This window comes from Condylostylus longicornis, unplaced genomic scaffold (assembly GCF_029603195.1).
Source record: "Condylostylus longicornis isolate FDR11 unplaced genomic scaffold, ASM2960319v2 ptg000194l, whole genome shotgun sequence".
Taxonomy (NCBI): Eukaryota; Metazoa; Arthropoda; class Insecta; order Diptera; family Dolichopodidae; genus Condylostylus; species Condylostylus longicornis.
This window is the reverse complement of record NW_026578162.1, coordinates 114300-186388: the sequence shown is the minus strand read 5'-3', so window position 1 is coordinate 186388 and position 72089 is coordinate 114300. Positions and strand designations below refer to the sequence as shown.

General features: G+C 26.3%; 1 protein-coding gene, 1 long non-coding RNA gene and 1 other non-coding gene across 3 annotated transcripts; 1 reads left to right on the top strand and 2 right to left on the bottom strand.

Annotated features, from left to right (window-relative positions):
* Nucleotides 1-8560: 8560 nt before the first annotated feature.
* On the bottom strand, nucleotides 8561-9157 carry LOC129616401 (uncharacterized). The gene is made up of 3 exons (XR_008697539.1): nucleotides 8911-9157; nucleotides 8731-8853; nucleotides 8561-8655 (listed from the first exon to the last, which is right to left on the bottom strand). It is a non-coding gene; the product is annotated as an uncharacterized LOC129616401 (long non-coding RNA).
* Nucleotides 9158-25487: 16330 nt separating this feature from the next.
* Nucleotides 25488-65591, top strand: LOC129616391 (homeotic protein deformed). Its single transcript, XM_055532013.1, has 5 exons — nucleotides 25488-25835; nucleotides 55397-55497; nucleotides 57817-57997; nucleotides 62378-62703; nucleotides 65301-65591. The coding sequence occupies exons 1-5, from the start codon at nucleotides 25550-25552 to the stop codon at nucleotides 65589-65591; spliced, it is 1185 nt and encodes a 394-aa protein (XP_055387988.1). The 5' UTR covers nucleotides 25488-25549.
* Nucleotides 45475-45547, bottom strand: Trnas-aga (transfer RNA serine (anticodon AGA)). The gene has a single exon. It is a non-coding gene; the product is annotated as a tRNA-Ser (tRNA).
* Nucleotides 65592-72089: the final 6498 nt, after the last annotated feature.

The window sequence follows — 72089 nt, the reverse complement described above, 5'->3', positions numbered from 1 at the left end:
CTACGGGAGATTTTGGTTCAAAAGAAGAAAAAAAAGAAAAATGAAAAATAAAACAAAATATAAAAAAATTAACAGGAAATCTTTGGGTTTTTATTTGCGTGTATGAGTTGCTTTTCTGCTTGTTTGTTCCTTCTTTTTTCAAATTTATATATGAATGAATTCAAAATGTCAATGTATACAAAATGAAAATAAAAAAAAAAAATTTGCAAAAAAAATTGAAAAATTTTCTTTACAATTTGAGTAACGGGGTATTCACTTTTCTCATTTTGTTTTTACTTTATTTTGCTCTTTTTTCTTTTGAGAACATGCGCAATTTTGTTTTAATTTCTTGTTTTTTTTTTTTTAATACGGAGAAAATTGTTACTAAAATTTATTTAGGATTTACGCTTGTGTGAGTTTTTCCCTTTCTCTAGTTTAAAATATATAGAGTATTTTAATTTATTTGTGTATAGTAGGCATATAGTTATTGCACCGTTATTGTATAGTATATGGAAAATAGCAAGGAAAAAATGTCCTTTATTTAAATTTTATGCTGTATTTATTTGTTTTATTATTTTCCTTTTTTTATTTTTATATTTCGTTAACTAAAAGAGAGTAAAAAATTAAGTTCCGAATTGCTTTCATTTAAAAATATTTAAGGAAGAACGAATAAAATTGGATATAGACACCTTATAAGATATAAATGAATTTAGGCTTTAGGATTTTAGGTCGTTACTACATACATGTGTATACATGTATATGAACATTTCAATCATGTAATTTTGTGTCTATATATAGTTATAGTTGCTTTAAAAATTATATATAAGTATGTACTTTGAAAAGTGAGTTGTAAAAGTAAGAACACTGACCTGCTATGATTTGTGTAAACAAACAAACTTATATCTATCATGATTTTTGATTGCGCTTCACTTATTATTTAAAGCGTTCCTAATATATTTCTAAATTTTTTTGTTTATAAAAAATATTTTATAATAAAATTATTCTGATAATAAAATTTCCTTTTTACATATACATAAAGAATATCTAACCTAAACATTATACATATTTTAAAGTTTATAACGTAATTATTTATCCCGAGGCACGTAATATTTTATTATAAACTTATATAAAGATAATTAAGATATGTTTGTAATCTGAGATTGAGGTATTTTGATTTTTATATACTTTAAATATTAAAAATATACTAAGTAATCATATATACATATATTAATATGATATTACCAAATATGTACTTATATACATATAGTTTGAGCATTTTAAAGAACATACGAGTATACCTCCATTATTTCTTGTTTAACTTATTTTTCGAATTATTTTTGCAGACCTAGTATAATATTAATAAGAGTCGATTTAATTTTTAAAATATAGTGAATAAATTTTAGCTTCAACATAATTCCAGTTCTTCTTTGAAAAAAAAAAATTGTTTATTATTTGTATTAGAAAATTTCTTATTATTTCAAAGCTTTCTCTTCTACATTGTACTAAAATATTCATACTTTCGAAAGATGGTTAATAGATCTATTAATATTTATTTTTTAAACCTAGTTTAAGACCTAAAACATAATTTAGAACAATAGTTCAAAAAACATTGGGTTGTCATATTTATATAGGCTATAAAACAATCTAATACTTTTGGTATATAATGATTAGTAAAAGGAATGTGCGGTTTGTTATGGGTTCAGCTAAAATCCAATTTGTATACTACTCTACTTTTTAAATAGCATTAAAGTTATTTAGAAAATATGTTTTTCAATACTTATCGTATATGCATATTTTTTCTATTTTGGCATAATTTCATTACGTGTAATGTCACTTAGTCAGACTTTATAACAATGTTACGGAATGTTCATTCCGATCATTCCGAAAGCGGACGTTTTCGGAATAAGCTTCAGTTATTCGTAAAATTTATAAGGTAATTCGTGTTGCTAATAATTATGTAAATATTTTATGGAAATTAAATAATGATTTTTTTTATTTTGTGAAATATTCATAATTCAAAATGATTGTTAAAAATGGAATATTCAAAAATGTAATAAAATTTCAAAAGTCTTAAAAGCAGTATAAATGTTAAGAATTGTTCAAATTACAATGCAGTGCTTATCGTATAATTTTATATCGTACAATCGTATAATTTTACGTAACTTGAAAAATCTTTTACTTTTTTTTTAAGAAATCGTATGATTATTTAAGCATTGTTGAAACACTTGAAAATTGTAAAAGAAAGAAACAAAGCAATTGAACAAAATTGATGTCATAAATCTGTCATTGACAAAAGAATATTTTTTTGTTAATTTGTAATTTTATCAACAACACTATATACATATACACATGAATATAATATAAATATGTATACATAAATATGATTTTGCACACAAGAACAAACCGTTATGATTTATAAAAAGAACTTGCTTCCAGGTTACCGACTAATTGAAAATATAGAATAATTACGTCTGCATTTTCTAATTATTTATATTATCCAGTGGCGAAGAATAAACGAAAAATTTTTAATTAAAATTATTTCTTAAAAATAAAATTATTATTTTACGCTTTTTATAGAACTTTTCTTCCAATTTTAAATGTCATATTCATAAATTAAAAATATTAAAGTTTTAAAATCCTGTACAAAATTTGCTATATTAAAAACGAACCACATATCCAAGGTATTATACTACACATATACATATGCATACATTAATAATGTAAGATGCCATCCTTGTTTCGAAATTAAATTTCGAAGAAAAAACAACTTTTTTATATTTAAACATCCGTTTCCAGTTAGTCATAGTGGCTCTAAAAAATAGAAAAAATAAATGAAAAAAAAACTTAGTATGTAAAAAAATTGAATAAGGAAAAAGAAAAAAATTTCAAATGTGGTGCCTTAACCCGGGCATGCGGATGGAGAAAATGTTATATACTCGTACAATATTTACAACATGTATTTATCTATAGAGTTACCAAATCTACATTTAAACTTCGGTCTTCTTTACACTTATGTAGGAATAAAAATATTTTCAATGATTTTCGATAATTTTCTGAATTCTATTGAACCCTAATAGTTATATTTTATCTGTAAATTTTTTACGTGTGTTTTAATATGCCAAAGTTTGAAAAATTTAATATATGTAAAGAAATTTCAGATGCTTTTATTATCTGTCTGCAGACAGTTTTTTTTTTTCTGTATCAAATTATTTAATTATTATATAGTAAGAAAATATGGACCATATTATTATTTGGACCATATTATATTTTTACCAAATTACACCGTTAATATTTATTAATTCATTTTTCCAAAACTTCGGGATATGAAAAAAAAGTAAAGGAGTTTTTTGTTTAAGAACAAAATAGTGGAAGCAAAAATTTACAAAAAATTATCTAAATCAAATTGGCAAAAGTAAATCTGGTAAAGAAATTTAAAAAACTGTACAAAGTGGAATTTATAAAATTATTTTGATCGAATTCAAAATCCTCAGTTTAAAACTGGCTTCAGTTTCTTTACCAGATTTTGCTTATACCATTTTAGTTTCAAAATAACATTTCCAAACATCAAAGTGGAATAATAAATTTAAAAATTATATTAATAAACTTCAATATAAGAATAGTAAATGCTATATTATTTTTATTTTTCCATTTAACAGTAGTATTAATAATAACACTAATAATAATAGTCTACTATTATTTAACAGAAGATTAACCCATTGAAGGACATTTCTAGTTATTGCGTGTTATGTAATTTCTTTCGTTATTTATTTCAAAGTTCAAAGATCGAAACGTAATAATTGGTTAACATTGAAAATTCAATAAAATGAATTATTAATTTTTTGTAACATTAAAAGATGTAAAAATTGTTCGCAATACATTCTATTATTTTAATATAAGAAAAATTCAAAAGTTTTAAATTTTATTTTACTAAAATAAAATAAGTAACAACGTTCTCTATTATATGGTTTAGTTAAATTTTGTTTTGTTATAAATTTTTTAGTGGCTATCGCTCGTATTTTCAAAGACACATCACATAATGTGATATTATTTAATAATATGCTGATTGCATATATTTAATAATACATATTCTGTGGAACAATATCCTATCACATAATGTAATGCGGCTTAAATATATGGGATGTAGTTTTTTTTAAAAAAAGATGATTGATAATATGGTAACCCTAGATTGATAAAATTGTTATATTTGGTATATAAAATCAATAAGTATAAAGTGTTCTGTTCAAAAAAAAATCAACCAAAAAGAAAAGTATTAAAGATTAACTAAAATGACGAGCACTTACCTGATAAATTTTTTTAAAAATGAAAAATATAACACTCATAAATATTTTAAAATTTACCACAATAAAATTTACTTTTTTGATGCTTTTATAAACTTCCAAACAATTCTTGAAGGATCATATTATATCACCAATGAATAGGAAGTCAAAAATTAATTGTTAATTGAAAAAAAAGTCATTTAATTTAAATTGAATTTGGCTTAGAATTAAAAGTTTGCTTCAACAAATATTGCACAAACTGAATTTTTTCGCCATTATTAATTTACGAATGTTTTTTTTTTCTTGTGTAGATTTTTGCTGCTGCTTTTTTATTTTTTTTTTATTTTTTGTGTGCCTTGATATCACCGTCATAAAACGCAAATGTATTGAATCTCTATTAATATTCCATACTTTAAAAATTTCTCAATTTCTCTCATTCTCTCGATATTACTCTCTTTATTCTGCCATTCAAACAGTCCTTAATTTTTATTGTTTATGTTTATGTTAAGGAAAATAATAAAAAAAAGCAAAGTCAACACAAACTTCTTTTTAAAGAAAGCAGCTGCCGCCATAAATTACGTTTAAATGTGTGTGCATTTGTTTCTGTACAGGTATAGCCTATTTTTTTTAGAATTAATGTAAATTTTCTAGCCAGCCTATTTATGTATAATATGAAGCGAAAAAATTATCTGCGCAATACAAAGTTTTGAACAGCAACAAAAAAATGTTTATATACATTCTATCCTAAGCTTATATATATAATATTTGTATGTATGTATATAACACTGGCACTAATATGAATTAGTGCCAGTACAATAAATTTGATGAGAATTAGGTATATAGTTTTTTTTCTTTAAAATCAATGGTGTTCTTTTGAAAAATTAATTATTATTTTGTGTTATTAAATAATTCACTTTCTCACTCTCATTGAAATTTATCCATTACTCAATAAAATTTCTTAATTAATTCATTCTAAATTTATTACTAAATATTGATATGAATGAGTCCTTTTCAATTGAGATATTATTTTCAACTGAAGTCTTAAAAAACGAAAGAGTAGAGAATTTTTCAGGCACCAATAACACATACTATTGCATTTTTTTAACATATACAAAAGTACTTACATCATATAAATGGTTTAGGACTGCGAATATTTCTTTAATATTCCTCAAAATGTGGTAGAATGTTGAAAAAAAGGATTTAAAAAATTGGGTACGGAATAATAAATTGTGATGAAATTGTCAAATGTTGTAAGTTCGTAAGAAACTTATATTAACACTAGTTTTCAAATTCTACTGATGCAAATGAATTTCGCTCTTTTAGAACTGTTGTATTCTATTATATTATTATTTATTCTGAGTAAATGTTGTTCTTTACAAATATTTACTATGTCTTCTCCATCTACTGGGTAAATGTATCACAAACAAATTTTATTCAAAGTAAATGAGTTTAAACAAATTCTTCATTTTTGTAACCTCACAATAGTAACATGTCGTACAATGCAAAATAAAAAAAAATGAGTTGAAAACGCCATCTTTTAAAAGTTTTGAAGTAATATTTGCTTTTGCCAATGTTGTGATGCTTATTGTAAACTATAAATTTGCGGAAGTTTAAGAAAATTTAATGGAAGAATTACGGTCTTATGTTAGCATACACTATAATATATTAAGTATATATTAAATTTTTCATTTTAGTCATTTTCATTTCAAAAGTTAAATTTGAGTTTAAATATTTATTTAAATTTTCGTAAATATCTGAAAGCTGATTTCAATTGATTGTTGAATAACTAAATTAATAATTTTGAGGCTATACTTATTAATAATTTAAGTAATTTCTCTATAGGTATTCATTAGAACAATTACCTATAAGTTTATCTTTTATATCTAAATTTTTTTCCCTTTTATTTTTTAATTTAAAATATTCATTTTACAAATCAATGGTAAGTTTCTCAAAGCACTGCTCAAAGCAGAGTAATTTTCAAATACATAATTAAATACATACTTATATATGCTTTTTTTGACTCTTGCGTTTAAATGACCTGAACATATAATTAGAAGACCTAAAATTGATTAAATTTTAAAGCGAAAATTGCTAGAAGAAGTGAAATATGTATATGAAAAAAAGAAATGATATATAATTGATAAATATATACGTTACATAATACTTATATTGTTTTTTAATCCAATTCGGTATTTACGTATATATTTTGTAAGGATCTAATTTTACGCTTATATTTTGACATATAATACATAAAAAGCGTTTGATTATTTGAGAATAACTTTTATTAGGATATGTACATTAGGATATTTAGGACATGCACATCATATATATATGTAAATTTGTGGAGTTCAAAATCTTTTTTCTTAAAATTTCAAAAATTATTCTAGTTCTAACACAGCAACTTTTCCACAATTAATATTTCTTTTTCTTTGAAAAATTAAATAATTTGAATTATTTTTAATGTTTATAATTCATTGACATAAAAAATTATTATTACGAAAGGGTGATTACCTGAATTTATCATAAAATTTATGATAATTTTATTTTAAAATTAATTTAAGTTTTGATACTTTCATGCGTTAGTTTTAAAGATCGCAAAAAAATTAATATTTAGTTTATTATTACAAACATTTAAAACAAACTTTTATTAAAAAATAAAAAAAAAATGCCGGTGAAAAAAACTAAGTCGCCTAAATGAAAATTTCTAATTTCAAAGTGAAAACGCTATACGTAAACTGGTAATATTTTTTAAGCTTTCATTATTGCAAAGTAATGTGCAATTGTCTATGTTATTGCTACTTTAATATATTGGTAGTTAGGTGAACCTTCTAACACTACATTTTCTTTTCATACCATTTTATTACTGAATGAACTACTTTGCCTTATTTTATACCTTCCTTTATTTAAAAAGAAATGTAGAAACTTTTTCGTAGCGTAAGTTCGCTAAATGTAAAAACTATTAGGTCCCAAAATATATGTTAAAGAAAATATTATTGTACAGTATATTCCAATTTCAAAGGTTAATTACACTTTATAATATCTTTGTGATATGAAAAACCTAGCTCCGCGTAATTTCCCTAATACGAGTAGTATCAGGTGATTGTGGAGTATGAGAACTTAAGGAGCCGTATTGTAATACATAGAATACTTGAAATTGACTAAAAAATTCTTTTTAATTGTTAAAGAATTTAGTGTTTATAAGTTTCTTTTTCTGGAAATAAACAACTTATGATAATACCATAGCAGTTAAGTTTTTGTACAATATCTTAACGTTTTTTTTCTTTTGAAAATCGTAACTTCAAATGGCACATTATCAAAGAAAATATGTGCATACTTGAGCAACTTATCCAGATATTTTTGTATAAAAATTAAATCAATTACAAAAAATATAATTGACGAAAAAACAATAGTGTAATACAATTAACCGTACAGTACCAATCGAATATACATTTTTACATAAAATTTTCTACTTTCACCAAGGATAATAAATGATTCAAAAAATTTCATAAGTATACTAAATAAAAAAATTATACTAAACTATGCAAGAGGCTTAGTTAACACCGTATAGCTCTACTAAAAATAAAATGAGCGAATGTTATGGTACCTAATGGTGGTTTTTTCGCTTCATGACTGAAATTATTTACATTTTTGAATAAGTTCGTACCCAAATGGTGTGTAATACTTGAATTTTTAAATTATAACTTGTGTAAAACAATTGATTTTTAAATTAGTCAACCTAAAGTACATGCAACAAAATATGTTTAACCCTAGCATTCTAATATTATTTTGACAAAAATTCATCGATCGCACTTCAATTTAATACGAGATGAATAAAAAAAAAATTATTCTAAAATGCAACTTTTTGTATAAAAAGATTTTTGCATTATTTTCGTTTTGGATTTTTTTTGTTTTATACGAAAAATTATTTTTTGACAATAAGTTATTCTGAATTTCACTGGTGTCATCCACAATGTTTATGTTTTATATTTGGTGCTAATATTTTATATGATTAACTGCTTATCTGAAATCTGCAATATTCGTGTTTTTATTACATCATCACATAGTCATTTTTCTTTAATTTCCCTGCATAAAGATTCACATAGAGACTATCTCTTTATATGTTTACTCAAATGGCTCAGTTTTGTCAATGATAAATCGGGAAATGTCTAAAAAATATCAATTAATAAACTATGAAATTAACTAAATTAATAACTATAGAATATAGTAATTTATTAATTTGAATTCATTTTAGTTTTTCTTAAACTTTTATTGCACTGAAGTAAAGTATTTGAAAAAAACAAATCGAGCCGATATCCTCTTATTATTCCAATGTTAATATTGCTGGAGTATTATAATCACAAAATAGAAACTTAACCTTTTATTTCTTGAAAATATTCCGCTAAAATTAATAAAATTTGTTTACTGAAAACTGAAGTTAATTCATCAATTACTTTTTTTTTAAATTTAACATTACTTTTTTTTTCAAATTTGCAATTTAATCACGTCACTTCTCACTTCAAAGGTTAGCGGATACAATAACAAGTTGAGAACATTAAGGAAAGAACTAAGAATGTTTTTCGGCTGCTGGAGACTTCTTCTGCAACAGTTAAAATTTTTTTAAAAATCAAAAGCAACAATATTAAAATATTTTTACCTTTCAAAAATTTACGATGACCTTGTTTATTTATTTTTTTTCTTTACAGTTTGTGCCCAAATCCAAATTTTTTGTTTTTAAATACAATTTTCACTCTCTAAAGGTGAATATAAAGGAGTTTTATTGAACACTAAAGATCCCAAAATAACTAATTTGGTTACTGGTTGTAAAACTAAATTGATGATTGTATAAAAATATTTACTCTCTAAACAGGTATAAAATGGCTTCTTACTGAGAATTATTTGCAATTGTGTTGCCTAAAAATACCTGGTATCTATAATTTTTATTAAACTTTTTTATATGAGTTAAATCTTAAAATTTTTGTAGCTCTTTGTAGCTTTAACTTTGTGGTTTCAAAAAATCAATGTTGCATCTTTTTGAATTTACCTTTCAGAACAATTTCTTTAGCAACATGTTGCAACAATATTTTTGACATATAAAAAAGTAAATGTATTTTTCTTTGTGTTAAGCGCAATTATGAAATATTTAAGTGATTCCGTTTTGCATATTTTAATATCAAACTTATTCTTTCAAAGAACATTTATCTTCTTAATTATTATATCATATTTATGTTATTATTACCTAAATGAACTTGAACATTAACAAGATTTCTTTTTATATGATAAATATAACAAATTTAGCATTAAGCGTCTACTCATCACTGTCCTGTAATACTCATCACCTCCAATCATTTTCAAGTATTTTGATGTATTTCAAAACAAAATTTATTTATTGTCAAAAATGGTAGCAACTTTGATTGAACTAATAGTAATAGAATAAACTTTTCATGCTGTTGTATTAAATATAATTATATTCGAACTGTTCTTTTCAATGAAATCTTTACAAACGATTCGATCATCTTTAACAGAAAGAGAGTTTAGTTTTAGTTTTATTGAACGACAAAGATTTCAATTTGCTTTTTCTGAAATTATTAAAATTTGAAATTTACTTATAGTATATTAACTACATATGTTTGCCAACATTTTTAGATACATTGCATAAGGGTTTTATGTCAATGTATGAAAGGAAAAACGTTAATATTACAACAGATTTTCTTTTTTTATTTTGGCAAAAACATCATGCATTTCCTTTTATTTTAAATAAATACATGACTGAAACAGCTTTGAATAAGCGCAAGCTTTGGAATTCAATATCAGATCTAGATCATTTAAAGAAATATTACTTTTTTTGCTAAGAGTAAATAAAAAAGTAGAAAAGAATCTTTTATTTTGCTATTATTATTTTTTTTAAATAATTCAAATATTCACTGCTCTAATGCTCTTAATCTGATAAACATATAAATCAATCAGCCATTGTAAAAACCCTTAAATATCTATTTAAATACGTAAATAGAACTATTAACTGAAATCTACTTATCTAGTTTTATAAAAAATGCAGTTGGTAACTTAGTCAAGTAAATATTTGAAAGTAGAGAAATTTTAAGAAAACTTTTTTAAAATAAAAAATTAATATACTGCAGCACAATAATTAAGCCTATGATGTTTATATTCTCATACCCGTACGTATAATTCTTATTGAAGATTATGAATTCTTAAGACTTCAGGTGATATAGCGATAAATCCGCTCATTAATCTATATGAGAGGATTACCTTTATCATCACTCAATCAAAAATGAAATAACCTAGATTTACGAATTATTAAATGGATATGTTTTTACTTCTTAAATAATTTATTCTACAATTTATACGCGATTTTTTCCTGGAAAAATGTAGAACTTAAAAAAAAATTGTTTCTTGAAAAATGTTGACTTGCTCCATAGTAAATTTTGACTTTATAGGGGAAATTTATTGTAAGATTTTTAGGTTCATCTTACAAATCTTTTCGCTGGGATAGTAAAACATATTTTTATTCAAATAGGACTGGAGTGCGCGGTATAATTATACGGAATGATGTAATAGTGTATTCTCCTTTTCTTTACCATTTACATCAATAGTGTTTAATCATTATTTATAATTTTAATTATTTTAGTTTTTTAATCTTGAATCGTTTATATAGTGTAATAAGCGCAAAGAAGCGCGAGTATAATGTGATTACGAAAAACTCTAATAAAGAAAAAGTTTTACTTAACAAATTAAAATTGTTGCTCAGAAATTGCCATTTGGATGACATTTTATGTTTCACGCTGTTTATTTCTGTTATTATTTGGTAATTGATTGTAAAAATTGAAAGAGAGGAAGCTATAAAATTTTCATGTACCAGAAAGAAGTCAAACGATTGGTAAACATTGGCTAGTTCCAATGCATTATTTTCCAGCTTTCATTCTACTATTAAATAGGTAATTCTTTGATATACAAGTAGAAAATTGTTAAAATATTTTTTTCTTCTAGAAAAATAGGGAGATATAGGTAAATATAAATTGCAGCTCATTTTATTGGTTATAACAATACCTATATTTCAACATTTTCTCTCAGCGCCACTTACTTGGCCACGCGTTCGAAGTTCCACACATATTTTTGTTGAGCAAGCATTTTAAACTAACAAAACATAAAGTTGGGTCAACCCAATGTTGTTTTTAAAGACAATCTAGCGATGTACTACATTATTAAAATTACTTTCATCCATGTATGAAACTATTTCAAGCATTGCATACATTTAGGATGAACAATTTGTGTAGTCTTTGAAATAAAGCAAAAAAATAATTAGAGGCGTGTAAATATAATGCTCAATTCTAGAGGTTATTTACGGTAAATTTCACGCCACAATTTTTAGTGGCGTGGAATTTACCGTTAGCTTTCTGCCTTTATAGAAATTTTAAAAAATTGTGGTTCCGGAAATATAAAGTGCGGAAAATTTAAATTTTAGAAATTGCGCGAGGCGACAACTTTAGGGGTGGTGAAGGTGGAAAAAAATCAACTACAATGTCTAAAAGCTGCACAAGTTTCAGACTCCTACAACTTACGGTGTAAAAGAGAAACGGTCTTAAAAATTTGGAAAAACCCGACTTTAGATAATGGTAAATTTTAGCGTCCATTTTGTTTTTTTAAAGTTCAAATATTGTATAGTATGGTAGAGGAAGCCAGCCACTATACTTCCGCGTTTGCAAAATTTAAAAAATGCTTTTTTAGGGTTTCAAGGGGGTGTAACTTTTGAAAGGGGCAAGATAGGTAAACATTTTCTTCTACGGAAGGAAAGATCTAATACTAGAAGTAATGAAAAATCTATGTGCACATGAAATTTCAGCTTTCTATCTTCAAAGGTGTAAAACTTTTGTAAACATGTCCACGGACGGACGGACGGACGGGCGTAGTGAAACTAATAAGCACTTTTTTTTAAAAGCTTTTTGGATAAGTGCTTAAAAAGTAAATTTTTTAGAGCTGTTGGGTATTGTTCAGCTAATACCATAATAGTAGTCTGCATAATTCTTCGTAATATTATTATTAAAAAAGAATATAAACCACTAATACTCAATACGTAAGGCGAAAGTAGCAACGAATATTTTCAAATTACACAAAAACTACGAGTATCTATGCTTAAATTTATTAATAAAATTTCAAATCAATTGAACTAAACCATTTTTCTTTTAAATAATACATTTTATTATTTTATTAAATTTTTCTTTGATGCAAATTACTATACAAACGATAATAGTGCAATTTTCAGCTTTTAGGGCGCCACATATATATAGATATACTCAACCAGCAATATAAGGTTTAAATTTAATATAAATCACATTAATTACAGAAAACTTAAACTCAAGAAAATTAAATATCAAGAACAACTAATTATGAACTAATCAAGAACAACTAAACTTATATCAACGATGATAATGGAAATACATATCCATATACATGAATATAAGTAATCAAAAGGGGAAACATTCATAAAAAAAAATTTAATATATTTTTCTAATAAATAGATCATCATATGAAAGCTTTTTTATTATTTTTATCACCTTCATTTATATTTAATATTACTTTTTCTGGAGAACGGTTTCTTTTGAAGTGTCGATAGAATTTTCAAAAAAATTATTGGTATAAGTAAATGAAGCTCTCATACAAAGTGAATCCTTTAATAAGTGCGTTTTTTAGATATTTATTTTTTTTATTCTATAGACATGACAAATCAACAAATTTTTCAAGATTTTACTACACGGTTGTATGTGGTTTCCAATAAGTCGAAATATAAAATTATTAATGAAAATTAAATTTGCATGGTTATAAATTATTTTATTGGTATAGAAATGAAGAAATTCGTCAACGGATTTCTGTATAGTCCCTAATGCATTTTATTTCAAAAAACCTAATTTTTTCTACGTTAAAATCGCTGATATCCAATCAGTTAGGACAATTATATGTTAATATTGGTCCATTTAGAGATTTGTAAATTAAATCTTTACGTTTGACGTCTGTATTAGTAATTTACATATACAAAGATAAAATGTCGTTCCAGAAACTTGGCCATTAGGTTTCGATCTTCGACCGTTTCTTTTTTAAGAAATTACAAAATTTCATTCTTTGTTTTTTCTTCGTGGCGGTGTTGTATCTATACAAAATGAACTTTGCGAAAATAGTTTTCTAAACTCCAAATAGAAGATTCTCAAAATGTTATAAGGTAAAATTAGGGAAATAATGAATGTTGTGTACCATAAATTGCATCAAATATTTTTTGGCATTCCCAACTAGTAGCTGCTTCTTTAAATGTTCCATTTCTAATTTTTATTTTCCGAAAATCTGGGACAAGTTCTTTAATTTTGACTGAAACTTTTCTCATAAAGTAATTTTTTTGGCTTTTTCCATATGAATTCATTTTGATATTATAGCAAAACAAATTTTGTTTTTAGTTTAGAGCGCAAAGTTAACTTTCTCATGTTTGTAGCAAAATTACTTTTTTTATGATTTCAATTATCCGTTTTCCTATTGCAAAAATAATGAAAAATGTTTTTTTTATAATTCGAAAAAAAGAAAACAGTGCTTATTATTTTCACTTTATCCGCCCATGTGTTTTAACATAGGAAATTTATAGTAAAAATATGTAGATTTTTACTAGAAATTTATTTCTGTAGAACATTTTACCCACTCTCTCCATCCTTTTAGAAATTATAGGCACTTAAAGTCTGAACCCCAAACATTTTTTTAATTCTGCAATGACGAAATGGTCATTGAAGTTAATGTACAATTTTAATTTTAAATTTTAACATTATATTTTTCCTGAACCGGTACTTGTTAAAACCTGAAATTTAAGTATAAAAAAGTTGTTCGCTTCCGATCTTAGCCAATTTATTGACTTCTCCAAATTTTAAAATTGAAGTTCGGTGCTTTATACTTCCGAAACTATAGGCTTTTCCAAATTTGTAAAAAACTAATAATATACAATTTGCTAATATATAAAACGTATAATTATGTATTTATTTTAACTCACTTACTTAACCGTAAAGTTTGGTCATTACGTTAAAGCTTCCCTAAACTTTTTTTTGTCGTACATCAATAAAAAAAAAGCTTTAATTTTTATAATACATTTCGGTGATTTTTTAATTTTATTTATGCCTCCAGTTTTCTATTGGATTTTAATTGTTTGATAGTTTGACAACTCAAATAATGCAAATTATAACATTGGCAATGACATTGCTCGTGTGACATTGCTAAAAAAAAATTTAACTCTGATCATGTTGCATTGCAAGTTTTGAGCTTTGCAATTCGATGTAACATAGTGCATTTTTTTGTAAAACCATATTGTAATGAAAAAATTAGGTTTAGGCTACATTTTTAGAGTTTTAAGTCTAAAAACTCTAAAATATAAAAAGATTTATTTTGTTAATATTTTCCCTACATCTATAGTATTGAAGTACATAGTATAAAGTTTACGTATTACCAGAGGCTCAAAAGCAGATAATGTAGCAAAAAATTTAAGTTTTATTGTAATAAAATCATTTTAAAAATACTATTTTTGTACTCCTTATATTTAGAGAGTGCTGCTTATGGCCAGTTTTGAGATTTCAATGGTAGTCTTATAAATTTTTGTTGATTGGGTCACTTTGGACCTCGTACATAAATGGAAAAATTTGAAGATAGTGGCTTAGGCCAAAAAATATTTTATGATTTCTTTCTATGAGTTAATCATTATTCTATGAGTCATTTAAAAGCTAATCAAATAAAATTTTGATTTCTGCTTAAGCAAAGAATATAAAACTTTCATTAAGTTATACTTCTTTCTTTAACGTATTATAGTAATTAGAAAACCACGGCACCTTTTGCTTTCAAGCTTTTGTAAAAAGATTTTCTAACGATTTACGATCAAAAAGTTTCTAATAATTAATTTTAAACCGTAAAAATCCGAAAGCGTCTAAAAATAAAAATTGATTTATCGGGTTTTGGGTATTTCTTATATATACTCCACTATATATCTATATATTTTAAAGTGTTGTACTTGTGTAAACCTTCGTGTTTTTAATTTGTATTTTCATACATATGACGTTTTTATAATTCAACAATTTGCAGTCTAGACTTTGTTATTCATATGCTTATACAAATATCCATATAAGTAAAATACATATAATAAAAAGGAATATTCCTCACTTTTTATTAAAAATGAGATGGTCTAAAAAACAGTAAAACAAAATATCATACAATGAACGGAAAAAATTTGGTATAATTTTTCACTTACAAATTGTTTTGTTGTGGAGCATTAACTTAAAATTATTAATTAATAAAAACAATTTTTTCAAACTTTCGTGGTAATTATCAGCATTTTACTATGATTTCAGTGTATAAAATACAATTATTTCAAATAAAGACAATATAATTGAATTTGGAAGATGATTATGAGTTTAAAGCTTAAATTTTCTTCTGGCTTTACATTAATTTCGAGTGATCTACATTATACTTTTCATAATAACCCACATAAAGGCACTCCCATTCAATATACTCTACTTATAAAGTGATTCATCATGGCAGTTAAAAATATAGTGTTACTAATAATGATAAATCTTAATTACATCGATAACAGTGTTGGATATAAAAATTAGTTAATATTTAAAAACTAAGGTATCAAGTGAAATAATTCGAAATAACAATCATTAATTCTAAATTTCATATGATTCTTTTACAGCTAATTTTAAATGTTCCGAAAATTGAAAATTTTCATTATTTAATTTTTGTTTTGTCTTCTTTTTGTTTTGATGAATTGCTCAAAAAAAAATATTAACTTGTAAATCCTCTTCTAAAAACTCTGATCCACTGAAATATAAGAATATGAAAAATGAATAAAGATTGGTTGTTCGATTCAAGTCAACTATCAGAAAATACAACTCGATTTTCAAAACTCGATTCGAAAAACTTTTATAGCATACTCGTATTTTTGATAAATGAAGGATAAGTTCTCCTACCTGCCAAGAGGAAAAATTTTCGTGTTTTTCTTTTATAACTCTTGTGAGAATTATTTGAAGTTTTTGATAATATGCTCTGTTAGATAATTTAATTTTCTTTACATTGGTTCAAAATACAAATGATAAAGTTAAAAAGTCATTAAGAAAAATGTGAGAGGCCAACTATTGTTTATTGGGGCGCGGTGTATTGTACTTGAATTGTATAGAAGTAACATTTTATCACAGTTTATTTTTAATCTTATTTAGTTTATTAAGAAAGGTTTATCATATAAAATGTAAGAATAGGAATGATATTATTAACCGACCTATACCTTCAACATTTTTTCTTTAATGAAATAAAATATAAAATATACATTCTACAAAAACTGCAGACCCGTACCTGTAGAACAATTGCGAAGTGTACCCGTAGGTAGGTTTCCTGAAAGTAATTTTACAATAATTTGTATTGACAATAGTTTCGAGTCAAAAAATTCTATATTAAAATGTGATTCTAGTTATTCGAATGTATAATTAAATACTTATTATAATAATATAATATAAAACTGAAAATGCTATTTGTTGAAAGGTTCTAAAGTTATGTATTGGGAAAAACCTTAAAAACTGCTAAAATAATTTATTTCTCAAAAATGTACAGGATTTGAATACATATTTTCTGAAATGTTATTACTGTCTACGAATTTAATAAAAAATAAATAAGTCAAAACTTGGAGATACTTTTTCGCTAGTGATCATCAAACAAGTATACAAAATTTTTAGCTTTTTTGGCAATTTTTCTAATCATTGAAGAATTTGAAAAATTTATTGAGATATTATTTAAAAAGAGTTGAGAAAATTTAACACGTTATTTTCGCGGCAGTGAGAGCTCATTGTGGGTGGTGAAATATTTATGAGATATTGTTAACAAGTTTCTAAATGCTTTACTATATACATGTGGTCTTTCTCTGTAGTACAAAAGTTCTATACAATGTTTTGTAATCTGAAGTCATTTATGATACTTTCCGGTTTCTCTTTTACAATTTTCAAAAAATTGTCTATCATCGATATTGGATGTGGTTGTATTGAACATTGCTTATTCTTTTTTCAGCGAGATATTTTTCAAAAAATTTTTTTAAAGAAATATGAACTAATCTAGTTATATTTTAAATTTATTTAAATTCTAATCTGATTTTAATTATTAAATTTTCATTACGAAATGTTAATTCAAATTAAAACAATAGTTTCTTATAACTTTTCTCTTATAATATCTAACAACTTTTATAACGTTTCAAATTCAATTTTGAGATTGAATCAAACAAAAACAAACTCTTCTGATAAAATTTTTTCTATCTATACAGAATGTAATATTTGTTGTATAAGCTTGTTGAAAAGCAAATTAATACTTTAATGTCTTATAAACTTAAAAGACTTTCAATATACCATTGTGTCTTAATTCAATTTCAACTTTTTAAAAAGGAAAGAAAACTACTCTTTTATTTTAATGCCGCCCAAGTAGAGAAACTTGGAAGTTTTTAATTTACCTTTTTTTTTCTTTTGGAATATTCAGATCTGCATGAATCCAACTTTGTATAATATTTTTTTCATATATTTCATTTTGTATGTATGCAGGCACAATTACAGGGTGATCCAATAATAAATTACCACTGCTGCGGCTATTCATTTTATAAGGATTTTATAAGGATAAGCAGATTGCTATTAATCTGTTACAAATTTTTATTTTAGTTATTCGTTCATTGAATTGATAATATACTGTTCTTATAATTTTTGTACTCCTATAAGTGCGCGATAATAATTAATATCAATGAAGTATAGTTTTCCCTTACACTTGAAGTAAATGTACTAAAAGCTTTTCTTTTAAAATTAAGAAAAAAAATTTCTAAACACGAGTAGTACAAGATAGTCACAAGAACAGGTCAAGACAGAAAGACATTGGGAGAGATTGCAATTAACTAAAAAGATATTTTGTTTACTTTAAATGCTGAGCTAACATAATATATTAAATTTATTTGTTCAGTTGCCGTAGGTTCTAAAGCTGCATTTTGAAATATGTGTGTGGCTACATATCAAGTTGAAGGCAAGTACCCATATTTTCAAGACACCTTGTACATACGGCGTGGCGTGTTGTATTCGAACCTAACTTGCATTCTGATATGTAGGTACATGTTCATTTGTGTAGAAAAAAATTCATCATATAAAAAATTACATGCCTACATACATACATTATAGATACAAAATTGCTACATGAGCATATACCTACTTATTTTTTAGCAAAAAAAAAAACAATAAAAAAAAAGGAGAACATTATAAAAAAAATTTATCCACTTGGGGTGGAGTAAACCATAATAACATTTTGATTGACAGATGTATTATTCTCAATTTTTCTTTTTTTTTTTATATTTTTTTTTTTTTAATTTTTATGCTTTGTTTTGCGAGGGAATGAAAATCGGATGTCGGCCAGCATGGAGCAGATTGCTTATTACTACTACTAATGCACCAATGACGAAGGGTGAATATTATAAATCAATGATTTGAGAAGAAATAAGTATGTTCTTTGTATATAGGTACACGAGTGTGATTGCGTAAGTATGTAAAGCAAAATGTATGTTTGTAGAACGTTTCTGCTCAAACATACATTTATACATATTCATCTCAAAGAAAATGTACTGTATTTGATATTATGCTGAATGGTTTGACAACTGCTTATGCGGCTCTAAATTTGATTAATGATGCTGATTTTTTCGTTTTTTGCTTTGAAGATAAAACATGTAAAAATATAAGAATTAAAGAAGCTGGGAAAATGAATATTTTTTTTTATTTTCAGTTTCATTTTGAGTAGAATTTCTTTTCAATAAAATTTTACTTAAACTAGTATTAATACTAAAATGGTAACTTTATAGACATAGAACGCAACAAAATAATTCTATGTACATATTTACATACATAATATGTTTTCTTATTTTTGTTTATAAAAGCATGCTTAATAGTTATTGAAAGAAAAAAACTACAACTTTGACAACCGTACCAACTGGCATTGCTATAAAGTAAAATTAAATTAAAACACAAAAAAATTTCAAGGTTCTCAATAAGAAATTTTAAACGTTTCAATTCTTTTCATATTTTTCTGCTTTTTTCTTAACAAAATGTCGCAGCTATTTTCTAGTTTTGTTTTTTTTTAAATAAAATTTTCTGTAACGTATAATTTACTTCAATAGTTCTTAAGAGCAACTTCTATAAAATTACAAAGCCAAAATATATAAGATGTTTTTTAAAATAAAATAGGTGTTCTATTGAAGAAATTTAAAATGTGTGATTTTAATTGAATTGTAATTAGGAGCTTGTTAGTTTTTAAGTTAGCATATCAATATATAGAAACAGAAAATGGAAAACCAAAATAGCTAAATCATTTTATTTAAAATGAAATTTAAATATTTTAATTACACAACGAAATGATATTGTCAGTTTCAATTGGAAATTAACACAATAAAAGCATGGAGTCTTAAGATAAACGTTACTTGATTGTAATTTTGTATTAATTAGATTAAGCTACTGTTTTTTTTTATTATTACCATGTCATTACAGTGGATGAACATAATATTTTCATTTGATTCTGAAATTTTAAAAACTTTTTAAGATAAGGTAAAAAATTTAATTTGATCTGTTTCTTCCGGTCAGTTTCTTTGAAATTTATCTTAAGGTTTTAAAGAAAACAGATAAAAAGAAAACTTATATGATTCTGAAGAAAAAAGAGGATACTTGGGTACAAGCAAGTCTAAAGTTGTTTTAAAACTTTATTTAGTGACCAAAAATTTCATAAATATTTAGTTTTACATAATTAAAGTAAGATAAGATTTGAGTATTGCAGAACAGAGTGATTGTGAAGTTCAGAAAATGAAGGTTAAGGTCGTGTAATGGCCGATCCTGTATCAACTGGTTACCCATCAATTGACGGACGAGGAAATCGATCACTCGGAAAAAATTCATTTGAAACTCACTAACATTTACTATTTATTTACCTTATGTAGTCAAAACTATTGACTCAATTTATCTTTAGACCTATTCTCAAAGGCTAATTTTGAAGTTTTAAAGAAGAGTTTTAAATTAAGTTTAAAGAAAAGAGTTCTAATAAGAAAGCCTCTGATAATTAATTAGAGTCTCTAAATCCGATCAACTTCCGTTAGAGTTTTTTTACCTTTCTTACAAAGGTCGTGCCCAAGCTACCAAACACCGCAAATCCAATCTGAAATTTACATTTAAGATTTTTGTTTCTTTAAAGTTTCTTTTAACACTTCCTATAAGGTTAAAAATCACTAGCAAATCATAATTACCATCTGATAAAATTATAGTTTGCTGAACATTTTTTACGCACTTTTGCTTGAAATTTAATCGTGAAAATAGCATTTTCATAAACTTTTCATATTGTACTCTTACTAAAAATGCTTCTTGTGTGTATCAAACAAAGCTACATGCATCTATTCCAAAATAAAATTGATATAAAAATAATTTTTAATGAGCTTATTTGGATAATAAACAAGAATCATAAAAAAATCAAATGCAAAAGATTTCTATTAAACAAAACTTCAAATTAAACAACAACCAATGAGTGTTTTTTTAACTAATTAAGTTTCATCAATTTAAAACCCTAATTAAAATTTTATTAGTTTATGTTATTTTTCCTCTCAGTCCCTTTATGTTGAAAACTTTAATTTGCTATTCATTCTTTCAAACAAAACCTGTAACTTTAAAATGACTTTATTGAAAATTGTTCTACTTTTTTACACGTAATAAGTGATGTTCACAAGATGAAAGTTAAACTACAAAAGAGTAATTCCCAAAGGTTTCAATTTTAAGATTTCATTACCCATGTAAATCCCTATACAATATTTAAATAAATTTGTTCAGGTTTACACATAATTTCACATAATAGAAATTATCTAAAACGAAGACAATTAGAATGAAAAATAATTAAACATAATAAAGATATAAAATAAAGTAGACATATTATGTGCTTATATATGGGGTATTGTTTGACATAATATATAGAAATTGATATGTATTTACACGAAGTGTATGGTATCTCGCCATTTAAAAAAAAGTGATTTAAAAATGTTCTAAATAGCTTCATTTATGCTTATTGTGATGCACATAAAAAATGTAAAAATATATCCAAGAGCCTATTCGGAATATAGATGTTGTTCTTGTTTCCGATTGTTTTTTCAATAAAGGTACATCGTAAAGTTAGAAAATAACTGATTATTTACCTAAAAAGTCTCTCGAAAAGTTTAGCCCATATCATTTTACTGTGTTGACTTTGAATGGGCTTATGCAGTGCTCTAACGCTTCTCATATTAGTTAGCTAAACTAGCAGCTTATTATGTTATTGTATATAGTCAATTATTACCGAAAATTCTTCACTTATGAGGAAATAATAAAAGAGTTTGATACTAAAATCTTTCAAATATTCGGAGTGATTTTTCTAATTTTGTCATTGCAATTCTATATTATACATATAGTGTAATATATAAAACTGTACCAAAAAATAGTTAAGTAAAAACTACCATTTTCTCAATCCAAGTCACACGTATTTTAATTATTCTCAAATCTGATTTACATTTTATTTCATATTTATAATTAAATAAGAGTTCTGTTTTTGATAATTTACATATTGTCCCAATGAAATGTGAACTTTGTTTCAAGATATTTATAATAATTTTGAACTAAATTAATAAAGGATTTAATACATTTATTTAGCTAGGTCAGAACAGTGTAAAAGTTATATCCCCTTTGTGATATCCATTGCAATACAGTATTTTACCAAATTGTGGTATAATTTTAGAGAACTGTTGTGAAAATTGATATTTTGTTTTCATTTAAAATTAAATTATTTTTAATTCATTATTTTAGTTTTATAATTATAATTATTTTAATAATTCATTATTAAAATAATGAATTATTTTAATGAAGTAAGCTTTTCCTAATTTTCATATTTCCACGAAAATGCATTCAAGGATCTTTATCTTACTCGAAATATTGATTTTTAAGCACTTATACGTGTGCAACATAAGCCTTATTAATTAAACGTGTACTGATATAAATATTAAATATAAACCTATTAATTGAAATATATATTTCAACACGATTGTTTTTTTAATTGAATAGTTAAAATTTGCAAAAATTATTTACGTTAAGAAAAATGAGTTTTCAAATTCAATCAATAAAGGTTAATCTATGATCTAAATCAATATATTTTTTTAAATTTGTATATAAACGTATTAATGAAGTCAATAAAATTAATTCAATTCATCAATTTATTTTAATTTCATTTCAAATGGCTATTGAGGGTGGTAGAGTAGTGATATTGGTGCTAGTAAAAATTGTATAACAAAGAGCGAAAATAAATTGGCTTCCTGGTACAAGCTTCTTTAATAACGTAATAGAAAATATTTTACTCGTTACTGTTTTAATAACTGAAAAAACAATTCTTCTTCTAACCTTCGAAATAGAAAATTTAAAAAACCAAAGTAAAGCGGCAAGAACGTTATCTACACTGTATTACAACACTAACCAATATCTGTTGTAATATTGGTAGATAACGTTGGTTAACAACAAAGCAGAAATTTGATTGAAAAATATTACACTTACGTTAATTAGCAACATTTCAATATTTATCACACTGTCCCATTATCATTAAAATGCACAGCTTTGTTACGTTTTTTTCCATATACAGACATACATGCATGTGTATATACATTTGTGTTTGAATTCTTTAAATAAATTAATAAACTAAATTCTTAAAAAAAATCGCAAAATGCTGTTTTAACCTATGGTTCTCACATATTTGCCTAAAATGCTAATTTTAAGGAATATTCTCATAAAATTTGTATTTAAAGCCATTTGTAGTATGTTAATTGGATTCTGGATTGCATAGTTTATTGCATATTATGATTTTCAAATCTAAGTAGATAAAATAAGCAGATTCTAATAAACGTTATGAATATACAAATGAATTGCTTATATACATACACAACGCCTACGAACATACATACCTTATATTACGATCATCTGTATATATAAATATTGCTATGAGAAAACATTCATACATATTCCTATGAATACAGAATTCATGTTTGTACAAACTTACAGAAAAAAAAATAAACAACAGTACAAATATAAATAAGAAAATGAAAATCATTCTTGTAAATTTTTTGCATGTCATGTCTATGTGTTGCATGGAATTTTGCTGTTTCATTGTAACACTGAAGAAGAAACTTGTATGTTCATCATCGACAAAGAAAAAATAACTAAAAACCCAAAGGGGAAAAAATTAAAGTGTAATGTTGTGAATTTAAAATCTAAATGAAAAAAAAGTATGTATACAAATAAAACTAAAGCGAAAAATGATCATACAAGGTCTTGAAAACTTGAAAACAAAGATTTCTTTTGATTTTCAAAACAAAACTTATGTTATAGTTTAAGATTTGGAGAATTAGGTAAAAATTTAAGCTACTTGAATATAGATTATTAACAAAATGTTATAGATAGTTCTGAACTCTGAAAGCCAAATCTTCCGTAATTAAAAATTAAAAGGCAGTAAAAATTAAATAAATAAAAGGTAACTTAAAAATTATATTATCAAAAATTAACTTTTAAAAAACCAGAAATTTTATAAAATTTACTATAAAGTTCTACAACGGTTTAATTTTCAGGCCGCTAAGTTATATTTATAATTTAAAGATTCACAACTACTTAAATTATTATGAAAAGCTTATCATACAAGAATGATCGCATTCATTTAGAATATTCTTGTATAATTGTAATCAATTACTAATATTCTAATTAATTAATAATATTACTATTCTAATTATTAATTAGAATTGGCTGATTACACCATTTCCAAAACTGAATTCACTATTCGTATCCGTTGATATATAATGCATATTTAATGTGTGCAACAACAATTATCATTTATAAAATAATCCCCTTATTGTTCTAAATTATTTGATTTCTTGTTTCTAATTTAGTTATTGGTTGATTTAAAACAAATCAACCAATATTGTGTAGGAGAATTAAACGATTTATTTATTTTTTACGATATTTCTGTACATTCACAAATTTTAAATTTTTCGTCAAAAGCGATATACTTTTGAAGCAGTGTTGATTTTAAAAAGATTTTACTGTATCAATATTTTTGTGATAAAAAAAAAATGAAATAAGGCGTGGCCTCAAATCCAATATGGAGACAAACAATTTTGAATGCGATTGTATTAAATCACGTTAACAAATGGCAGTTAACTAACACACTCGCAAATACATTTCCTACGTGCAAACGCGTGAGATGTAAAACTCGTAAATTCTAAAATTTTGTAAGTGTGTGCTATTTCAATTCCTCAATTATTTCATTTTACTTTATAGAGTAGTCTCTTGCACAAATAAAAAATTGTAAATAAAGATTCGTTTCTATATTAAAAAAAAGTTTACACCTTCACACAGCTGACGAAAGCATTATTTTGAGTTTGGTGTAGTTAAGAGGTACTGACAGGAAATTGACAATACTGACAACATACAATCAAGAAATATAATTTTTATGTAGTGCGTGGAACATTAACCATTACGGTACACTTTTTCGATACCATGTATAATATTTCTTGCAGACATAAAATCGCGCCGAGAGTCGTTTATTAGGCACGTTGCATTTTAATAATTATTATTTTTTTTTATTTCTAAAATTATTAACAAAAGGAATAAGAAAAAAAACTTAATTTTGGTTACGTCATTGTATGATTAATAAAAAATTTTATAATAAAAGAAGAAAGCAAAAGTAAAAAAAAAAGAATAAATAAAAGTTTTCCTAATAATTATAATAATAAAAATTTCAACAATATTTTATGTATAATTAAAAACAAGTGAGAAAAAGTAAAAAATCAATTAACTAATTAATTGGTTATAGCGTCTTTTGTTTCTTTTTATGCCATATTTTTATAATTTTTTGCATTTCAGTGAAATAAAATAAAATTTTCATATTAAGTGTTAAATGTTTAAATATTATTATAATATTATTAGTACTATAACAAATTGATTTCTATTTAATTCTACACTAATATAAAATAAATTATGAGTTCATTTCTAATGGGTTATTCGCATACACCACATGTACAAAACCATCACCACCATCATCATATATCATCAAATAATTTGGATCCAAAATATACTCAAGCAACCGATGAATGCCAAAATTATAGTGGGTATTTTCTACCATCTTCGGGTTCCTCAATACAATCTTCATCTATATCAGATTATTTCTCAATGAATTCAAATAATGGAGGAAATATGCCCCAAAATTATCACAATTATTCGCCACATCATAATCAAGCAATGAATAGTTTTTATCATCATAATTATTCAACACAAATACATTCTGGCCAAAGTAATAATTATACAACTAGTAATTGTAGTAGTCCATATTTTGGTAATTATTATAATACTACCGCTGCTGCAGTCACAACACAAAGTAATCATCAAATTATGGATATGCCATTGCAATGTCCAATCACAGAACCAACAAATACTGTTTTAGGATTACAGGAATTAGGTAAAATTTTTTTTTTCCAATTTCATTATTCATAAGAACAACCAAAGTTCATTATTTGCCAACTAAGAGCAGTCGAATTATCAAATTTGATGTATTAAGTTTTACTAAAGAATTTTTACTGCACTGCCGTTCGAACTTAAAGTGAATGCTGCCAATTATTAAATAGAATAATAGTACTGTTAGAATGAAGTTCTTAGTACATGTCTTTTGGATATTTACCGACCGCATTGCATAAAATAAGGAAGGTTATGTGATGGCAACAAATTTTGCATATCAAGTTTTCGGTGGGAACACCCTTCTCCATTATAGTTAGTAAACGTAAATAAACTATTAGAACAGGTGTCGGTTTGTCTGTTTGTCTGTCTGTCTGTCTGTATGTACGCGTGTATATGAAGTTCGACTGAACCGATTTTCATGAAATTTTATGAATTTTCATGAAATTTTTTGTGAGTTTTTTTTAGCTATGTCACGAATTGATCAACTTTTGGATATATCAGGCCCCGGGAACTGGACTTTTTAACGGACCTGTTTTATATTTTTGACCATTTTGAAGAATTTACTGGAAATTTCATATATAAGCTTTATCGACCGTACGCGAAACCTCCTAACTTTTGGAAGAAATCAGGTGTCAGCAACTGGAGGTTTACTACAGGTCAAATATAGATTTTTGCGTATATAAAGAGTATAAACAATCAACCGATTTCGTTGAAATTTAATATTTAAACTCGGGGTGTTAAAACAATGAGTCTATAATTTTTTTGGGTAAACTAATCTGAGGACCGATTTTACATATTTTACCATACCTACGGAACGAATTGCTGAAATTTCTTGAAATTTAATATTTGAGTTCTGATTGTTATCTGAAGTTACTGACGAACTTTTCGTATAATTCGAGCGACACAAAATTAAACTACTAAGAGCCAAATTCACATTTTCCTAGGTATGTTAACTAAAAGCTAATTAGTGTCCTTAAAATTGTAAAGAAGTGTTTAAAACGCATTTTCATAATCTTCTGGAATACTTTTACTAATCTAAAAAATATACATTGCAGTCGGTTATCAGATTTTTCTTCTATTGCAACCGTTTTCTTGTTTACTATTAGAAGAAATAGGCTATGAAATAAAGTTACTTTGCACAAGCTAATTAAAAAAAATTTTAAATCCTACATAAAAATGAAATTTTTGTATTAAAACAATACACTTTATGCAATATTATAATTATAATTATTGTATCGTATATAATATTATAAGACTGTCAATGATATCAAAATTCATCGAATATTTATATAAGCATAATAGTTATAACTGAATTAACTCATAACTCAATTATTATTACAATAATTGAGTATAAACACTGAAATAATTAATATTATTTTGAGTGTTTATAATTACTAGATGAAGGGTATTCATATAATCACTTTCGAAGGATCATAATCCAGTTAAAACATAAAAGTTCAGCCATTAAATTTTTGAAGGAACATGTTGGGTACTTAATATACAACCGGGTAATATTTCACAAGATTACTTGAGATAAACTTAGGCACCAAAATCGCCATTTTCGCATAATTCTATTTTAAAAAAAAAAAATAAACTGAAGACTTAATGCGCACATGGTAAACATGAAAGCTTTAGAAAGTAAAATTTTACATGAAAGCCTTAGAAAGTAAAATATTAACAATGTTACTGTACTAAAACCAATGTCCTTCTGTGGAATAATACTTTACTATTGAAAGGAATTGTAAATTTGGTCGACTTAAGAAATTAAATTTTTAATAGGTGGGCTGTTGCTTGATTGCTACAATTTTTTATGCAAGTTAGTGGGTTTACTAAAATTAATATTGCACATTTGCCTATAAAGTTTATTTAATAATAATAAGTGCTTTACCGTAAAAATACACAAACTTTTTGGTCTGAACTAGGTGTCAAACTAGATTGTTAGGAACTGGGTCCCGCTCAAATTTCTTGACTTATAACTTCTTGTTTAAAAATGGTAGAACAATCAAATAAAAATTTCTTAAAAGAGCTAATAGTAAAGACTAAAATTTAAAAGAGCTAACAATTTTCGCAAAAACAAACATTTTAATTTTGATAGAGCTCCAATTTATCCATTTTTTTTAATTTCCTTTATTTCGATATTTTTATAGCAAATTTCTATAGCAAATGACATTAACCACAAAGTAATAAAATATCTTTTATGATCTAAAAGATTGAGCAAAAGAATTGTTTGAGTAAAAAAATTGTCGCTATTTTTATTTTTTATTTACTTTTAAATTAGAATGGTCATCTTAAAAATTATTAGTTATTTTAGGAAATAAAAGCTGCCAGAAATTTTAACAATTTTTATATTCTGTATTATCTGTCAATTAAACCTCCCAATGTCAACGAATAATACAATCTTATACTTCATTTTCAAGAATTGAAATCGATTTTCTATGAAAATATGATTACTTTTATGCCTTTCAACGCTCCTCCAGGTGGTAAGAATTTTGGAAAGAAAAAAATTGGTCGATGTTATATCAAATCAAATATTAAATTAGCCCATCAAATACTAACAATTAATTGTCAAATAGACAATTTTTCTTTCTTTATTCCATTAAATAAAGTTGGGTCAAACTAATGGTTTGTATTGTAGCACTTTTCCCTTTAACAAGTGAAAATTCTGCTTTTCTCTACAGTCTATGTATACCTATCACACTATTAAAATTATTTTCCTTCATATACAAAACTATTTCTAGGATTGCATATATTTAGGATGATGCATACATGCAGTCTTTGAATTAAAGCAAAAATTAATATGAAGTGGGGTTAACATAATGCTCGATTTTAAGAGTTAATTGTGTGAGTTAAGAAAAATAATTATATTTTTTAATGTCATGGAATTTACTGTTAGCTTTTTGCGTTTATAGAAATTTGAACAAGCTTGCGGTTTCGGAAATATATGGCGGCAAATATTCAAATTTTACAAATTTCAAGAGGCGATAAGTTGAGAGGGGGTGGAGATGGAAATAAATTTTCTTCAAACGAAATGAACCATTTGTTAGTGCCTAAAAGTTACTAAAATTTCAGGCTCACACAACCCCAGGTTAGAAGAAAAACAACATAAAAAATTTGAAAAAAATGGATGTTATGTAACGGTAAAATTTAACGGCCATTTTGTTTTCTTGAAGTTGAAGTATGCCGTGATTGAAAAAGCTACCCATTGCTTTTCTGCGTTTGCAAAATTTGAAAAATGCATCTGGTTCTACTACAGTAAATAGTTAAAAAATGGCATTTTTAGGGTTTTAGGGGGGTTTAACTTCTAGAGGGGGGGAGATAGGTAAAAATTTTGTTCTACGGAAATAAATTTCTAGTAAAGATCTATTTCAGCTTTCTATCTTCAAGGGTGTAGAAGTTTTGTAAACAAAAAAAGTGTCCACGGACGGACGGACTGACAGACGGACGGACAGAGTGAAACTAATAAGCACTTTTTTTCAAAAATTTTTTGGAAAAGTGCTAAAAAGTAAAAAGGTTTATGTACAGAAAGTATCTTTTGAGCTCAAATGGCAATTCAAAGCCACAATTTTTTCCACTTTAACGAATTTAAATTTAAACAGACGTTTACTATGTCTATTAAAGGTAGGCTAATCTTTCTCTACATCTAAACTGATTTTGAATACATCGAGAAACAAGAAATTATTTTTGAAATGCTGAAAAATTTTTTGTTTTTATTTTAAAAATTACCTACCTTAAACCATCCACTATTCTCTAACATAAAAATGTATTAAAATGAAAAGAGTACAGCTGTGGCAATTGGATGACTGTTTAAATTCATCAATTACCGATACTTTCCCAAAAATGTACAAATAATGGACACAAAAATGTACAAATAACATTAAATTTTTTAATTACGGAATTATTGTAAATACATACAGTTTTAGTTGTAAGTTTAACTTGTTGTATCTACGCTCGATTTTTTTTTTTATGATTTTGATTTTTTACAAACGACTACACTGATCTAAAAACCGAAAGAGTCCCATCATAAATACCTTTTTAAACTTAACATTACATTTGAAAAAATGGGATATTTAAAAAGGCATGAACTTTAAGGAAGCACTGTATTTAACGTTCGATACAAACTCCGCCTAGCCCCAGATTCGTTAAAGAGACTGTCTCTATATTCAAAATCTATAGATTTAAGTAGCACAAAGTCCACACAGTGGGGCTATAAATTACACTTCTCAAATATCAAGAATGCTAACGTTATTTTCGTTTAATAACTTGGTAACTTTGTATTTAATGTGGTAACATTTTCATAAATTTCCCAGCTATTGATACTAAAATTCTTAAATTACTTATTTTTTCTTATTTTAAAGCACAAAAACCAAGTTCTTAATATTTCTACCGACCACATTGCATATAATAAGAAAGATTATGTGATAACATCAAAGCAAAGAATGTATATTTATAAAGAATCGCAAAAGTCTAAAAAGAACATTTTTTTTCATCTCTACTTTGTGACAACGATTAGCTATTCACCTCAACATAATGTGGTGTGTTTGAGCTTAAAAAGAAAAAAAAACAAAAAAATTTGTTTTGGAATAAGGAATGTGAAAAAGCAATAACAAATTTTGTTATGTGTAATATGGTGTTGTTCGGTTTAACAAAGTGTTTGTTGAATGATGCATACATACTCGTACATATGTATACTCGTATGTATACCATATATGAATTTTATTATTACTGTTGTGAACATATACGTTCAAATGAATTCAGAATTAAGAATAAAATTAAGAATTGACAATAAATAAAATATTAATATACATATATACTTACAAACACATACGAACTGCATCATAATTCTTCAATATTAAATCAACACACACTTTTTTTGTATTCAAATTCAATATGTGTATTCAATAATAATTTACCAATTAGTAGAAAACTATTTACATATGTATTTGAAAATTTTTTAAGTTCTTTTTCTTGATCCAATATGATATTTAAAAACAAAAGTAGGTAATATGTATGGCTTGAATAACAAAAATAATGGTACTTTTTTGCAAAATTAAAAATTGATTTTGGTTACATGAGTTAATTTAAATAGTTTTTTATATTATTTAAAGTAATAATAATTGTTCGTATTTATTTTTCAAGAATTTTTATTTTTTTTTAGGTACGCACATGCATACATATGTACATACATATATACATACATATTTAATAAGCATTAACAAAATATAATTTCCTTTTTGATCTGAAAATTCTTCTAAAGTATTTTAGAAGAGAAGATTTTTAGTATAAAAGAAATTTCAGTTATTTAAGTCAGATAAATTTAATATTCATGATGTTTGATGAGACTTTAATAGTAGTAAAGTTTTCTATGGTATAAAACTATCGAAGTATTTATTGAATGATCTTTATTGCTGCAAAATTAGTAGTCGATGATGTGAAGAAGATGTTCTATTGAATGGCTCTGTGAAATTTTTCGCTAACCAGGAGCAATTTTTTCGCAATAAAACGAGAACAAGGAAATCTAATATAGTTTTTCGATGATCATAACATTCATTTTCTGGATCAAACCAGTCGGGATATAATTCATTTGTTTTTGAGACACATGCTTCCACTATTTGTTTTTTTAAATTTACATTGTGCCAAAAATTGTCAAAAATATGTTTAAATACATTAAAATTTTGGTTACATATTTCGAAAAACTTATCGCTCGGAATTTTTAAGAATATTTGATCGGATTTGTTTCGGATTTCGAAATTTTTGTATTTTATTAGTTGTTCTGATGGTAAATTTAATAAAGAATCATTTCTAATCATATAACACATATTTGTTTCCCAATGGATTTTTCCCTTTCATAAGCACCATAATCGGTTACTCCATCAATAAGGTCTTGAGATAGATTGTAAGTGAGGTCTCTTCGAATATGAATTTCATCAATCATTAGTACAACTTGTTTATATTGATCATCCATTTTATTTACTAAATTTTGTAAATTATTTACTAAACAAGTATTAAAACCAGGTTGAAGGTTTTTTATTGGACACCAATTATAAATAGATGATTGACTTGGTAGGTGCAATTTCAGTTCGTCTCTTAAAAAAGAATAAAATGAGGCAGATTTAAAATTTATATTTTGTGCTAAATGTTTTTGATCGGCATTATACAAATTTTTATTTGACAAAAGCATTTTACAAAATTGTTTTGTGTTGTTATTAACATGTTCCAGCATTTCTATTTGATTTTGTATGTTATCCTGCTCATTTTGAAATTTTTTTAATTTATTTTTTAATTCAATATTTTCCTCCCGTAGCTTTTGGCATTTAGTTGCGTATTGTTGTGTTTGTTTTTTGAAATATACTAAATTTTCTTCTTTAAGTTTGCATTGATAACAAAACAATATTTCTGAAACTTCTGATGTTCTTCGCTTCTTGATAGGAGATGGTAAATTTGGGATGTCCTCCAACGTTAAAGATTCATAGCATATATTTGTTGATTTTGATGCGGGACCTTCATAAACACGTTTGGGAATTTGAACAGTTCCAACGGAAGATTCTAAATCAAAATTGTAAATATCGTCATTTTTTTTTAAAGTGTCAACAAGGTTTGTAAGGCTGGTGTCGTTTTGAACATTTGATAAAACTAAATTTTTTGTAGGTATGACATTTTTTCTAAGATTTTTTTTCCCAATATTTTGACTCTCAAAATGATCTTGACAAGCATATAAATATTTTGTGCAATTATTGTTTTGCAAATGAAAAAGATCAATCCACTTTTGTCTCAACTCGGCATTTGTAGGGAAACTAAATAAAGGTTTTTTCTGTGTTGACATTTTACAGTTAGGTGCAACACATTTCCTTTGTATTCTCTTCTTACAAGTATTTAATTTAGATGGTATAAATAATTGAATATCCTTTTTATGACCAAGAAAATTTGTCGGGATAGCACCATCTAGAAGCTTTTTCTTACCTACAATTGTTTTATCAAAATGCTTTGGGCAAATTTTTCTTTTTGATTTTGAAATTATATTTAAGTTTATTTGCAAATTGTGGTACCACTTATGAATTATATTTTCATTTTTTCTAAATTTGTATAAATGTATACCTTCAGCAACATTCATTTTGCTATTGCAGCCAGTAACACAACAAGTATCACTAGCACAGGTACTACTATCTCTAATTGAAATCTTATTTTTAACCATTTTGTATATTTATGTTAGCGAATTTTTAGAATATTATATTGATTTAAGAAGTTGCAAAGATATAGAAAAATTATATTTAAAGCACTATATCTAATCTCTTATTTTAAGTAGTTTAAATAAGTTTAATAGTTTTAGAAATTGAAAAGACTTAGAAATATTATATAAGATATACACTAGATTTATATTAAATTAGAAAAATTAGCTTAATTAAGAAAGTAAAGAAAACTTAAATAAAGCACTATATCTGTATATTTTATAAATAGTTCAATCACACTTAATTTATAGTTTCAAAAAATTAAAAATGTTAGAAATAAGTTTGAATTATATTAAAAAATTACGAATATATGAGTATTAAGCACCAAATTTATTTCAAATAGATTAATAAATTCAACAATTCAATAGATTAAAAAATTCAAAATAGATTAATATATTTCATAAAAATTTATCAAAAAATGCACCTGATCAACATTGAGTTTCAACAAAAAAGTGAACATTTCTTTTGAACTTCGTTTCAATTCTAAGTAAATAAACATATGCACACATATATAGAATTATTCACCCATAAAGAAATTGCATAGCTTTAGATGTACAAGAACAACTAATTTTTAGCAAAGCATTATTTTATACACATTATGGACTTATTAAAGTTTACATGATTGTGTATTCACCAGCATACATATATAAATGAGAATTTCAGTTAAAATAAAAATAATTCAACACACCACATTATGTTGAGGTGAATAGCTAATCGTTGTCACAAAGTAGAAATGAAAAAAAATGTTCTTTTTAGACTTTTGCGATTCTTTATAAATATACATTCTTTGATCAAAGTATGTGATAACATCAAATTTTCGGTGGAAACCCGCTCCTTCAAAGTAGGGAAGCGTAAGTAAACTATTTTTGGAGAGATGTTGGTCTGTGTGTATACGCGTGCATCTCAAGCTCGGCTAAGCCGATTATAAGGAAATTTTATGTATTAGTTTATTTTGGCTATGCCGCGGATTGATGGAATTTTTTGAAACTTAATATTTGAGTTCTGTTTGCTACCGCAATTGGCGAGAATTTTTTTAGGAAATTCGGATGACACAAACCTTACTAACGACATATTAATTTAAAGCTTACTAACGTTCTTGAAATTGGAAAGAAGTATTTAAAAGGCGTTTTCATAATCTTCTGAACACTTTTGCTAAACTAGACAATTCATATTGTTGTCGGTTATGCGTTGACCACATCAGATTTTTTTAGGAAAAATTATTAACAAAAAGAAATGTTGTTTTCAAACTCTCATTGTCTCGTTTGTAAGTTATAAAGAAATTCCAATATTTCACCGAAATTAGAAAATATTCATCCAAAATTAATCATATTATGTTTGCATGTATAGTCTATTTGCTTAAGAAACTCTTTACAAAATGAAAGGAAATACAATAATGTCTAATCAACATATGATATTTACTGCACTGACCGCACTGCATACAACAAGTAAGGACCTGTGATCTCAATTTCAACTAGCTGGTGAAATTTTCACGGAAATCGAATCACATAAAGGAACCAAGAGCTAAATTCACATTTTTTAGGTATATTAACTAAAGGTTAAAGGCTTCTTTAAAATTTGAAGGAAATGCTCCAAGGACGTCCACTTTCTCTTAACTTAACAATACACTTTGCGGTTGATTATGTGCTGCACTGAAAAAAATGTTGTCTAAATTACATATTTTTTATAAACAGAAAAGACACAAACTATATCCGAAATCACAACAACCTCACTTTATACCTATTTTTGAAATAAATATATTTCCTATAAATAGTTATACTTATGAAAATAAATTATCTAATTAGAATAACAAATATTTCTGAATAGACTTTTTTTCTGAATGTCGTTTTTAAAGTGGCATTTTATTTAATATTTTGGTATTACTTTATAATATTAATGTGATAAATGTTTTAGTATAAAAAGTAGTCCTTTGCAATATTTATAATTAACCTTTTTGAAATAATTAATAAAGAGAGATAATTAATTCACTTGGAGGCTGTACTTCACTTACATTTTTATGTATTTTAAATTTGTGACATATGTATGTACATATACATATATTTACTACTACGAGTACATATATGTATGTACGAATTGGTATATTGGAAATAAATTCGATCATATTTTCTAATGTTTTTATTTGAATATCGACAAACTTGTGTTCACCAAAACATTATTTATTCAGCTACATTTTATTTTGAGAAACAAAAAACGCTTTTGCGAAAAGAGCTATTATTATATTATAACATTTATATATTAAAACTGGATTATTTGCGAAATTGCTATGCATTATACACCTTTAGCTTTATTTTTACATATAATTGAAATAATTATAGCCCGTTTGACTAGAAGAAACATTGACTGATGTTTATGTCATATTAAAAGATAAAAATTATTTCTATTTTGAGTAAAGAAATTACGAGTTATGAAATATTTTATTTTTAAAGGAGAAATATAATCTTCGAAATGGTTTATAGCCACTTTAGATGTGCGTTTTTTTCAGTGTGGCTACATCAGGTTTTACTTTTAGTTTTGTCTATATAATAGAACGCCGATCTTGTTATTTTGATAACATTTTTCTTAAGTTAGGAACTTGGTTAATTTTTTTTCTCTTCTTCTGTGGAATTCTGTGATTAAAAAATCGAACTGAAAATCCGAAAAGTAAGCATACGAGTATTATTATATGGTTCTATTCTTTTTATACCCTGCACTTCGTGAAGGATATATTAACTTTGGTATGGAGTTTGTAACTACTTGAAAGAGTCATCTGCGGTATGGACATATATATATATTCTTGGTCAGCGTAAAATTCTGCGTTGATTTAGACATGTCCGTCCGTCCGTCCGTCCGTCCGTCCGATCGCACGATAATTCAAAAACGAATAATGCAATCGACACCAAAATTTCACAAGTTGCTTCTTTTGTACCAAGGACGAACCCTATTGTTATTGGACCAGTTCGACAACGGGTTCGGGTAGCTGCCATACAACTCAAAGAGTTTATTTTAATTATTTCAAAAACTAATAAAGGTACAAATATAAAATTTTGTATACATGTGTCCAATTATATTCTACATATGCTCTAAAAATTTTAATGAGATGGCTGTACCGGTTCGGGTGGCTGCCATACAACTCCAAAACCAAATTTTTTATAATCGGCAAAATAATAAAGTCAGAATTATGAAACTTGGCAGTCGTGTGTCCAATTATAGGTCAAAGATATTTCTGAAGTTTTGGTGGAATTGCTTGACAGGTTCGAGTAGCTCCCATACAAGTCCAAAAGCTTACTTTAAATATTTGAAAAAATAAAAAAGTTAGATTCATGAAACTTGGCAGTTGTGTGTCCAATTATAGATCAGATATACCTGCGAAGTTTTAGTGGAATTGCTTGACAGGTTCGGGTACCTGCCATACAACTCCAAAAGCTAATTTTAAATATTTGGAAAAATAATAAAGACAGTAACAATTCATGAAACTTGGCAGTTGTGTGTCCAATTATAGATCAGACATATTAGCGAAGTTTTAGTGGAATTGCTTGGCAGGTTCGGGTACCTGCCATACAACTCCAAAAGCTAATTTTAAATATTTGGAAAAATAATAAAGTCAGATTCACGGAACTTAGTAGTTGTATGTTCAGTTATAGATCATACATATCCGTGATCTATAACTGAACATATTACTATAGAATGGTTTCACAGGTTCGAATAATTGCTATACAACAATGAAAGGTGCAGGGTATAATTCAATCGGTTCATACCGACTGAAACGTTTTTACTTGTTTTTAATTAAGTTAATTATTAATACTTCGTATACTTTAGTTATCATTTTTATACAAATCTATTACTTATAATCTTATTAGCATAGAAATACTAAAATTTTGGTCTAAGTTGATTAAACAGCAAAAGATTCTTGTAAAGTGAGGTTTTTATAATGAGTTGCTGGTTATGAACCCATTAATTAACGTACAATAAATGATTGAATTGGACTGATGAAAAATATTACAACTTATGGGTTATTTGAAAAAAGATTTTCTTATAAACTATGCTAGTACGATTATTAGAGTTCAATACGTTTTTATTTTGATAGCTAAATCTAAAGTAAAATATTTACTAGCTTAGATCATGAAACTTTACAATGTTTTATATAGGTACTTTTGACTTCTAAACTGTTATTGTGTGAATAACTGAGTTTGTATCTTAATGAATATTATAATATTGTGAACCAATTTTGTTTTATTATTGTTATTTAAATAAAGATTTTGATATTTCAATTTTACATCAAAATTTTTTATTATTTACAATAAAATATCCATTAAATCATAAATATATACGTATGTTTGATAATAATGTCTATAATTTATCACACCTTTGAACCCTCTCTAAATAAATTCAGTGCATTTTCCTGAGATAAATGACCACAAATTTACACGTTTTTATATTAAACGTAAAGGTCTGATGACAATATAATTTAAATTCCCAAAAAAAAGAAACGAAAAATGGGGAACCATTTATTATTTCATTCTCACTACAACTACATTTGCAACTACGAAAATTAAAAATAGATTTGCATGCTATTCAGTTTACATAGCAAAAAATGAGGTAACAAATACTTAAAAATTCTGAATAAAAATCATAGTAAAGGCTAAATGAAATAATAATTTGATAGAATTTTGAATGAATTCGAAAACAGAAATAATATTTTCTTGACCAAAATTTTGAATATTTTATTATTTTAGAATTTAAAAAAATATAGGTAAATGTAATGTCCTAAATCAAAAAATAAAATTTAGTTGAAATTAGTTATCAACACAAATATTGTTCCTCGTTGTTTTTGAATAACAATTTCATTCTCTTTAAATCCCTAGTATTATATGCTGTCCTATTATTTAATTTCAATCATTTGCTTTTTTTTGGACATCAAGATTAAATTCCAAAAATGATAAATTATCTGAAGACATATAAGATATTTGAATACATGTATGGATGGGGAAATTTGAATGATTCATTTAACCTTAAAAGTAAAGTAGCTCTAATACTATGACGAGTACACTTCTCTTTCTCCCTCAAACATTTTTTATACAGTCATAAAAAGTGTACGGTGTAATAGATGAGAACATTTACGCATACATAAAAACATTATATTTTTTCTCATCTTGTAATCTTTGTATAGATTTTCAAAAAAAAGTTTAGTGTTGCCATATCAGAATATAAAATTTACCTCAATATCACAAAGTTTGTGATATTGAGATAAATTTTATATTCACATTTTTATTTCTTAATACGCCTGTGAAAGGGACCAGAAAATTTTTAAAGAATCACGATAGTTTACCGAAATTATAAAAAATTTTTGAATATAAATATGTATATATATTATATTCATGTATTACATGTGCTTTCAAAATATTTTAACTGTTTGAAGCTCCCGTTAACATTATTAGAACGAACCAACTGTAGTGTTTCCAAATATTTCATAACGTTTAAAGCTCAAATACAATTTATGGTTTAATTAATATTTATTTTAGGGTACAATTCTACATAAGACATAAAATAGGAAGACGGATTCTTAGTAGCGTTAATCAAAAAGTATTGGTTTGAAATTTTTTCACTTTCCCGTAATAAATTGGTTAAGACCAATTTTAAATTCTTACTTACGGATATAATTTTTTTAATCAACTTTTATATACCTACAAATATGTGTAAATAACTAAAGTTCAACATGTAACTATAAGTAATATTTTTAACATAAATTTTATTTTTCAAACCCTTATAGCTAATCTACACCTAAGAAATTTAATCGGTTTGATCAATCTGAATAAAAATGATCTTAAAATTTTTTAAACAAATTGCTTGTATTTGGGTGTCTCTTTTATTAAAGTAAATTTTGTACCAAACCTTTAATGACTTCTAGCCAATGCTTGTATGCTGACGTATTAAAATTTATTTTTTAGAATTCAAAGTACTGTACAATGGCAATACCGAGTTTATATCCCACAGAGAATGCAAAAGATAAATAAATTTCTTAGGTTCTAATGTAAATGATTTTCTCATTATAAGCACGTACAATACTTAATTCTTAATCAATTATACGTAAAATATTACTGGATAAGTACACTTGTGTAAAAAATGTTATACATACCTACAAATCATTTCTATGGTGTACACATTACGAAAAAAATTTGTTGTTTTATAGAAATATCTAAGAAAATGTTAATTTTAATGCTTAATCTCCAAATTATTGCACTACTTAAAACAAATTCGTAAATTTTTAGAAAAAGGAAGAATATACACTTTTCAATTAAAGAGCACTATTTAAACTATTATGTTTGACTTTAATAATCAGAACTAAATTATTAATTACCAATTAGTAAATTAGCCGAATAATAGTTAAACGGGTCAAAAACTGGCTTCAGTTGATTATAATCATATAATATTTATATTGTACTGAAAATTTTTGCATTTACATACTTGAATAATAGTCAGTTTCTCCAAATATGTTAAATCACTAACAATATTTATAGAAAAAGCTACTTGTAACATAGAAGCTTATCTATTGTAACTTACTTATTAGAGTCTAAAATATAACGTTATGTTCGGTTAACTGTAATTTTATAATAAAATGATTGAAATATAAGTCAATTCAATAAAGAATATTATTGTAAATAATTTTCTAGTCCTCTTCATTCTAGTTCGCATTAATCCAGTATTTTCATGGCCCTTAATGATACTTCTAAACTAAAATTTATACCCATCTTATGTTCCTATGCACTAAGAGACTTTTATAAGGAATACAAACTTCACTTCGATATAGAATGAGTTTTGTTAGCTCGAGAAAATACTGTTTACCCTATTAAAAATCCTAAAATAAAGAATTTTGTATACTTTCACATATTTAAATGTGGAGCGTATATACTACAATGTGAATATGACATACGTTCTAAATTCTAATTATAAATTTTTTTGAATAACACTTAATTTAATGTTTATTTGCTGTCGGAACTAGCACAAAGTCTGAAATTGTACACAAATATAATTATTATTAGAAAACCACTTGATTTTAGAGTACATTTTTAGTATTTTAGTTATTTTTAAAATTAATTCATTAATCATTACGTGAGAGAATGAAAAGTTTATACCGGAAACGTTACTTTGTTTTAGTTCGAGAATTCATTTTACTAAATTTTGTTTTTGTTTTTTGCAGTCAAATAATTTTAACAGTCAATTTTTATTTAATTATTACCTATCGAGTGATCATTATATTACGACACTTATATATTTAATAAAATTTAATACAAAATATGTAGTAAAAAGCTGCTGAAAAATTTGTTAAGCAATAAAATCCTACATTTGATATGGTAGAATAAAAACTTCGTGTTTTATCAGTTATCACCAAATAGCTTGAATATATCGTGAATAAATTTCATCAGCAACAATAATATTTTTGTAATGTATAGCAAGCAATTTTTCTTTTGATGCTATTCTCTTTATGGTATACAGATGAGAATAGCTTTAAAAATATGTTATAATCCATACGAATTATATTATATAATATACTATAATCATCTTAGCGACTCTTCTACTCAAAGGGTCTAGCGTTCAAACCCGTTCGGATGTGAAAAAAACACATTTCACAACAATAATATCAGTTGACAACAGACGTAATCCAATTAAATATCTAGATGGTTTTGCGCAGATCTGCGACTATACTCGTATCATGCGGAAAGATGTCTATATAAATTATGTAGATGACTACGGCATGGTGTAACTCATAAACGTCGCACGAAATTGTAGCAGAGCCTTATAATGACAGCGTGTAACGGATAAAAAAGGATAAAAACATAAAAAATAAACTAATAAATAATCGAGAAATTACAGAATTTTTCTTTTCAAATTCTTCGGAAATGTTACTGCCACAAAGTTACAAATAAATTTAGAAGGGTAATGAGCTAGATAGAATATTGTAAACGTGGGTTTGCATTTGCAATTAATTTGTGTATGAAGTTTTAAATTAACTTTTCGTGAAAATAAAGATTTCGAACAGCCTTCTTGCGAACTACTGGTGCACTTAAATACTTTGTTTTTAATCACCTAAATTTGTAGTGACATAATTAGGTTAACTAATTTAGAAATTGTCTTAGGAATGGAAAATCGCATTTACAAATTAATTTAAACATCACCCGCCTCCCCATTTAATTAATAAATTAGTAGAAATTAATAAAAGTAGACTTGTACACGTGTAAAAAAACCAAATAAGATATTTGTTTTTAAGGTATAAAACGTAAAATAAATATAAAAAAAAAACGAATTTCGTGCTTAAAAGTGTAAATGACAAGTGAGACAAAAATAATTTTTCCCGCATGCTTTCGTTCTGATTTAACCTTTTTTGAATAATAAGGTCATTCGAATAGCCGTTAGTTATTTCGTTTTCAGCACTTTTTCAAAAAATTTTTAGAAAAAGGAGCTTATTAGTTTCACTGCCCGTTCGTCCGTCTGTCGACATTTTTGCGAAACTTCTACATCATTAAAAATAGAAAACTGAGATTTCATATGTACATAAGTAGATCTCTATTAGCAACTTATTTCCGTAAAAAAAGCTTTACCTTTATCCCACCAAAAAGTTATAACCCCATAGAAATTTAAAAATGCTATTTATACCCTATGAATGTATGTTCGTAATACTGAAAATACTGAAAACACCGTACTGAATTTTTGCATAAATTAATCTATCCCATAATAACCTATAGTAATCTGTCCTATAGTCAACCTATAGTAATCTGTCCTATAGTCAGCTCTGGCATATTTACTCGCATATAGGATAATGAATTCGAATGGGTATCACACAGTTGACATGGTCAACTCTATTTTTATTTTCTCGTTTTTAACTATTTACTGTAGCGAAAACATAAACATTTTTCAAATATTGCAAACCCAAATAAATAGTAACTTTAAAAAAACAAAATGACCAATAAAATTAACCGTAATATAATTTTTAATATCATTTTTCTTCTAGACTGCTTGTTGTATGAAACCAAAATTTTACCAGATTTTAGACACTAATTTATTTTGTTAGAAGAAAATTTTTTTCACCTCCATTTCCTCTCTGGTTATCGCCTCTTGAAATTTTTAAAATTTGAAATTATTGTATTTTATCTTGCCGAAACTGGAAGCTTTTCCAAATTTCTATAAATGCAGAAAGCTAACAGTAAATGCTATGTAATTAAAAAATGTAATTATTTTTCATAACTTAATTAAACTTTAAATTCGAGCATAATAAGCAAAGACATTAATAATACATAATTACAATCATATTATATTGATATGATGAATCTTATTTTGAGTCGATGTTGGGGAATTTCAAGTTCTAGTTCTACTAGTTTTGATTAAGTGGTACAGTTACTGATGAGACTGTCGTGTAGCAACATTTATTATCTTTTGGTGATGATTTCTTTACAATTAGTCTCTTCATAGTGGCGTATTTCCGAATGTTTGGAAGAACTCTTTTGCTGTTCCGGTACATAAGAGGGCTCGCGTAATTTATTTAGTAATTATAGGCCCATCGCTAAGTTTTCTTAAACTCTTCGACAAAACCTTATATGATTATTTTTTTTCTTATTATGAGTCATTTATTCTTCCTAATCAGAATGATTTTCAGAGGAAAAGGTCTGTCGTAACTAATTTGGTTGAATTTGTTTCTGAAGCAGTAAAGATTCTTGAGTCGGTTGGTGCGGTTGATGTAATTTTTACTGATACTAGTAAGATTTTCAACAGAATTCCACATGACTTTGAAAGTCGGAGAAATAGGCTTTCTTCACGTAGTTTGAGTCTTTACATACTAGTCTGGAAGAGTTTGTAGGGTGATGTTTCGTTCATGTCTCTTGGATTGTTTTTTGACTGTTTTGGCGTTCTTTAAGGTTATTTGGCTCCTTTGTTCTTTACTTTGGCAACCAACGATTCTTTTTTATGTGCCTCCTCTTCTAGTGTTAGTAGTTTTTCTGACGAGACGAAGATTTATGAGCAGGTGTCTTCTGTGGCTGATTATGTTGATCTGCAAAATTATCCTTGCGGTGCAATGGGAATGGTTTGGACCTTAATATAAGCAAATGTTGGGTATTGAATTTATCCAGGAGCGTTATTCTGCATGGTTTGATTACAAATTTAATTCTGGATAGGGTCCATCAGATTTGTGATACAGGTGTCACTTGCAGGCTAGATTTTATGGCCCATCTCAATTTAATGGTTAATAAGGCGAATTCCACTTAAGGTTTTGTCGTGAAATTGTGTAGGGAATTTAATGATCATTTTGCAGCAAAACATCTTTCTAAAACTCTTCGTTATGTTGATGCTGATCGTATTGAAGCTGTGCAGAAGCGTTTCGTTCGTTTCACTCTTCATGACATGGATTAGTTGGATCCGCTTAGATTTCCCCTCTATAAGAGTACACTTAAACTTTTGGACATAAGGTCGCTTCGTTGTCGTAGGGTGCTTTCCGATATAGTTTTCGTTCATCAACTTGTTTTGGAACGAATATAGGGAGAATCATAGTAACTTAAGATCGGTCGAACTTTTTAATGTCCCACGTCATAGTACGGACTATGGCATGCGTATGTTGCGCGAGTTTAACTCGTATTCGTCAGCTCTTTAGGACCAGAGTGTTTATGACCAGACTATACAGTGGCACTGATTTTTTTAAATTTGTTTAAAAAACTAGTTTATATGACGCTTTTTACTGACTCTTAAATTTTTAATTATACTTATCAACATTGATTTAATAGTACACTAATATTATATTTTTCTCACATTTTTGGTTTCACTTCCCTTTCCATCTATAAATGACGACGTTTTTAGCTATATTTTTTTGTCGGGTAAATGATGTCCACTTTGCTATACTAAAATACTTGTACTAAACAATCGTCTGACATAAAAAATAAAAATAAAGAGTGTTCAAAACTAGTACAAGATTTGTTATTCTATTAAATTATTAACATTTGTTTTAATGATTTGTAACAACTGAGACTGAATTTTCAATAGCAATATATTGGCATTTATGCATATTATAAGTATATATATATTTATATATGTATTATAATGTTTGTTAGGCTTCTTCACTAAAATTAAAATTAAAGATCTAACTGGCAAGTTATAATTCTTTTTGATTGCAGTTGCTTTTAAAATAGGAAAATTTATAAAATAAATCATAAAACATATTCGGTATGCACTGCAAATTACATTGCAATTTACCCATATTGTGTGCCTTACAGTTTCATATTTCGAGCTGATCGTATGAGCGTAGGTAGGCTATTGCCTTAGATTGGTTTAATTGAATTGAAAAAGTGTAAACGAAAGCTAAAAATTTTCAATGTTTTTTTAAATGAACAATTTCTGTTTAAAAATGTTATCGGTCTAATCCAGTTACATTGTGAAAATCTATTGTTTCGGCAATTAATTGTACAATAAAATGCAACTAATTTTAGAGAAAAGCGGCTGCCAATATTAAATAATATAAAATTATATAAATATTGTATTGTAATAGAAAAATGAAAACTAAAAAATTCAACTAAAACCTTGGTTTAAAAAAATTTTATAGATGCAATGATAAACACTTCGTAAATATTTAGATGTAAGTATCATAAGTTATTATAAATAATTGATTAGATTTAAACTTAACAAGAAGAGTGAAAACGAAAAATTAAAAGTAATTATATGCTAAATGAAAAAAAGTTCTCTTACTACCACCAATTTTAATTTCCTTAAAGTTTTTCCAAAGGAGTTTCCCAAAAAATTTTAAATAATTACCTTTCAATTTCGCTCTGTTTGTCCCTCTGTTTATAAAAATTCTATTCTTTTCACGCTAAGAAGTAGAGTTTACGATTCCTCGACAAAAATCTCATTGTAAAACCATCTGTAAATTAAATGGAAATTTCGCATTCTCAAGAATTAAAGCATTTAAATTTTTGAAAAAAAAAACATTGCGTCAGGAAATTTTATGGGCGTGTGAATGGAAACAAATAAATGTATATCATAATATTATACCTTTACAACTTCCATAAGAAAATTGAAATATTTGCTTTCGAAAATCAACTGCTGTTTTTTTTTCTCTTGGAGTATAGGGCTTCCTTTTGACCTCTCCAACTCGTTCGATGTTTTGCTGTTTGCTTGATTTGACCCCATGTTAGATCCGATTTTTCTAATTCGGACTTTGCAGATCTATGCTAGTTGCTTCTGGGGTGACCGGGTCTTCTTAAACTTTGTGGGTTCTAAATTATGAATTTTACTAATACAACATCATAGTTGCGGAATTAATAAGAATGTGCTTATTACACTACTAATTTATCTTAATGGAAATTTCCTCATGCAACTGCAGAACAGATGGATGACGTAATCAAAGGAACGAGTTAAAGGAAAGAAAAATTCATTAAAAAAAAATTTTTTCTCCTCAAACTGGACTCGAACCAGTGACCTACCGCTTTCTAGGCGGACGCTCTACCAACTGAGCTACAGAGGCATGAAGAAATTGCCGACGAAATGTTCTCATCATTGCCTATACTGTAATTCACATGATTACTAAGTATTTGTTTTGTTTACATTGATTGCTACATACAATCTACTATTGAAACACACAATAACAAGAACATATATATTTATAGGATTGTGCCTATTGCACTAATTAAATTATGAATTTTACTAATACAACATCATAGTTGCGGAATTAATAAGAATGTGCTTATTACACTACTAATTATGTGGGTTCTACTCCAAGCTCATTCTAGCAATGTTATTGGCAGGTTTTCTTAAAGTATGCCAAATCTATCCCCACTTTCTTCTTCATATTTGCCTACCGACATTAGTTTCCAAAGGTCTTCGTTGCTTAGTCATCTCTGTATCCTATCTGAATTTTTATTATGACAAGACAATTAATAAACTAATTGAAATTTTATCATAATAACGCTTAACAACTAAAATTTACTATTTTTAAAAACCAAAATTTTGTATTAAAAGTTTCTGAATCGTCAACCTTTCCTATCTGAACAACAATAACAGCAAACTACCTAATATGTTTGAGCAAAAAACACATATTATGTATATTTGATAAAGTAAGATTTATTAGGATTTTTGTTTTTTTTTTGTTTTAAAAAAAAATAAAATTCATACTGTGTGAAAAATTAGATCACTGTTGTAAATTAACGTATTGTTGTTAAAACAAGCAAATTTTCCATTAAGGCCCAAATACACTGATCATACTTACATAAAAAATCTCTTTCTCAAGTGCAACTAAATCGAACAAATTATACTTTCTTAAAATCAAACATTTCTCATTAGTTTCGATATTTTTATTTTATATAATTACAACACTACAAAATTAATGTTATCCTTAAGGAAATTTTCAGAAAACTAATTCATCTTCCGATCGATATTATTAGCTTCGTTTTATACGAATTTAAATCTCATCGATCAAAAACCGACATGTCAGATATTTGTATAATATTATTTTTGATAAATACCTACCTCAAGGATATTAATGAGAAGTAATTTTTAATTCTCCATTGGGGACATTCAATTGTCATTGAAAGGCACATTAACCAAATATTTTGCCAATAGACTAAATAAATTTCAAAATATTGAAGTTCTTTACAATATAACGTTTACAATCACTGCCTTTTATAACAAGTACTAATGCTTCCAATAATTTTTTTGTCCATACTACCTAGGTGGACTGTAAAATTAATGAGTTTCATTATTAATTTAGTGAATCCTTTATAGTTAATAATTCCCGTTGGACAGCAGTTGTTTAAGGGCACCAAAAAACAGCCGAAAAGTAAAGAGATTTTTTAAATGAATGTATGCGTGTATTTTCTATATTAGCTTTGATATTATAATATTATTTAGTACTATTTTGATATTATAATATACAAGTTGGAACTTTTTAGATTGTAACTTGTCTTATACTCAAAAAAAAGCAATATTAAGTAACTCAAACACATAGCAAAGATATTTAGGATATTCAATAAAATGATCTCATGGTTTGAGAGCGGAAATTTCGCCAGGTTACAAAAGACGCTGCTACCGTAGATTCACAAAAATACATTACGTAGTTATTCAAAAAAACAAGTAAAAACGTTTCAGTCGGTATGAATCGATTGAATTATACCCTGCACCTTTCATTGTTGTATAGCAAAAGCTTATTTTAAATATTTGGAAAAGTAATAAAGTCAGATTCATGAAACTTGGCGGTTGTGTGTCGAGTTATAGGTCAGATATATTTCTGAGGTTTTGGTGGAATTGCTTGACAGGTTCGATTAGCTCGCATACAAGTCTAAAAGCTTATTCTTAATATTTGTAAAAATAATAAAGTCAGATTTATGAAACTTGGCAGTTGTGTGTCCAATTATAGATCAGATATATTTGTGAAGTTTTAGTGGAATTGCTTGAGAGGTTCGGGTACCTGCCATACAACTCCAGAAGCTAATTTTAATATTTGTAAAAATAATAAAGTCAGATTTATGAAACTTGGCAGTTGTGTGTCCAGTTATAGGTCAGATATATTTCTGAAGTTTTAGTTGAATTGCTCTACAGGTACGAGTTGCTCCCATACAAGTCCAAAGGTTTAAATATTTGGAAAAATAAAGTCAGATTCATGAAACTTGGCAGTTGTGTGTCCAGTTATAAATCAGAAATATCCGTAAAATTTCTATATAATGGTTTCACAGGTTTGAGCAATTGCTATACAACAACGAAAGGTGCAGGGTATAATTCAATCGGTTTATACCGACTGAAACGTTTTTACTTGTTTTAATTTATTTAATCCAGAAAAGTTTGTTTTTATTTTAATATATTATAAGAGAAATGAGCAAATTTAATTGTTCCTTTTTAGGTTCTTAACTGAAATCTTAATTTTTTTTTTTGCATAATTATGTAACCATAATAACAACAAATTATTATTTCTATACTATGTTTTTTTTTAAATTCGGAATAATTTTGTTTCAACCATATTTTAGAACTTTAGACATGCTACGATTTCCGAATGTTCATTTTTTGTCAAACAATTTTTTTTGCAGATTTCACTGTTTCTTGTAATTTTTCGAAGATATTTTATACTAATTCTATGTTAGCATTGATTATTTAAATACAGTTTGAAGGCTAATTCAAATATAGATTGTCCTACAGTGATGATTTATATAAATTCAACACTTTTTGTTATTTTGTGCTATAACGGATTTAAAAGAAAAATGAACAAATCAAAAAAATCAAAATTTTAAGTTTCTATATTGCGTTCTTATGCTCAATGTTCAAAATTAATAATATCAATATAAACATGTATGTATTAAAAAGCAAATATTTATTCATTCTTTACGAAAGTTTTATTTATATTGTTAATAATAATTCTCAAACGTGATGAAAACTACTAACATAAACAAACGTTTTTGTGTATTTGTGCTCATTGATTACGTCTACACGCTTTTTTTTCTCTTTGTTCTTTATACAAAAACTTAAAAGCATTTTTACTTTATATTGTACAAAAATCTAAAATTTTAAAACATGCGCAGCTTGATAGTCAATAATAATGTAAAGATGTTAAAAAAAACAATTCACATCCGTACCAACCAAACTTTGGTAAATTATTATTTATGAATGTGAAGGTTATTTTTATTTTTGTTTTATTCTTATACACAAACACAATAAACATCACAATTTTCATTTTCTTGCCTTCGACTTCGTTCACTAAATTTTAATTTCTCTATTCATAAAAACATGCCATGCACATCCTTACAAACGTATTATATAAAAAGTAAATTTAATAAATTAGCAGTTTAATAAAATTAAATTCCTTTTATACCTATACCTAATGATATTTAATTGTTGCGATTCTATTTAGCAGTACCTAATAAAATTTTAAAAATACAATAGTAATATAAAATTTACTATTATAAAAATATTATTTTAAAAATATAATATCTACTTAAATACATTTTTATATCCGTACGAACGTATGTTCGAAGGGTATATAGTAAATTTGCTTTACCGTTTGTAACGCTAAAAAATAATGGTCTGTGATATAGACTCAAGTGTGTGTTTTTGATCAGCGTCGAATTCTGAGTCGATTTAGCTTTGTCTGTCCGTCCACCCTTCCGTCTGCCCATCCGTCCGTCCGTCCCAAAAATAACTCTAAAGCTAATTGAGTTAAGTTCCCCAAATTTTCACAAATGATTTATTGTAGTAAGTACCGGAATCCTATTTAAATTGGACATGATCGGGGTACTGGTTCGGGTAGCTGTCGTACAACTTCAAAATTTATTTGGCTATATCTCAGAAACTATAAAAGCTGTGGTATTGAAATTTCACACAAACAAATATTAAACAACGTGTATGATAGTAGGGCCAACGTATTTGATAAAAATCGTTGAAATTTCTTGACTCGCTTCTTTTTGAAAAACACAATACAGAAATTTTGCATAAATTAATATGGTACAAGTAGTACGGCAACTTAAAGTCACGGTCTGTCCCATAGTCAGCTATCGCATATTTATTCGCACAAATTTGTACGAGTATCACAGAGTTGACACGGTCGACTCTATTGTTTCTCGTTTTTACTGTTTTTGAATTCTTAAAGGACAATTTAAACTTCAATGCTGCTGAACTACAAAAATTGCTTTAGTTATAAGTTGCAAAATTTTGAGAAGTAATGATTTCTTCGCAAGTGTCTATAATTAATTTGTGATACAACTATATTTTTACAAAAAGTATTTTTTGCTATTTTTCCTTCGACTGAAATAGTACTATTACCCTACTCCGATGTAGTACTTATCTTTTATAATTTAGGTGATTAATTGTTTATATTTGTCCTAAATCATTTTTTCAACGATTAACAATATTAAGCAATTATAATAAAATAATACACACATATCCCTATAAAAATATATCGAGAGTGTATGAGCGTGCAGTAGTGCTCCGGCAAGATAAGCCAAACAAAGTTCAAGGACGCAACCTGCTTTTTATCGAAGAATTTTGTCCCTTTTTTGAACTTTCATAATGTTAGTTTGGATTATATTAAGAAAAAAAAAATTATCTGAATAGTTTAAATAGTGCTAATTATGCAAATGAAGATTGAATTACATAGCTTCTCCTTCATATTTTATTGATATTTAAAAAAACAAGGATTTCTTCTTTGATTACTTCCTTTAGTACAAGAGCGCTGATATTTGGTATGTAAAATAGTATTTCCGCACAAAAAATTTTTAAAACTTGAAATTTTAATTCGATGATAGAATATGATAGAAGTTTATATATGAGATTTTTGCAATTTTCATGTTGGAGAGCTAATACAAGAATGCTTATTATAGACAATATTTAAAAACGAGAAAAAATAGAGTTGACCTTGTCAACTCTGTGATACCCGTACGAATTAGTTATCCCATGTGCGAATAAATATGCTATAACTGACTATTGGATAGACTATGACTTTAAGTTGCCGTATTACCAATTATTTTATGCAAAATTTCAGTGTTATGTGTTTTTCAAAATACTGTGTGTGCCAAACTACTATTGAAGTTGCATGGCAGCTACCAGAAAGAGCCAAGAAATTTTAATGAATTTTATCAAGCACATCGGCCCTACTAATATATTCGCTTAAGTACAATATCAATATTACAGCTTTGGTAATTCCTGAGATATAGCCAAATAACTTTTGAAGTTGTATGGCAGGTACCAGAAGGAGCCCTATCGACACTTTAGATAGTTTTAATAATTTAGCAATTTCAGATATCACAATTTTCATTTTATTTTCGAAAAAAAAATGAGTTTAAAGAATTTAAATGATAGAAAATCGAAAATGATATGTTGTTTTTGCTGAAGCTAAATTTAAGCTTTTAGACCTGAGAATTTTATTTGCAACTGTGTCACAGTTTTTTAATATCGTAACATTCATATTCTTTACAAAGTATTTATTCATCTCATATTCAATAACCATTCTAATAACTATTTAATATTAAGTTTCTGATAATCATTGAATATACATATAAATTTTTTCTTAATTTCAAAAGTTAATTGACTATTTAAATTTGACTTTAAACAAACTTTAAATTAAAGAATATGAAAAAGAACGATAATGTGACTCTAAACAAGTATTCTTTCGCTTTTTCTCTTGTCGAATTGCCTTAATTAGGCTAAATATTCATTCATTTTCTAATAGTCGCATCGAACAAAAATATTGCATGTAAAGTATTGCCGTAGTAGACATAAACGGGATTGACAATCACTATCATCTCAATAATTTCATTCGACAAGCCTTCGTGTCAAGGTCTTTTAATTTATATGTATAAATAAAATAAAAAAATCCGCAAAGTTAGTACTAATAAAAGTTATATTGAAATTTTGATATTGGGTTTTTGGTGAGAACGCACTTTTCCATGGTAAGGAAGTGTAAACAAACTATTTTTAGCAACCTGTCGATCGAAGAAATTTCATCAAAATCGGTTGAGCCGAACTTGAGATACACGCGTACACACACTATCGGTCTGTGTGTCAGGTCTGTTCTGCAGTTGCATGAAGAGGTTCCCATTAAGATAAATTAGTAGTGTAATAGGCACATTCTTATTAATTCCGCAACTATGATGTTGTATTAGTAAAATTCATAATTTAATTAGTGCAATAGGCACTAATTAAATTATGAATACATAATTTAGTAATCACAATTAGTTCAATAGTAGATTGTATGCAGCAATCAATGTAAACGAAACAAATACTTGGTAATCATGTGAATTACAGTATAAGCAATGTGGGGAACATTTCGTCGGCAATTTCTTCATGCCTCTGTAGCTCAGTTGGTAGAGCGTCCGCCTAGAAAGCGGTAGGTCACTGGTTCGAGTCCAGTTCGAGGAGAAAAATTTTTTTAATGAATTTTTCTGCCTTTAACTCGTTCCTTTGATTACGTCATTCATCTGTTCTGCAGTTGCATGAAGAGGTTTCCATTAAGATAAATTAGTAGTGTAATAGGTACATTCTTATTAATTCCGCAACTATGATGTTGTATTAGTAAAATTCATAATTTAATTAGTGCAATAGGCACAGTCCTATAAATATATATGTTCTTGTTATTGTGTGTTTCAATAGTAGATTGTATGTAGCAATCAATGTAAACGAAACAAATACTTGGTAATCATGTGAATTACAGTATAAGCAATGTGGGGAACATTTCGTCGGCAATTTCTTCATGCCTCTGTAGCTCAGTTGGTAGAGCGTCCGCCTAGAAAGCGGTAGGTCACTGGTTCGAGTCCAGTTCGAGGAGAAAAATTTTTTTAATGAATTTTTCTGCCTTTAACTCGTTCCTTTGATTACGTCATTCATCTGTTCTGCAGTTGCATGAAGAGGTTTCCATTAAGATAAATAAGCATGCCCCACACTCGGGTGGGGGCGCACAATAGATCCTTATACGTGGTCGCGGTGCATTGTTTCCCCCGTTGCACAAATCTACAATCTACAAGGCATATATATAAAGTGTGATTCAATTCGCATGTTTGCCGAAACCATTCTTACAGTTCTGCTTTGATGGTATACACCAAATATGACCAAGTTGGGAAATTTCAACCCTTAATACCGCTTCTAGTTGCAAACAAAATTTACGTAATAAAAGTTTCTTTTCTTCAAAAATCAATAATCATTGTTTTTCTAAAAGTGTTCTTATTTTATAAGTTAAAACCATTCAAATAATAACAATAACCGTTCAAATAATAACAAGAAAATAAAAATATGGCTTTTGTAACGAAAAAGAGGATTCATATCTAAGATTTCAAAATTTTTAACAACTAATAATATTTACTTAAGTTTATCAGTAATTGTCAACAAGACTTTTTGAAGAAAAAATCTTAGATGACTAACCTGGTGGAATCTACAACTACATTAATATTGAGGAAGGTTTCAGACGGGTGTGTTCTATACTGATTTTGGATCTGTTTGGCAAATTCTGCCATTCCCCAAGATAGTAATTTTGGACCATTGCCGTTCATCATCGCTGTTACTGATGTTTCATTTGTTTTAAATTACAGTGAAGTATTAATTTATGCTGACGAAATAAAAATTTTCCAAAAGATCCATTCTGCAAGCGATACGGTTTCTCTCCAAAATGATTTAAAAAACTTTTATTGTAGGTGGTGTACTTGCAATAACTTAAAAATTAATGTGAAAAAGTGCGAACTGATGTGTTATTCTAAACTGAGATAACCGTCAGTTTGTGCACATTTTCATTTGGGCAGATTTGTTTGATTTTTCAAATTTTTCAAATTTGAGAAATCTTCAATTTGCCAGATGTTTTTATAGCTAGAGAAAAGTCTAACAAATCACTTTAGATTTCTTGTTTTGTGTATTATTACTCAAACGGCAATCCAGTATTTTTAAAATCAATAAATAAAAAAACTGATTGTAAATAAATCGACACCTAAGTGAGGCTGAAGCTGGATATCATTGATATTAGTGAATTCAGTTAGATAGCGACTGTCTTCTTGAATTTAAATTAAAGTTGATGTTATTCTAAATTAACTAGCGCTTCTAAATGCAATTTTCTTCCGATAGATAACATTGAAATAGAGAACTGGTTAAAAAAACCAAGTAAACTTTACTTTAAAAACAATAAACCAACCACATAATTTATTTTTTTTTTATTTAGAGCAACAATAGAAAGAAAATCAAAATCAGCAAAAATTTTAATTTTAAAAATAAATTGATTTATGTTTTCTTTGAAAATTTAACTCTAATAAGAGTTATCTAGTTTCCGATAAACATAAACTATAATATTTTAATAAAAATGTGATTGAATTATACGTCAAGTCAATGCACCAGTTCACACATCTGCAATCGCCATGGCAAAAATCAATGAATTGAAGTTTGAACTGCTTTCTCACGCACCCTATTCACCAGATTTAGCCCCCTCAGATTACTTTCTATTTCCAAACTTGAAAAAATGGCTTGGATTTGAAGAAGATTTTTTACAAATGAAGAAGTAGAGTCTGGCGTTGATGGCTATTTTGCAGAGTTTCCCAGTTCTTACTATAAAAATGGTATCGAAGCAATTTAACACCGCTGGCAAAAGTTTTGTTTAAAAACAAATTTGATTTTATGCCAGCTTTTTTTATATTGCCAGATTTTTCAGATTTTTTGGTGGAGTTTCCAGATTTTCTGTGGATCCGGCTATTAAATTCTCCCACCATATAAATAGTTAATTATTTTCTGTCATCTAATGCTTATTAAAATGGTAATATTTATAAGTACATGTATTCCAATTCTTAATTATTTGTAATATTTAATGCGTTTCAAAATTTTAATTGTTATGTATCAAAATTTGTTTTCTAAATTTGCTTTCCATAACATATTATGGTAAAATTTGTAATTAAGTTATAGTAACTAGTTTATTCAAATTGTAATATGTTTGAGCTAAACATTGTTACAAAATAAAATATAATGGTTTCACATTTTGTGCCTTGATTATATATATATATAATGATATTATATATAATGATATTATATTGTATAATGATATTATATAACCTAATGACATAAGAAATTTTTGTTCTACCTTCTCCTGGAATATTTTTTATATGAATATTTTTTATATATGAGATTATCAAGGTTGACCTAAAATTAACCTTTTGAGTGCACACTTATTTTTTAGGGACGTTGAGTACACACATGTACCATTTTTGTCTTTTGTCCTTAAATTTGGAAAAATTTAGCTCAAATTTTTTTATTTTTAAATATCTCTGTGTAATAAAAACACTTCTTTAAATAGAATAATAAGATAAAATAACAGTTTTTTCTTTCGCTCTTGAGAGTTGAAAGTAAACTAATTAGATAATTTACAAACGATCTCATTTTTAAAATATTGCTGGATAAAAGGGGAACATGTGTGCACTCAAAAGGTTAAAATAAAGGTAATTTTAAATAAATTCGGATATTTCAGTTTTCTCCATTATTATTGAATTATATTTAAATATGCTTTTGCTAACTAATTTGCGCTCCCTTTTGAGTTTATCAATTTGTCCCTTGGAATTCACGTCAAAAACAAGTTCTTGGCAATCTATTTCGGACCAATAAATAAGAAAAAACTTCAACACTTTGTGAAAAAACACCTAAAAATTTTAGCTCCATCAAAGACATCTCCGACCAAAGCATAGTTTTCCTTGACTTTAACGTCTGTAATGTTTTATACAAATCCCAAATTTTTCTGAAAGCAATTTTCTTAAATTAACTTAAACTTCTGTGCGAATACAAAAATAATTAAAGAATATTAATTATGAAAAGTACACACATAAGTATACATACATATGTAATAAAAATTTATACAAACTTTTAAATAACTCTTTTTTAGGATTAAAATTAGAAAAGCGAATAGAAGAAGCAGTTCCAGCCGGTCAGCAACTTCAGGAATTAGGTATGAGATTTCGACCAGATGATGCTGGTTCAGATCAGGTGAGTTAAGCTTTTTTAAGTTAAAGTTCTTTTCGTTTTCTTATTCCTTTATTATATGCTAAAATTCTTTTGTATTAAATTTCAGTTTCTTTCTCACATGAAAAATCTTTGTTATTTTTAAGTGTTTTTGTTTTAAACTAATTCTGAAAAAGGTTTTCAGAACTTATACTTAACGAGTACGCATACGAGTATCTATACGTACTTCGTTTTCTCACTACGCCATTCGGTTATCTTATAAATAAACAGATTTTTCTCTAGAAAAATATTATTTAGCCTTAATTCCTAGAGTGCTTGGAAAATATATCAGCGCGCAAATAATTGGTGCGAATTTCATTTGGTTGATTTATTGTTTTCCGAATTTACAAAAACATAATTGACGCATAGATGTCACAAGAAAGAGAATCATTATTTGTATTGATTAGTTTTTTTATTTAGCCAGTTTAAGAAAATATTTGAAATAGGAAATATTAAGAATTTTGCAATATACCATATTTGTTTCTTTAAGCTGCTGAACTATTTTCTGAATTCAACCGAATATACCAACTATTTCCTGAATTCCACAAAAATCTCTAATTTCTCTAACGAAATGACCAAACACGTGCATTTGATTATCACTCTATTTTTTACCGACCGCATTGTTTTTACAATAAGGTAGGTTATGTGATGGCACCAAATTTTAGATGTCGAGTTGTCGGTGGGAATGCACTTCTCCATGGTTCTTTCAGTCTATCTTGTTGTTACCAGAAGTTACTGATGGGCTTTTTGTATAATTTGGACGGCACAAAATGAAACTCTACTTAGAGCCAAAATCACATTTTTCTAGGTGTGTTAACTAAAAGCCTTCTAACGCCCTAAATATTGGAAAGAAGTGTTTAAAGGGCATTTTTATAATCTTCTGTAATGCTAGACAATGTTCTGTAATCTAGACAATGCTACCACATAAGATTTTGTTAAAGATGAATAAGAGTTCAATTTATGTAACAAATTAAATAAAACTGTGTCTATATAAAAACAAAATTGTCCATATAGAAATTTAGACCACATACCTAGGAAAATCTGAAGTTTATAATAATTTTGTTTCTTTAAACTACAAAATAAAAAAAAATTTCGTATATTGGCCTAAATAGTACAATAAATTAAACTTAAATCATTCGATTTAACATACGTGGCTAAATATTTCGAAGTTAAAACCTTAACTCTTTTTTGTGTATAGTTATTAAAATAATTTATTAAATTTAAAATTGAGTTTTAAGAAAACTTTTCAAAATGTTAAATATTAACCTAACTGAAAGGAATTTTTAAATATTTTTTGCCTTTTACTACATGTAATTTATTCTATAAATAATGGGGGACTTAACGTGACACTATTCTTTAAATAGAATGATAAGGAAAAATAACTAACCTTTGTAAGATTTTCATTTACAAGAATAACACAAAAATTTAAAATTTCTTTATTCTTTAAATTTTTCTAAAAAATTTAGGGTGGAATTTTGAAATTTATTAAACTGAATCCAATTAAAGAAGTTAAATGAATATTTAAATAATGTCAAGAAAAATTTAAATAAATTTTGAAACTGATTATTTATCAATGGAAGAAGAAAACCTTCCATCTAAATAAGTATTTTACTTATAATTATTAAATCAAATTATCCTATGTGTTCTAGATAATAGGTTAACAAATAAGGTAAACTATTACCATACAGACGAAGTTAGCAGCCCTTGTTTGTAAAATATTTATATATTCAAATATAATGTACGAAGGTATTCCTCTGGACATATTTTCTCCCCAATAATAGAGCAAAGGAATTTATTTATTTTGTCTTGAACATTTTTTGATTTGTCGTACATTTTTGAAATGTAAAGTTCTAGTTAAAATAGTGAAGAGCTCTTTCGCTTAATTAGCAAACATTTTTTAAGTGTACCTCTTTAAGTAGAAAACTTTTTCCTAAATTTTCGATGTGTAACAGCTGTAATGCAATTATGTTTGCACCACAAGTACTATGACAAATTTACTATGTAAAAATTAGTTTTTCCGTCTTTTCTCATTGTGCGCAAATTAAATATAAATAAATCACACAAAGCTCTAGATTTCTTAACAAACAAGATAAAGTATCACCTATAAATAAATCTTCAGATTATTAAAATTTTCAATATGTTAGTTGTATTTATATTTGAATTTATATTGTAGCATATATGACCTGTTAAAATATTATGTTAACTTTTGCAAATAAATATCGTATATCATTTTTAAACTATTGTAGAAGTTGAATGCGAGTACCGAAAATTAAGTCTTTCACAGCTTTTGTTTCATTTAAACAGGATGATTTGTTCGAAGAAGATCGCCTTATGTTAGATACTTCCCCTCACGAAGAAGATTCTATGAATGACGATGATTTAGAAGAAACTGATACAGATGATGATGAAAATGGTGCGTGTGAGACATCAGACGGCGAACGTGTTATATATCCATGGATGAAAAAAATTCATGTTGCTGGTGTTGGTAAGTAGACAAAAAATATTGATAAATCTCACAACATACATTCATTTTATTCAATCGGAAATTGATTCGATTGTATGATTTATTATTCTGTATAAAAAAAATTTTGATAAGTTTTGTTTTTTTTAATGTTATGGTTACTATGAGCGCAACTTTTTTATATTATAAAATATCGCCACACCTTTAATGCAAATTAAGTTTTTATTCTGTACACAATATGCCCAAGCAGTAGAAACAACATTTTTGCATTCTTCTTTTAATATCAATGACATGGAACTGGAGAAAAGAAAATCAGTAACTAGATTTAAAAAACATTCCTTTTATTGATCTACCTGTCAGTAAATGCGTTAATTTCAAAAAGCACACCTTTATTTTTGCAATAATAATCGATGATTTTGATAATAAATGTCAACTAACCGTTGAATTAATTCAAGGCTACACTTAGAAATGAGATACTTTGCTCGCAATCAGAATTTTTTATGCAAACAAAAAAATTTCAATTGATTGAGTATCTGTATCTTTCTGTTTGAATTTAAATTTTTGGATGTTATCAAATTCTTCAGAAAATTTTTTAATTTTTATTAATAATGGGCATTTTTACTACACGTATATACTGTATGGTAGGAATTCGGTAGTAAATTGTTTTAAAACGAAAATCATTTTTTATTTAGATCTTGACTTATAATTCCAGTACCATATTTATTTCAGTAAATTTCTATAAATGGATAAATGAAAATAATATTTTTTATAATTTATTTGCTTTCTGAATAAATTTTATCAACTTCATTAAATAAATGCTAATTATAGTACTTTTGATTTAAGAGCGATTGTAATCATTGACTTTTGATCTGTAATTGAAACAACTGCACATAATACAATAATATAAATTCACGAAATTCAATAATATAATAATATAAATAATTTCGGAATACTATATTTCGAAGAACTTGAATAAATTTGATTTTAAAACATAATATGTATGTAAGAATATCTTTGATATACGTATACATAATATATATCAACAAGTATTTACCATAATTATTTTGTTAACCTATAGGTCGATACGTATACACTCGCTATCTCTACCGGTTTATTGCGAACTTGTGTACTTTCTATAACAATTGACATTCTGCAAGTTTTTGTGTTACTTTTTTCGCTTTTAAAGAAACGGGGCAACCAAAATTTTTAAAAACAGTTTAACATGAATATGAAAAAGCAATGAGTTAATCTTAACTAAACTAGTTATTACATACAGGCATGCTTGATTAAATATAAATGCGAGGAAAGCTCCATTAAGTGCAAATTGCTTTTGAATTTGTATGACATATTAATGACCAAAATTTAAATTCTATAAGCTTTATATAATTTCTGAAATGACCAAATTGTTTTTGGAGTTGTATGGCAGCTACACAAACCACTGCTTTCTTTGAACCTGTTCCAGTATTTCGAAAATTTCGATATGTCAATTTTTAGCTTTTAATGAAAATTTTGTTATCTTGGCTTAATGGGTTTTTGGATTATCGATGGAACTATGAGCGCAGGACAGACGGACAGATGGACAGAGATGATTAAATTAACTCAGAATTCAAAGCTGATCAATCTTATTAGTGTTACGAACGGAGTAGTAAATTTATGATACCCTCCTAATATTCGTTCGTTTGGTATAACAAGTAGGCATTTATTTACAATTTATCTGCTAAATTTCAAAATTTACGAAATATTTGATACCATTCTTTCATTCTTCAGTACCGCTCTTTCATAGTCATAGTGTTTGATAATCATTTCCCTATTGCATATAAGATAAAATTTTGTATGAATATCTTCAGCTGACTTCGCTTTATGTTCAAACAGCAATATGTTCTCTAATATACTAAGGCTGATATCAAAATATTTGAAAAGATTTTAGTATACGATATATTCTACTTTTTGAATTCATTATAAGGGCTGTTATATTTGAACCCTTTCGATATGATTTATTTCCTTGTAATATCTGTTACACAATTACAAATTTTTTTTTGTCATACCTTAGTAATTGTTTAATCTATGCTAGTAAAATTTTGCAAAAACATACATATATGCGAAAATGGCCATTGTTTTCGTTAAAAATCTTTGAGATGATATGAATTTATATGGTAATTACAATTATATGGTTTATATGATAATGGATTTATATATTATGTTAATACATACTTTTATTATGCTTTTAATAAAAGCATTATACATTTATATAAAAAAGAGTCGTATGATGAAGTGTGGCAATTATCATAGAACTCTGAAAATCAGACATTCGCACAGGTATCACAGAGTTGACATCGTTTTCTCATTGATAATGTTTTAAAAATAATTCAACCAAATTTAAATTTTCATGTTCGTAATATTTTAATTACTTATCAAAATCATTGCAAAATTATGTAACTCCTAATTGAGTTAAAGTTATTTCAATTTTGCTTGAGCATCTTTACTTACTAAAATTAAGAATACGCCCCAAACCATCCACTTAGATAATTAAAACATTCAATGCTAAACTGAATTTGTTCTGATAACAAATTTCAAAATAATATGACATACATCAATTAATAACAATAAATTTTTGCCAAAATATTGAAGAAAAAAATTGATAACCCTTTGAGCTAAAATTTATAAACAAACTTTTCAACGTTATTTTTCATTTGATGGGTCTACAAGGTAAGATACTCGAAATTTACTACATAAACATTATTAAATGAAAAAATTTCAAAAATAATATTTCAAAAATTTTAACTACTATATTATAGAGTAAGGGCTATATTTATGTGAAACTGCTCCAGATAATATTTAAAAAATCATCTTTTATTCTCCCTAATTTACGCTCTCCCAAATTTAAAAATTTAGAAATGGAAAATGATAAAAAGTGTTAGGTTTTTTATAATTTTGTTTCTATTTTTTTTTTCGTTGTTGTTGTTGTATTGCACAAGACCTGGACAAATTAATTTTTCCTTCTTCAAAAGTAAAATCGGAAAAAAATGTTGAAAATAAGAAAAAATTATGAATAGAATGGTAACTTTGTTTGACAGGCATCAAAATGAAAAATGATCGCGCATAGGTATACGTCAGGTTTTATAATATTTTTCCCAGTTGTTCCGTATCTGTAAATACTTTATTATTTTAGTTTTATAGAACTTGTTTAAAGTCACCAGATTCCTAAAAAACAAAAACAATAATAAGAAGAATGGAGAATAAATTTTAAATAAAAATTGTTAAGAGTGTATACAATAAGATATAAGTAATCGGTCATATTGCCGCAAGATTTTACCAAATTGAAACTATATAATATTTTGTTGTTTAAATGCTATTTTCGTGTTAAAATGTGTATTTATTTGTCGGCCCACTTATTTCCTCAAACGATGCAAGTTTTTTTAAGTTGTTTCGAATAATATAAATTTCAAAATTTCCACATGTATAAATTAAGTTAAATGTTTGCATTTTTTTAATATACAAAATATTTAAGAATATCGTTAATTTAGTAGTTTTTCTTATTAATTTACTTGCAATTAACATAAATAAAACTTTTTTATAAATTACTTTTCTACTTGTTCTCACGAACATATCAAGTGTTAAATCGGTGAATTAATCATAATGGGTGTTATAAGTTTTAAAGAAGAGAAAAAAAAAATAAAAGATATTCAATAGTATTTTGTAACAAGATGTTAAGAGTTGGTCCGAACTGAGAATTTTAATTTCATTCTTCACTTAGAAAATTCATAAAAATTTAACAATAATAACTTTTTGTGAAAGAACTTTTTACATCAAGTTTGAACGCAAATCAACATATGCATGTATGTAGTAAAAAACTAAAAATATTTCTAAAAACAATTTTTTTAAAAACCACTGAATATTCAAATCGAAAAATCAAATGCTTAATACACCACCTAACTCAAACAAATAACGCATATACGGATGAAAAAAATATTTATAAGAAAAAAGTTATTTTCAAGGAGAAAATTATTAATGGACTTTTGAAAATGTTGACAGTTTATTTTCTATGAATAATACTTTATCGATTTCAGTCACTCAAAAGAGCTTTTACACAATCTGAGTCTTACTCTCTCTCTCTTTTTTCAGTTCTTTTACCTATTACGTTCGTTAAAATCTACTTAAATGGAAAACATTTTTGGATATAGGCTGAATTTCCCTTCTTGTTTTGGTTTTTCTTATTTGTTTAATATTATTTATTTTTTTTTGTATTCCTTAAACGACATTGTCAGAACATTAATCAGAAAAAATTGTTTCCACTGTCTTTATATTTTTATTATATTATATTCTGTATTTTATTTTATTGTTATAATTTTATATTTTTTTTATTTTTATTACTCGCATAATGTTTTTGTTGTTATTTTATTCTAGCGAATGGATCATTTCAGCCCGGTATGGAACCAAAAAGACAAAGAACTGCCTACACTCGTCACCAAATATTAGAATTGGAAAAAGAATTTCACTACAATCGTTATTTAACTAGAAGAAGAAGAATTGAAATTGCACACACTTTGATATTGTCAGAACGTCAAATTAAAATTTGGTTTCAAAATAGAAGAATGAAATGGAAAAAGGATAATAAATTACCAAATACGAAAAATGTCAAAAAAAAGAATCAAAATTTAGATAGTGCAAAAAGACCAAAAAAAGGTGTCACAACGAAAAAACAGAATCAAGTGACATCGGCGTCAAATGAAGTAAGATTTATTTTTTATTCATTTTTATTTAAATATTAAAGATGTATGTGCACACTTGATAAAAAAAATGAAAAGAAATTGTAGAGAAAATTCAAAATTTAAAAATCGTAAATACTGTTAAAGTAGAAGGAAATTTGAAAACAACTAAAATTTTTCATATATTTTCTCCAAGTTTGTAGCTTGACCCGCTACTCTTGATAAAATTTTTTAAAGAACTATTTATTCTTTTGTACTTCATAAAAATATGCTGATTAATTTTTAATTTATTTGCTTTTAATTAGCTAAATAGTTTATATTATGTCATGGATTTTTTAATATATTTAAAATTTAAGAAATTTATAAAGTCGTCCAAATTAACGTCTCTCCATCATTGCATTCAATTGAATTACTGAATGAATTTTAATCATATTTTCAATATTTGGAAACACTTTCAATTGAATATTTTTTCTTTAATTTATTAACATTTAATTTAAAATTTATTTTTATTTTAACCTGAATTAGACACAAAATTAGCTTAATATAAATTGTGTATATGAATGTTTATTATATTAAAAACAAGAAAATTAATAACAAAAGTGATAAAATTACAAATTATTTAGGAGGTTTACATTTGCTTTAATAATAATTTTCTTCTGTTTACATTTTAGCAACAAACAATTTCGAATGAGAACTAATCAATTAATATAAATTAAAATTTTATTAATGGTATGTTTGCGTGATCACACAATATAAATAATTGCATAATAAAGTTACCGGTCAATACGGTGTTAAGTGTTTTTAACAAATAATTTTATGAATTAAACGAGAATAGATTTTTCATAATAATTCTTTTAACGCCTAAGGGTTAGAAATAAATTTTTTACAAGACGACATTGGTAAAGAACTCATTTAAAAATGTTCTGCTCAAAAATTTTATGTGATTAATGTAGTTTAAAGTAATTTAAAAATTGAGGCCAAACAGGTCTTATGCTATTGGATAGAAACCATTGTTTAAAAATTGCAAATTTATCAAAACCATAAATTAAGAAAAGCAAATAAATAATTGAAACTTGCATAATGATTTATTTTGCAATATTATACTATAATATATAGCATACATGTGCGGAGCATACACGTATGGAGCCATATACCATCGAGTATAAAATGAGTAAAATTTTTTTCCGGAACATATTCTTTCGGAATAAGAATAGAGGGGCTTAAAAAGAGAACAGCATGTTATTTAGTTTTTCATGTTTTAGAATAGAAACATTCGAAAGTACCAGCATTCAAACTGTAGGAAAATTGTTGTACAATTTTTTCTTATTTTTAATTTTTTTTAACAATTTTTAACAATTTCTCTTAAAGTTTTTTAAAACTTCTATTCTAGAGCTTCTCAAGCTTTAATTTATGTCATCAAACGTTAAAATATCTTTTGTTTTAAGATCCTCGCAAAAAATCATTTGAATTCCTCAGACAATTCCTTTTATTATTGCTTTTGATTAATTTTAAGTGTCATAATTATCAACTATATTAATAATTACAGGCCGTATTGTATACAATACAATGAGGTATATTGTATATTGTATACAATGAGGTAGGTACATAACCTACAACAAATTTTGCAACAAATTTTGATGTAGGTTATGTTTTGATAGCAACAAATTTTGGATGCCGAGTTTTCAGTGGGGACGCACTTCTCCATAGTAGGAAAGCGTAAATAACGTAAAGTACTTTTAGGGAGATGTTGGTCTGCCGGTCTGTATGTACACGCACGTACCTCAAGTTCGGCTGAAATGAACTTGATGATATTTTACATGTGAGTTTATTTTGGCTATGGCACGGACATATGGCATGGTCAATTTTTAGGATATATTAGACCTCTAGAACTGGTCCTTTCTGGGGGCCTTTTTTACATTTTTGTGTGTATAAAGAGAAATAATTTTAAAAATTTCCTTGAAAATTACTTTTCAAATTCGGCGTTATTTTAGTAAAAACTTTAAATTTTCAGATATTTACTGAAAAACAGCAAAATTTCAATTAAAAACTCCTATTGTTTTATTTTTTCGAAATTTTTCCTACAAATAAATCCTTTAAAGGATGTTGTAGGCAAAGCAGGTTTAACGCCGATTGCAGGGGTTGTCACACAACCACCACCCACATCTTTGTCAACTGCCTTTTCCCTTAAAGAACCAAGCTTTTAGTCAGCAAGATCCGTATTTCTAAAGCCATTAAACCTACTTTGCTCGGAGCAGCCCTGAAAAAATTTATGTCTATTAACTTGACATAATCACTGTATGAAATCACCAAACGACTTATTACTTTCTAACTCTCTATAATTATTTTATCTTATGAAATATTCCGACGTTAGTATATAGAATAGCTGCACTAACATGCTAGTAATTACGAATATAGTATAGTACAAATCTAATTAAATTTCTTATTATAACAAACAATTAAAAGCTAGTTTAATAGAACTTAATATAATTACAACAGAACTAATATGAGCTAGTTTAATAGAACTTCATGTTTATAAACTCTGTAAGATTTTATAACGATACTTGCTTTTATATTTACTTTTTTGAAAATGTTTTTACAGCTAAATGTTTTTAATGTTTCAGCGTCGAATCGACAGTAAGGACTCTGAAGTTATGCAAGCTATGGAAAATTCAAGTTCATATCTCGCATCAACAGTAGAAAACGATAATAATAAAATTCAACCAAGAGATCCAACGGAACAGCAAATGCACCAAAATCAAAATTTAAATAATTTAAATGATAGAGTAGCACAACAGCAACAACAATCGCAACATTCACACGCACAACAAAGTTCAAATATTGGAATTATGTGTAATCCTGAAATTCATAATCATGATATAATAAAACAAGATTATGATTTAACGTCCCTTTAGAATTTTAATTTGTTTGAAATATATTTTGTGAGAATTTTATACATATATATAATTTAAAAATTAATAATTAATATTTTAATTCAAAAATTCATTTTCATACAATATAAGATAATAAATGAATTTCTTTTTATTATAAATACATTGTTGTGTTAAAAAAGAATTTTTTATAAATAATGATTTTCATAAAATAAAAATTAATTAAAATTAAAAGTTAAATAAGAAAAAAATTGTGAGTTTGAGTGAAAATATTTTTTGCTCAAAATTATTATAAATTATATTTAGATTTCATCACTAGTCAAAATGAATGTCCGCTGTTTAGAATGCTATATTTTATATTAAAAAAATTAAGTCAAAATAGAAATTTATAAATATGAAAGAATCTTATCTTATTTTTCCATTTAAATCTAAAAATAAAATTTACGACTAAACTAAACTTGTAAACATTTCTTTTTCCTTAATTATTTCTTATTTTTAAAAATTATTTGATAAACAAATGCGACAAATTAAAGACTTTAATTATAAAATTTTAGTTTTAATAAAAATTTAAATTACACAATTTTAATAAAGCATAAAAGTTATTATTGTAATATATAATTCCTAGAATTTATGACATAAAATTGAAACAAAGAAATAAAAAAAGTATTATTTATATAAAAAAGGAAATAAAACAAAATAAAACTTTATTATATGAAAATAAATACAAAAAATTTAATAAAATTTGAATAAAAATTAAAATTGAAAAAATCTTTAGTATAAAAAATGAAATTCCTTTACATTTAACATATGGGTTGATGAAAGCGAAAAATATCATTGGTCCCTGTAATAATAAAAAAGTTGATTAAATTAATTATATTAAAATCAAATTTTTCATACTGTGGTGAAACGAACAAGTCCAATACGCAATTATAGAAACAATAACTTTGGTTTTGATACAGACACCGTCAAAATATATTTTTTTTTAACTTTGACAAATAAATCTTTCCATTTGATCCTTTTAGAAGTTCTCAGTTATATTTTGGTCTTTGAAAAAATAGAGTAATCATTTGTACGATGTTGAAACCATATAATATATTTATAGGCCAGCAACCCTTTACATTTTCAATTCGAGAAAAAAAAATCCCAACACCAAATGTAGTTGTAAAATATGATACGTAGTATAGTTTTATTTGAATATTAAAGAAGATTGACCAATAATATGCCAATAAAACGTGCCATTAAAATAAAGCATGTAACCTTATATTAATAACGAACAATTATTTTATAAGATTAAAATTATAAAAGTTCTGTTACATTAAATATTTTCGGCTTAGAAAATTAAATTATAAACTTCTTATTTAATTAAAAATAGAAAACTATAAAAGTCTCGTATCATAAAATCGTACTTTTTATAGGAAAATTTTATTTAATTTAAATTCCACTCATTCCATTTAGAATGCGCATGTATAGAGTTGTAGCTGCCCATATAAACCTTTTCAAGTATAGTGATCAATTTTACTTTAATCAAAATTTTTGAATTTTTTTTAAATTTATTTATATAATATTTATTGTCGCATTTTTCAAAAGTTTTGGTTAAATTTATTTAAAAAAACTTAGACACTATTGATAAGCATTAGCTCTATTATTCAAAAATACAAGAATACAAAGAATAAAATTTAATTACTTTATGTGGGCGATTTTTTGTAAATAAATTAGAAAATTAAGATTTAGGAAAGCCAAATTGAAAATGAGGAAATGTTTTTCAAACATGTGCTTATTTTTACCATTTTTGAAATTGTTACTTAGAAATTATGCTTACATCACTATATCTCTCAATCCTTTAAGCACCGTAAGGCAAATATACTCACAACCAAATATTTTTACTAAATGATTTGAATACCTGAAAAGTGATTTCTTTTATCATGTAAACCATTAACAAATTGTTTAAAATGCACTTGAAAAATTTAATGTAAGAAAAAAATTGAAGGCTTTAATATTATTTTAAAATTGTTTTTTTTTTTTTTTTAAAGAATATCGAAAAGGCGTTAAATTGAAATGAAATTCTTGTACCTACATAAATAAAATGGCATTTTTCCTGTGATAGCAAATAGAATGAAAACAGCAGGATATTAAAAAAAATTGTGTGCGTGCATATTTTATTGTGATAGCTCTGATATTTGTTTCAAATTTGCCTACTTACTTTGAATACCTATATATTGCAAAAATTCTAACCCTTTAAACGATTAATTTAAATTTGCAAATCTTTAAATGAAATTTGTGATTTTAAATAAATTATCCTTTAAAAATATTTTTAAATTTATGAGTCCATAAAACCTGTTATATAAAGAATGTAATTTAAGCCATAACTATAAAATTACAAAAGACAGAAGGCAAGTTGAAAAGTGGGTGTTGTAAACCTTATCTAATTGTCTATTCAATATGTTTTGCATTTAACTATTTTTTTTCACAGTTTGACTAAATGTTTTCATTTTTGTACCTTCTTGAGGAAAACTTATGAAAAATGTACTATTGATGTACCTACTTAAACCGAACGAATTTATATTATACTTTTAAAAACAAATATATATGTATGCCGTACTTAATGTATAAATATATGTGAAAAATGCCTGCTAAAGAATTAAATTTTATTTCCTGTTCATTAAATACTCAAAATCGAATAATAAGATAGAGTAAGTCGTGAAAAAATACAAGAATAATTATTATAACACTAATTTTGTTTTAATTTGTCCTAACTCGAACATTCTCATTAAGTTTGCAATGCTTCTATACTATATGATCTATTCATTTGAAATATGTTAATTTATATTTAAAAAAAAAGAAAAATTATTTGAAATGATGTTATATCTAAAGAGAAAAGCAATAGTTTAAAACATTTTTACATAAAATTCCAATCTGATATAAATAATTTTCATAAGTTACGCATTTTTAAGATCAAACATCGTTCCTACACAACCACCACTTTCTTTTAAAGTTTTAACAATAAAATTTTCATATAGCGATTTTTGACAAAACATTGCATTAGAAAAATTTTGTTAAGAATTTTAAAGCATTGTCAACACTATAATTGAAACAATGCAGAAAAAAATTGTAGCGAAGAATATTGTGAATTTCAAGCGATATCTTGACGATCAGTCAATTCATGAAAATATTTTATAGTTTATAGAATGATGTCACTAAAGAATGTGTTCAAAAACAATAATCAGTATCTTATCAATTCACTTATGTGTTTAGCATAAAGCTACCGATTAGATAAACTTAAAATTCCTTGCTGTTTTATTTCTAGAAGCGTAAATAGTTAGAAACTTACAAAACATAAAGTCATGGCAGACAAACAAAATCTGACCAAAACAAAATTGCTGACCAATTTTTATATTTCCCAATTTTTTTGCTAAATATATTTCAATTTTAGTTTACATTTTCAAATATAATTCAAATGTATTCAAAAAAATGTTTAAAAAATCTACTTATAACCTATTTTTTTTCGTCTCATTTTCTTTCATATCCCCTGCAGTTTCAGTTGCTTTAACTGAAAGCAATTTTGTTTTTGCTTCTCATACACAATGATCTCGAATACCATTTCATAAGACATTGTATGTGATGTATTTATATTTGTTTGCAATTGTAAAGGTTCCGATGGCCATATCCTTCAAAATAGGGAATAGGGGATAATTTGCTCTTGATGAATAATCAATTTTTCATTTAAAAAATACGTAGTTAAAGTATGTATACGTTCAAATAAAGGAAAGCATATAAATGTATATATGTATATATATTTTATAAAATTAAGTATATAGGTACATGCAACTGCAATTTTTAATAAAAATTTAGTTCCAATTTTAGAATCAAATACATAAGGCATGTTTTGTAATATACCATTTTAAGCGAGGTTTAATAAAAAGTTGGTTTTTTTGGCACAATGACTTCTGCAAATTTAATAATACCTTTTTCTAAAAATTATTTTTCTTTTCGCAAAGAATTCTTCAAGCTGTGAATCTTCATTTAAAGTAACCCTTCGTGTTGACTAAAGTAAATAGAATAAAAACTCATAACTAATAAAAGAAGACGTACAAGAAACTCGAAGAACTCATAGTTTAATTACAGATAAAAAAATTGATTTAATGGTAATTAGAGATATTGATAAATGCGAATTTTAAATATTTAATAATTTGAAAAACTACTTATTGAGGACAATTAAGCGATGTAAATTGATATATTATATATCACAGCTAATAAATATCTAAATATCAAAATAAATTGCTTCTTAATTCCTTATACTATTCTATGAAAACACCCACTTAAGTAAGCTTATTTAATAAGAATATTCTATATAGCTTTAATATAATTTATAGCAAAATTTTTATATTAAAACGTTCACAACTTTAAATCATATTTAACAATTATTGACGAATTCTGAGCTATTGAAATAACGCTTGTGTACACAATAATTTTGCGCTAGTTACGCTCCTACATTATATTTAACAAATTTTTAGAACTACATATTTACCAAAATTTACCAGTTTTCGGATAACTAATAGTATAGGTGTGTACCCTATAAATTACGCACATTACTTTCAAAGGTATATAATACACTCTACACTGTTTAAAATGCACTGTTTTGGAAATTCCGTTACACCAGAATAAAACTTAAATTGGAAAGTATTTAAAATTTATTTTCTACATAAAATTTGATTATACATTTTCCATCAATTGAAATAAATGATATACGGTTGAAATATTATGCGTTGACATTTTTATATCATATTGTTATACTTAATAAAAACGCAATAATTTATGTCGTCTCATACACGGTATTAGCACCATAAACATTAGACCCTCTAGTTTTATTATAATAAATACAGCTACACCAGCCTATGCCCTGTTGCTAAGCATTTATTCCTCAATGTTTGTATTCTATTGTTTATTCTGCTGTATTTATATTCTAATCTGATGAACATATATTTAAGTCCATTACACATTTGTACATATGTATATATAAAAAGTACCCGAAGAACTCCGCTTAGGTTTGTTTGGTATATTCCGGCCAAAGTAACATACAAATTATAACATCTTATTCAAAAGTGTTAATTTTAAAAGTAACTAATTAGTCGAAGTACAACAAAAAATCTGATGTATGGTAGGCACATAACCGACCGCAATGTGTATTGTTTAGGGCATTAGTAAGCTTTTAGTCAACATATCTACAAATTGTAAATTTGGCTCTTAGTAGAGTTTCGCTTTGTGCTACCCGAATTCCCTGAAATGCTTTCCAATTACTTTCGGTAACAACTGGAACTAAAATATCAAATTTCAAGAAATTCCATCAATTCGTTCCGTAGATATGGTAAAATATGTAAAATCGGCCCTCAAAAAAATGTATATTTGGTCCGTACACAAAAATGTATATATGGTCCATAGTAAACGTACATTGGCTGACACCTGATTTCTTCCAAAAGTTAGGGAGTTTCGCGAACGTTCGAGCGAAGCTTATATATGAAATTTCAAGTAAATCTGTTGAATATTTTCTTTATAATAATCAAAAATGTATAACAATCCCGCTTAAAAATGCAATTCCCAAAGCCTGATATATCCCAAGAAATGATCAATCCGTGGCATAGTCGAAATAAACTTACATATAAAATTTCATCAAAATCGGTTCAGCCGAACTTGAGATACACGCGTGCACATACTAAAAATAGTTTATTTATACTTCCCAACCATGGAGAAGTGCGTTCCCACCGAAAACTCGATATGCAAAATTTGTTGCCATCACTTAACCTACCTATTGAATACACAAAGCGGTGGGTAAAAATATATAAATACATGTTATCATGCACCATTTTTTTATTGGATGGCAGTTATAAAATTATGAAAACAAAACTTTCTATAACGTTTAATAAATTTTTCTAAACATATGCAAATATGAAAAAAAATACGAAATTTGCGCCTGAATTTATGCCAAATTTTCAAAATTAATAAAACGACTATTGTTAACATAGGAAATTCGAAATTTGAAATTAGCATTTGAAATGAAACAAAAAGTAGAGTTAATTGTGATTATTGTGAATAAAGGATTTTTTTTTTCAAAATTATTTTCGGAAAAAGCTCCATTTATGAATGGCTGCTTTGGGCTTTGTGTAACTAATTTTTGCAAAATAATTATTTATTGTAATATATAAATGCTCAGTAATCCTGTTTTTTCTGTTTTTAATTTTATACTTTTGGAAAATCAGTAAAGTTTACACTTTTGGAAAATCAGTAAAGGAAAATCCCTTCAAATTTAATATTGTAAAAATTTCATAAAAATTTAAATTTGCAATATTTCCTTCTTAATTTCAAACAACATCATATGTTTTTGGTGACATAAAACTAAAAAACTTGCTGTAACCTTAAGTTTTACAAGCTCGTACAAATAAAACCATATCAAAAATTTCCCAAAAATTATGAGCAGAACTAAATGGTTATTTTTACTCTCAACGGTTTTCAAAATTCAGAACAGATGAG

Bases quoted from the DNA above. Each gene is read 5' to 3' on its own strand.
- LOC129616391 (XM_055532013.1), top strand. From the start codon at position 25,550: ATGAATTCAAATAATGGAGGAAATATGCCCCAAAATTATCACAATTAT. The intron at 55,498-57,816 runs GTGAGTTAAGCT...TCATTTAAACAG, and splicing joins ATGATGCTGGTTCAGATCAG to GATGATTTGTTCGAAGAAGA. The intron at 62,704-65,300 runs GTAAGATTTATT...TTAATGTTTCAG, and splicing joins TGACATCGGCGTCAAATGAA to CGTCGAATCGACAGTAAGGA.